Genomic DNA, 72,089 nt, shown 5'->3' with positions numbered 1-72,089 from the left:
GCTGAGGAGCAGTGACCAGAATGATGAGTGTGTTAAACCACTAGGGGGCCTCGGATTGTTAGGTGAGTATGTTTATTTTTTATTTTTTAACCTGTGACATACGTGGCTGGGTAATATACTACGTAGCTGGGCAATATACTACGTCACTGGGCAATATACTACGTCACTGGGCAATATGCAACGTGGCTCTGTGCTGTATACTATGTGGCTCTGTGCTGTATACTATGTCACTGGGCAATATACTACATGGCTCTGCTGTATACTACGTAACTGGGCAATACACTACGTCAATGGGCAATATTCTATGTTGCTGGGCATTATACTACGTCGCTGTGCAATATACTATGTGGCTTTGTGCTGTATACTACGTAATTGGGCAATATACTACGTCACTGGGCAATATACTACGTGGCTGAACAATATACTACGTTGCTGGGCAATATACTACGTGGCTGGGCTATATACTACGTGGCTGGGCAATATACTACGTCGCTGGGCAATATACTACATCACTGGGCAATATTCTACGTGGCTCTGTGCTGTATACTACGTCGCTGCGCAATATACTACGTGGCTGGACAATATACTACGTGGCTGGGCAATATACTACATGGCTGGGCAATATACTACGTGGCTGTATAATATACTACTTTGCTGGGCAATATACTACGTGGCTGGGCTATATACTACGTGGCTGGGCAATATACTACGTCGCTGGGCAATATACTACATCACTGGGCAATATACTACGTCGCTGGGCAATATACTACATCACTGGGCAATATACTACGTGGCTCTGTGCTGTATACTACGTCACTACACAATATACTACGTGGCTGGGCAATATACTACGTGGCTGGGCAATATACTACGTGTCTGGGCAATATACTATGTGTCTGGACAATATACTACGTGGCTGGGCAATACACTATGTGGCTGGGCAATATACTACGTGGGATGTGCAATATACTATGTGGACATGCATATTCTAGAATACCCGATGCGTTAGAATCGGGCCAGCATCTAGTAACCTCTTAAATGCTCAGTGGGCAGAATTGTAAAAATTGGCCTGGTCATTAATGTGCAAACCACCCTTGGGGTTAAGGGGTTCATCTTTTTCTGTTCTCTACCCCACCCAGGGAGGTGTGAGGCTGAAGTGTATAGGATTAACCTAACCAAACAGACAAAAAATGGAAGAAATCCAGTGTGTCCGTCTTCAGTAAAAGTAAGATTCTTTATTAGCAATCCATAAAAGTCGCAACAGTGTGCATGGGGTTTAAGAAAATGTGCAAATTGATCAATATTTGCACATTTTCTCAAACCCTATGCACACTGTTGTGCATTTTTGGTTGCTCATAAAGAAAGAATGTTAATTTTACTGAAGATGGACATGCTGGATTTCTTCCATTTTTTCCATGTTCTACATACTGCAGCACTGCAGGTTTACTTGCTTGGAGTCTTCTAAGTGGTGAGTAGACTCTTCTATCTCTTCTTTCAACCAGACAGACAAGGTTAGACAGACAGGGATGAAAGAAAACTGCAACATAATAATATACTCACAAAACAACAGAGTGGAACTGTCACTCTGTGACTGTTCGTGATTAAGGAAAGGGGCCCTGAACTGTCTCTGGGACTGGGGTCCTAAATTTCCCTGCTCCTAAAGGTACCTGTGAAGGTGAGGAGGTTTGGGTCACCAGCCTTACTGTTTTCCTGTTATTTTTTAAGCTGTCCCCTCCCACTCCGCCATTAGGCCTGGAACAGAAATGCTAGTCTATTAACACGTAAGACAGACAGGGAAAACAGAAAGCAACAAACATTCAAACACTCACCAAAGGTAGAGAGGCATATATTGAAGGGAAGGAATGTACCAACCAAATGGGAATAGGACAATGAGGAAACCTACACCCAAAAATAGCACTGCATCTCCATGGTGCTAGGAGGAAATGCTTTCACTTGCAAGGAATAGAAGGTCTGGCCAGACTGTATAGGGAGAAGAAATGACCAGGTCAGGAATAGCTGTGAGATGGAGCTGGAAGTTTCCAACTAGCATAGAAAGGGTCATTAGCCTCTTTCGCACTCAAAATGAAATCCATTTAAAATGAACCACAAACACACAGGCTAAATGGGAATTATGCGATTCACAATATGTAGTGTTTTTATAAACCCAGATCTCCCAGGAGGACGAGAAACCAAGTAGGAGAGGATGAGAATAAGCATGCAAACCAACTCCAAGCAGATACTGTATCTCCTGAACAAGATCTCCAAATACCTACTCCAAACACTGAATTTTCTCCAACACCTAACCAGGAAGTAGAACTTTCACTGGCATCACTGGCAATTCCCAAGTGCCAGTAGTGAACATATACACCAGAGGGGAGTGGCTAACACAGAATAGCTGAGACAATTCAAGATGGAGAGCTCCAGGAGATGGACTGAACAGATTAACCCTTGCAATGACAGAGCAAGGAATAAACCTGCCTGTTTAATAGGATGGTAAAGCATTTCTAATCATTGCAGGATTTCATATGACCAGACTCTGCGATCTTCTGGCCCCTATCTGTGACGGTATCCCTGTGTTAGTACTCCCCCTCCTAACAGGGATTTCCAAAACATCAGAACCATGTTTATCCAAAATACCGGGAAAACATGATCATAGAATCATAGAATGGTAGATTTGGAAGGGACCTCCAGGGTGATCTGGTCCAACTCCCCGCTCAAAGTAGGAATCACAAAATCATCCCAGACAGATGTGTGTCCAGCCTCTGAAGACTTCCATTGAAGGAGAAGTCACCCCCCCTCATGGCAACCTGTTCAACTCATTGATCACCCTAACTGTCAAAAAGTTTTTTTCTAATATCTAATCTGTCTCCTCCCATTCAATTTCATCCCAATGCGTCTAGTCTTTCCTTGTGCAAATGAGAATGAATATGATCCATTTACACTCTGACAGCCTTTGAGATATTTGTAGACAGCTATTAAGTCTCCTCTCAGTCTTCTTTTTTGCAAGCTAAACATTCCCTAATCCTGGAACCGTTCCTCATAGGACATGGCTTGCAGACCGGTCACCATTCTGGTCGCTTTTCTCTGAACATGCTCCAGTTTGTTGATGTCTTTTTTAAAATGTGGTGCACAAAACTGGACACAGTATTCCAGATGAGGTCTGACCAAAGAGGAGTAGAGGGCAATAATGACTTCACATGACCTAGACTGTATGCTTCTGTTAATACATCCCAGAATTGTATTTGCCTTTTGCTGTTACTCATATTCTCTCTTCATGACCGTAACTCAATGTACCAAATATTGAGACCGGCGTTCAAAGCGATAATCGATAATCTTCGCTAGCTGGAAGCAGGTCTTATTAGTGCAGTATTTCATGTGAACAGAAACTGCAATCTTCTTGCCCTTCTCTGTTGCAGTATCCCGGTCACAGAAATCTTGCCTCTCCAGAGTCTGGCACAAATGGCTAACTTTATGTCCTGCTGTCTTTTATGTGACCCTCTCATTCCAAGTATTTTAGGCACCACCAATTAATGTTTTTTAACCCTTCTCGACCCATGCTACAAGGAGAATGTTCCATCTTTCCTTCCTGCAGTGCAGAGGGCAATTAAAATGGTGCAATAAAAGAAGGCCTTAGTTGGATAAAACATTCCCATCTGACAACGCTGGTGACAGAGGACAGAGTTCTTTGGTAAACCAAGGAGTAGAGAGGAGGGATACATACACCAGGTCCAACAAAGGAAGAGGAATATTTCTGGGAAAAGTTCTGGGACCTTGTCATAAGACTCTCCCAACGCCCAGACCCTGCTTTGCAAGGTATTCTGACAAGTAGGCAAAAGTTTTGGAAGATGGTGAAGGAATACATAGCCGACTGTGCCAGCATCCTACGTGATTCTTCTGTGCTGTACAACTATTGGGTGTCCAAGCTAGACAAAGTGTCCTGAACTGTCCCTCTATGCATTGGAGGTGCTGGACTACCCTGCAGCTAACTTTTTATCAGATTGGGTTTATAGTGCCGTCGGGGGCATAATAACTGGTAGGGGCATCCGCCTGTCAACTGAGAATGCTGACAGGCTGACTCTTATCAAAATGAACAAGGCCTTGATTGGCTCAGACTTCTCAACCCTACTGGATAACAGCAGCTCCTAATATTTCAAGGATATGTATGATGCCCTACTATATAACTTTTAGAGGCCCACCTTTAAAATCATTACATATACTATATATCTTATATGTATACTCCCAGGGCTAATTTTTTCAGCTCTTGCACATAGTGCATTGGCTTTACCAGTTTACAAACATTTTCTGAGGCCCTCCTCTTTGTGTCTTCCAGAGTGTATTGCAGTGCCTTCTAATTTTTGGGAGCCCTAGCAAATAGTGCTTCGGCTTTACCACTCTAGGAGGCCCACTTCTTCCAAATGTAAAAAAAATGTTTTCTGAGGCGTGCCTCCATCTAATTTTGTCAGTTTTTGCATTGACAGCATAGGCTTTGTGAGTTCCTCCTTCATAAATTAAACAGGATGTGTCTAACCATATCACACACACCACATGAAGAGACATTTTCGTAAAATATTACACCTACCCATGAATGTCTTTTTTACCATTGAAAGCAATGAAAAAGTTTTAAAAAAGCAGCCAAAATGCTGTGAGTGAAAACAGGAGGGGGCGTTTTTTCTTTTTTTGTTCTTTTGCTGTATACACAAGTGATTATACAGGAAATAAGCATTTATTTCCTGTTAAATCCGTTTTATCTTTGGTTTGGTATGTTTTATTGTTAGTCTGTAAAAGTGACATAATACTCTGACAGCTTTGTTCCCAGCAAAGACCTGGGAGTCAGAGATGTGTCCAGGCATCTTCCTCATCCTGTTCCTCATTCACTTGAGCACTTTTTTCATTCATTTCAGACCTCCTTGGAGTGTGAATTTGCATTATTCGCCTTTTCTGAGCTTCAACCTGAATCTTTTTGGAAATTATCTTGCTAACAAATCCAGTTTCTTTTGGTGAAATGGTTGGACCACGATTACACTGTAGAGAACCAATCTGTAAATTTTTGTCTTACAGAAGGGCTTATGGTACTTATTCATTTGAGTCACTAGAGTGGAGAGAAATGACTATAAATCCCCAGCGCTAATCAGTGAACTTTAAAATATTTTTTTACACTGTTTGGCTAAAAAAAATGTCATGAGAGGAAAACACAGGGAACCTTATATTTCCTGTCACAGCTTCATTAACAGTATATAAATCCATATCGACAGAGCTTTATCTGGAGGATTTTCCGATCCTGTACAGAACATAATTGCTAATATTGCAGTTTTCTGCATTTACGTATACCAAACCAAAGTTTTACTGAAAAATATGTAGAAATGGAAGTTAGTGGATATGATAACGACTTGCATATTATGGAAACCTTTCCTTGACTTTTTGACTTTTAACATTAAATCAGCAGATTGTAAGTAAATGAATGAATAAACTAAAAACAGAACTGAAAAGATGTGAATAATAAAGTCACTGAGAATTTATGTTTCCCACGATATTTAAATGTAAACCCATTAAAGGACGCAAAGCCAGGGAGAACAAAAGTAGAGGACAAGTGATGGTATGGAAAGAAGGGACTTTGTTAATTATTTAATTGCATATTGAATATATACATTTTAATAACATGCTGCTGAACTGTACTTGAACTCATCAGCGATTCCCACTTATTAATACTTAACTATTATCTACAGTAGATCTATGTAATCTGTAACGGGCGATAACGGGCAAAATCTCATAGCAGCTGTGGGCTTAGCCGGTTTGATGCATATCCCTTGTCTGGCGTATGTGCTGAATTTGGTGGTGCAGAGCTTTCTTAAAAATGACACAGATACAGTGGGTACAGAAAGTATTCAGACCCTGTTAGGGTTGGCGGATTGCACTAAATAAATTTAATAAAGAAGTGCAATCGCAACCCGGGGTCCACTGTGCAGAGATGTTAAACTGAAGCTAGTGTGAACAATGACGGAACACACAGCAAGAGATCAGCGCCTGAAATGAACACGCAAGTAGAAGCACTGCAATAGAGCTGTGTCATTCGCACACAGTAACGGAATAGATGCTCTGCTATAGAGCTGTGTCATTCGCCCACAGTAACAGAGCAGGTATGGCGCTAGACACGACCTCTGTTAACCTCACAAGGGAATGTGACCTGTAGGGTAAAGGCAGACAGTGGTCACACAATCAACAAGGGCACTCAACCAACTCCTCTCCAGAGGTACTGGAATTCTAATGGCTAAACGCCAGCCCTGAATTCATACAGACAAACTCCTCTGCAAAGAACAGGAATTCTAACGGCTTTCTGCCGACCCTGAGCACATGCTGGAAAGACCAAACTGGTACAAAGTCCCATACACACATGTAACAAAGATGATACTAGCACGCCGGCGGGTGCCTCTGAGACACTTGTATATGTTCAGCTCATGTCCAGTCAGACAAGACCTTGCTTGAGGACCAAACCGGAGCTGCCACATCACCAGAGCATCTGACGACCAACCACCAATGAGACGTAGCCACATCACGAGCATGCTCAGTAGGGTGATTTCTCCGTTTGTCATTGTCTACTGCTGGTTCCCATAGGCTTGGCTGAAGAGAAAGCAGTAACCAGATAAACAGCACGAGCCTGAGCAAGACGCTGGGACCGACGTCTATGCTCATCAGCATCCGCAGCAGCCGAAGCTGAATGGGGGACCGCTGATGCAGGCAAGGCTTGGAACCTACCCAGTGCAGTGGGAGAATCCCGGTGCCTAACATTACCCCTCTGCTAACATCCCCTGGTGATGTTCGCCAGGCTCAAAAGCCGCAATAAGTGGGGGGCACGAATGTGCTCTATAGGCTCCCAGGTTCTATCCTCAGCCCTATGACCCTTCCAGTCTACCAAAAAAAACTTTTTGCCACACTACCTTGATCTGAAAATGGCATTGACCTCAAAATCGTCCGGTGACATATCCGAGCTCCCTGCAGGAGTCCTGGAAGATCAGGTCATATATACAGGTTTCAACAAAGACACATGGAAGTTGTTGGTGATATTCAGAATTGTTAGTGAGACAATAGACTACAGGGCAGGGTTCACCTGTTCCAGGACTTTGAAGGGGCCTAGTGAGCGGAGAGCAAATTCAGTAGACTCCACACGCAGCTTGATATTATGAGCCAAGAGCCACACTAAATCACCAGGAGTGAAGATGGGAGCGGGGCAACGATGCACATTGGCAGAGATCTCATTTTCTCCTTAGAATTCCTAATGGTATCCTGCATGTGGTCCCAGATGTCACAAGCCTCTACTGCCCAGTCCACCACTCTAGGTTCAGAAGAAGAGACTGGCATGGGAATAGGAACATGCGGATGCTGACGGTAGTTAAGTAGGAACGGCGTCTGCCCTGTGGAATCAAAGATGGTGTTATTTAGAGTAAACTTCACCCAAGTCAAACTTCACCCAAGTCAGTAAGGATGCCCAGTCGTCATGCCTGGCAGAGACAAAATACCGTAGATACGTGACCAGAGTCTAATTGGCCCTCTCCAGCAGTCCATTCGTCTTGGGATGATATGCAGAAGGGAGATTGAGCTTAATACTGAGCAACAAAGCCCTCTCCAGAATCGAGAGGTGAACTGGGAACCCCGGTCACTTACAAGTACTGCCAAGGCCCGAGCCAGTGGTACGTGCGGAAGGGGGATCAGATGTACCATCTTGGAGAAATGGACGGTGACTACCCAAATGACTGCGTTGTTACAGGACTTGAGCAGGTTCACAACAAAGTCCATCCCGACCATCTCCCAGGGCCTATTTGCCACCTGCAAAGGATAGAGCAGGCCCGCGGGTCTCAGCCGGGAAGGCCGATTCCTGGCAAAAAAAACACAGGCTTGAACGTAGTCCCTCATGTCACGTGCAATCTGGGGCCACAAATAAGACCTCACCAAGAGCTCAGTGGCCCTCTTGATGCCGAAATGCCTACCTAACTTGGAACTGTGAGCCCAAGGAGAACCTCAGGTTAGCTGGTACGTACGATTTGCCCAGAGGAACCTGCTCGTGCGAGACGGGAGCCACCGTTCGAAGACCTTCCAAGGGGACAATTAGCCGTGGCTCATCCCCATCGGAGGAGGAGAGTATGGAACGGGATAGGGTGTCAGCACGTAAATTCTTCTTCCCAGAGAGAAAATGAATAGTGAAATTACATCGGGAGAAGAATAAGGACCACCTAGCCTAGTGAGAATGCAGCAGTTGGACTGTGCAGATATAGCAGATTTTTATGGTACCTAAATACTTGGAAGGGATACCGAGCTCCCTCTAGGAGATAGCTCCACTATGAGAAGGCCAATTTCAAGGCCAATAGCTCCCTGTCCCTGATAGAATAATTCCTCTCCGCCGGTGAGAAGGTCTTAGAGAAAAAGAAACAAGGATGTTTCTGACCGTGAGCATCCTTCTGATATAGGACAGCTCCTTGCACCGATGGAAGAGGCATCCACCTCCAGGATAAAAGGTTTATCCACATCAGGTCGATGTGACACTAGAGCCCTAGCAAAGTGGGACTTTAAGGAAGCAAAGGCCTTAGAGACCTCCTCTGTCCATTGCTTAGGGTTAGCTGCCTTCTTGGTGAGGGCTACCAAGGGAGCCGCCAGAGTAGAGAAGTGGGGGATGAACTGGCGGTAGTAGTTAATAAACCCCATTAAGGGAATGTGGCTCCTGCCAGTTCAACATCGATTCTTCCATGGCAAGATCCATAGCAAAACCTTTGACAGAAATGATGTACTCAAGGAATGGTAGGGACTCATGCTCAAACACACACTTCTTTAATTTGGCGTAGAGAGAGTTGGCATGCAAGAGTTCAAAAACTCTGGCCACATCTCTACGGTGAGTATCTAGATCAGGAGAAAAAATAAGTATGTCATCCAGGTAGATGACTATGAATGTGGATAACATCTCCCGGAAAATGTCATTAACGACGTCCTGGAAGACGGTAGGTGCGTTACAGAGACAAAGCGACATTACCAAGTGCTCATAACGACTGTCCTGAGTATTAAACGTAGTCTTCCATTCCTCTTCCTCTCAAATATGTATTACATTATAGGCACCACTGCAGATCCAATTTAGTAAATACCCTAGCACCCCACAGTCTGTCAAAGAGCTTTGGGATGAGTGGCAAAGGGTATTTGTTTTAATAGTGATGGTGTTTAAGCCCCTATAATGAATGCAGGACCGTAATTCTCCACTCTTCCTTTGGATGAAGAAGAAACCAGCCCCAGCAGGTGACACTGACTTCCTGAAAACCCCCTCGCCAAGTTCTCCCTGATGTATTTGGACATAGCCTCAGTCTTCGGAAGACACAACGGGTAGACACACCCGCGGTGAGGCTCGGCTCCTGAAATAAGGTCTATAAGATAGTCATAGGGGCAATGTAAAGAAAGGATCTCAGCAGCCTTCTTGGAGAAGACATCAGCATACTGCCAATACTTCCTGGTTAGAGGGGTTAGGTCAGTGGTGACCTCAGATGACCCGATGGAAACTTGGACCTCATAACAGTGTCCCACACATGACTTGCCCCAACCCAGTATGCTCCCTGTTGCCCATTCGATTCGGGAAGAATGATGACACAACCAGGGTAGGTCCAAAATTACCTTGTCTATGCTCTCAAACAAGGCTTTTCCTGATGCTCTGCGGGCACCTTAAGGGTAAGAGGTATCATCTGGTGCGTAATTTGTTTGGGAAGTGTGGACCCATTTACCACCCGAATGCTGACAGGGCTATAGAGCCTGACCAAAGGAATTGCATGCCGCAAAGCAAAGGCAAAGGATACAAAATTGCCCTCAGCTCCGGAGTCCACACAGGGCGCTTCAGAGAGGACAGTTGGCACATAGGATAGGGACACCTTAAAGGTTATCTTGGAGGACATATTAGCCATGTCAAAAGTGCCTCTCCTGACAGCCACAAGACGCGGTGGTCATCTCTCAGAATGCCTGGGACACTTACAGACATAGTGTCCAGACTGCTTGCAAGCACAGCAGATCAGTTGAAAGCGTACCGGACAGGATTTAGATCCCGGCCAAGAGGCCTCCATGGACCCAACCAGATTGCTTGCTAGGGCAGGAGATTCCAAAGGTTTGTCAAAGTTAGGAGCTAGCTGAATCTTTGGTCAACTCTGGGCTCGCTCCAACCCACACTCAACGTGCCGCACATCAATACAAGTAGACACTGATATTAAGTCCTCTAGAGTAACTGGAATCTCCCTAATGGCCAAAGCACCCTTCATGTGGTCAGCAAGACTCCTCCAGAATATGGGTATGAAAACCTTATCTGACAGCTCCAACTCGAACGCTAAGGTCCGGCATCAGATGGCAAACTGGCTAACCATGGTAGAACCCTGGGTTAATGACAAGAGTTGGAGTGCAGCATCGATGGTTACCTGGAGCCCAAGAAAGACCTGTTTCAGAGCATATAGAAAATGAGAGGTGCTCCAAACCACCTGGTCTTTATGCTCCCACAGTGGCGTAGCCCATTCCAATGATCTGTCCATCAACAAATACACCAAGAATCCCACCTTTGCTCGCTCAGATGAGAAACGCGAGGCCAGTAACTCCAACTGAATCGAACACTGGTTCACGAATCTCCTGCAAGCCTTACTGTTCCCCAAGAACTTCTCAGGTAGGTGAGACTTAAGAGAGATGGAGCAGAAGTCGCCACGGAACCCCTTGAGATGGCTTCAATGGCAGCTTGTGCTACTACCACGGAAAGATCCATAGCTGAAGTCGCCTGCTTAAGTGTGGACAACCTGCGCTCCAACTGCTGGATATACCGCTATAGAGACTGCTCGTCTGCCATTACTAGCCAAACTCTGGCGCTAGTATACTATTAGGGTTGGCGGATTGCACTAAATAAATTTAATAGAGAAGTGTAATCGCAACCCGGAGTCCACTGTGTAAAGATGTTAAACTGCAGCTAGTGAGAACAATGATGGAACACACAGCAAGAGATTGCTTGCACACACAGAGTTAAATGTCACTCAATGAACAGCACCTGAAATGAACATCCATGTAGAAGCACTGCAATAGAGCTGTGTCACTCACATACAGTAATGGAATAGATGCTCTGCTATAGAGCTGTGTCATTCGAACACAGTAACGAAATAGATGCTCTGCTATAGAGCTGTGTCATTCGCACACAGTAACGAAATAGAAGCTCAGCTATAGATCTGTCTCACTTGCACACAGTAACAGAGCAGGTATAGCGCTAGACACGACTCCTGTTAAACAAAACAAAAGAAAAAAGCGTGCTGCACAGCTGCAGAATCTCAAAAGACATTACACCAAAACTTTCAGTAAATGGTTTATCCAATACATGCCCGGAGGTGCTTGCATGGAAGACAAAGTCAATAGTAGTAAATCATGGAATAGAAAACCGCAGCACTCACTGTCACCGGTCCTGGGGTCAATAGTTCCTTTATTCAGATGCAAGTATACATATAAATCTTCACGGCACGGGGGAGCAGCACAGTGAAAGGAGTGTGCAGGAGGAGACGACGGCCGTTTCGCGCTTGACACAGCGCTTCTACGGGTCCATGTCTGAAGGAAGTGACGCTGGAAGAAATAGGTGAGTATACACAGATTCCACCTGCGTCACCAATCAATCAGGCATGACTAGGTGCATAATGTGAAAATAAAAACACTTAAAAACAATGAAACAAAAGCATGATTGGCATCAGATAACAGTAAAGGGCTAATCAGTATAGCGAAAATGGTTCAAATCTACGAAAAAGTGGATCCACACAATTTAACACATCGGCAAAATAAACGCAATACAAACGGGACATTCATATATATGAAATGGATTTTGCTGAGCGTCATACAAAATGCAGAATCTCATAGATAACTAAAGGACTTGCATGCACAAAGATATTTATATACTAATGGACTTGTGCAAAATTCAACTGCTCATAAGATCTAGGTAGTACTGCTATTACTGTCAAGAATGGCATAAATTATCGGCTAATATCTTCTAACAAAATCAGAAACAAGCCTTATATATGTGGTCGTTCAGCCAAATAAGATATTTCATAGGAAGACAGACATGTCTATCCTATCATTAAGACCGGCAGGACCCGTTGCGCAAGTACGCATGATCCATTTGGCCTCCTGTCTCAATAATAATCTATGCAGATCTCCTCCCTGTATTGGCAATTTAACTTTTTCAATTCCTGCAAATGTCAGGACTCCAGAATTACCTCCATGTGATTCTCTGACATGTGCAATAAGTCTCGGTGCCCCTTTGCCAGAGAGAACAGACTTACAATGTTCTCTAAACCGAATATACATCTTGCGTATTGTTTTTCCAATGTAGAACCTCTTGCATGGGCAAAAGACTACATATACCACATATTCGGTTTTACAAGAAATAAATTGCTGTACTGTGTGTGTTATTGGACCAATAGTCATCACTTGTCCAGGAATATGAAATTGACAAAACTGGCCACACCGAAAGTTACCTTTAGGGGCTGCTTGTTCTAACCAAGTAGTTTTCTCTTTTCCTTCTGTAACGCGATTATGGACAATAACGTCTCTAATGCGCGTATTGCGCCTATTGGAAATCAATGGTCACCCGGCAGCTCTTCCCACCAAATCTTTATCCCTCTCTAACACATGCCAATGTTTTCTAATAATGGATCTGATTTCCTGATCCATAGGGCCAAATTGGAAGCAAAAGGTAAACCGCCGATCTTGTGAATTATGGCCAGACTTTCTGGCATCCCGAGAGTGATGGCTAGTGCGCTCCATAGTTGACTGTAATAGCCTATCTGGGTACCCTCTCTCTTGTAGCCTTTGGCACAGTTCTTTTGATTGTTGTTCAAAACCCCTCTGTGTGTTATTGACCCTACGCAATCTCAATAGCTGGCTGAAGGGTACTGATTTTTTTGTGTGATCCGGGTGAAAGCTATTATAGTGTAACACAGAATTCACGGCAGTGGGTTTACGAAATACTGAAGTACACATTCTACCTTCCTGATCATCCACCAAAACGTCCAAAAAACTCTAATTTAGAACCCCCCAAATTGTGGGTAAATGACATCCCCATGCTATTACTGTTATTCAGATAATCGACAAAAGCTGTAAATTCTTCTTCGGTACTGTCCCACACTACAAAAATATCATCGACGTATCTCAGATATAATTTTACATGTTTCAAAAAAACATTTTTATTCGAGTAACCATAATCCTCCTCAAAAACAGCTAGAAATAAATTAGCAAAAGTGCATGCAGCCAGGGTCCCCATGGCAGTTCCGTAATCTGTCTGTACCAAACCTCCAGGAATGTAAAAGCGTTATGTGTCAATATAAATTGGAGACTTCCACAGACAAAATCAATGTAAGTGGTGCTCTTATCCACAGTTTCCAAGATTCGTCTAATTGTACTCACCCCTAATGTCTGAGGAACATTGGTGTACAGACTCACCACGTCAATGGATGCCAGGGAGAACCCCGGCTGCCATGCAAAGGTCTGAACATGGTTCAGAAAGGAGTTGGTGTCTTTGATATAGGACGGGACATTGTGTAGAAGAGGACGCAAGAGCAAATCAATATTCTGGGACAGGGGCTCAGTGAGCGACCCTATCCCAGATACGATCGGTCTCCCGGGAGGGTGTGTGATGGACTTGTCGATTTTAGGGAGATAATACCAGTGTGTTTTTTTGGGAAAGGTCGGGAGTAGTTTTTCAGCCTTTTTTTGGGTTATCACTCTCTCTTCCACTGCCTTTCTTAACAAAGTGCATAGTTCCCCTTTGAATTTCTGTGTAGGGTCTCCTTTTAACCTAACATAAGTTGTTGGATCCGATAGTTGGCGTTCTGCTTCCAATAAATAAGCCTCTCTAGGTATTAGTACTGTTTTTCCCCCTTTGTCAGCTGGATGCACAATAACGTCCGACCAACCAGCTATATCTCTCATTGCTTTTTTCTCTGTGTTGGTAAGATTGAGGGGGGCTTTTTTATATACCAGGGCTTGCATGTCTTTGAGGACCAAGGTTTCAAAAAGATCCACCACATTTCCAGGAGAAACTGGAGGTATATAGGTGGATGGAATTCCACAAGTGAAGGGAGAATGATTAACTATTTCTGTTTCATTATCATCCGAAACCAAATCAGTAAGACTTAGGAGAAATCTAGCGTCTTCCCGGATGTCTGCAAGTGTTTCTGTCGAACCACCTGCCATGAAGCCCAATGGGCCTATATTACAGGGTTGCTCTCCTTCCAAAATGGTAGTCTCTGAGGAATTAGAAAGAAAAGATTTATACAAGTGGATTTTCCTAGTTGCTTTGAATAGATCCACTTGAAATGTGGAAACGTCAAAGCAATCAGGTATACAGTAATTTAAACCTTTGGATAGTAAGGTCAAGTGCGCCAAGTCTAAATGATGCTGTGTTAAATTCACTACATAATCTTCAGGACGAGTTACTATTGCCGTTCCTGTCTCCACGACACATATTTCCTCTTTCGTTGCCAATCGGGGCTGCGGTTTGCGTTTGCCCCTGCGGATCTTCCTCCAAAAGGGACTGAGGAAGATGCTTGGATTTCTGACGTTAGTTCTTCTGAAGACCCTGCATTGGTGGCTGTGCCTTCACTCAGGCTAGAATCGGATTCAGTAGTCAAATAGTCTTTTTTTCTTTGTTGCTGATGTTTTCTGGAAAAGCGTTATTTATTTTTATATTTTCCACCATAGGCATATGATAATTTATTGTCCTTGTTCACTTTATTCCATGTAAAGACATTTCCTGAATCATAGTCGTTCTTATCTCGAAGAAATTTGTCTCACTTATTTTGCTTTATCTCTGCTTGAATCAAAATCAGCTTAGTATCCAGTTTTTTTATTAAAAGACGTCCACTGACTTTCTGTCAGTCTATTCTGTAGTTCTATTTGCGTTTTGGAAATTTCAGCACTGACAGATTCATAGTTCTGTACATTAGATTTAAGAACCAATTCCAACAAATCCTGGGAACATTTTAGCATTATTTTCTCCCATTCTGATTTAAAAGCCGTATCTTGATTGAGATGAGATATCTCCTTCTATACTCGCAACCCTCTCGGGACTCTACCATTATCAATATATGATTGCAGGGAGTTGTTTGTCCAAAATAATCTAATCTCTCTTTTTGAGAGATTAGTCAGTTTGTATTCCAAGGACTTCGTGCTTAACATGTGCACCTCCTCTGCCTGCTCCCACTCCTTAAAATAATTATATACTGTATGTATATAATAAACACTATTTTTGCATCAGACCCATACGAGTGTGCCAAGTATATCTTATACTGCGAATTGAGATACTGATTTGGCTTTTATCCTAAGTCATATTGCACGACTCGTTAAAGAGTTGATTGTGACTTGTAGGGTCGCTACTTCCAACAGGTGGCGCTATAGAGTTTAAGTCCTCTTTTTCTCAGAAGAGGCAATTTGCATATTATATATCCCAGAGGAGCATTGCACGGCGAATAAGCCTCCTTACCTTGACAAGCCAGAGATGGTATGTCACTCTCCATAAGGAGAAATGATACCCCTTAGACCTCATGGTCATAAGTATTCAGACCCTTTGCTCAGTAGAAGCACCCTTTTGAGCTAGTAAAGCCATGAGTCTTCTTGGGAATGATACAACAAGTTTTTCACACCTGGATTTGGGGATCATTTGCCATTCTTCCTTGTAGATCCTCTCCAGTTCCGTCAGGTTGAATGGTGAACATTGGTGGACAGCCATTTTCAATTCTCTCCAGAGATGCTCAATTGGGTTTAGGTCAGGGCTCTGGCTGGGCCAGTCAAGAATGGTCATAGAGTAGTTCTGAAGCCACTTCTTTGTTACTTTAGCTGTGTGCTTAGGGTCATTGAGTTGTTGGAAGATGAACCTTCGGCCAAGTCTGAGGTCCAAAGCACTGTGGAAGAGGTTTTCATCCAGGATCTCTCTTTACTTGGCCGCATTCATGTTTCCTTCAATTTCAACCAGTCGTCCTGTCCCTGCAGCTGAAAAACACCCTCATAGCATGATGCTGCCACCATCATGTTTCACTTTTAGGATTGCATTGGGCATGTGATGAGCAGTAAACTAAATAGCAAAGCCACTAGAGACTCAAGGTCTACAAAAATTCAATTTTCAACAGCAGAAAAAAGGCAGCAACACTAACCTGCCCAGATCTTGGAACAAATGCACTGCAGGGTGCAGACAGCCCATAAAGCAAGATGTTAGCAACACAGGTGCAAAATACCAGATCAACAGCCACTCTCCACATACACACTCCTGGAGGTTCCTGCTTTTAGGAACCTTGAGTACTGCAGAAATTCTGTTTCAACCTTAGCCAGATCAGTGCCTTGCCACAATTCTGTCTCTGAGCTCCTTGGCCAGTTCCTTTGACCTCATGTTTCTCATTTGGTCTGACATGTACTATGAGCTGTGAGGTCTTATATAGACAGGTGTGTGCCTTTACAAATCAAGTCCTATCAATTTAACTAAACACAGTTGGACTCTAATGAAAAAGTAGAACCATCTCAAGGAGGATCACAAGGAAATGGACAGCATGTGACTTAAATATGAGTGTCTGAGCAAAGGGTCTGAATACTTATGACCATGTGATATTTCAGTTTTTCTTTTTTACTAAATTTGCAAAAATTTCTACATTTCTGTTTTTTTTTCAGTAAAGATGGGGAGCAGAGTGTACATTATTAATGAGAATAAAATGAACTTTTTGAATTTACCAAATGGCTGCAATGAAACAAAGAGTGAATAGTTAAAGGGGTATGAATACTTTCCGTACCCACTATATGTCAGAGCTGCTGCTAAAAGTACTGGTCATCTGAGCGCTATTTCTACTACTCACCTAACTGTGCTGCAGCTTCATTTCTGCCTTCCCGATCGTCGCCTCATCTGCAACAAACCCACAAGGTAAATCGCATGAAATTCATAATTTAGACACTAAAACTCCCAACTGACTCTGCCAGCTATTGTGTAGACTAGATATCCTGAAACCACAGGTGCCTGCGGGTTCAGAGGTAGCCCTAACCAAAGAAGAGAGAGAGGCACATTCGACTGTCCACACAAGCTCACATTCATTAAAATGAACCAGATGTGGATCCCACAGGACTTGTCTGTACCTTTGGCTGATAGAGAATTATACTGGCTGCACCCAGCCATTTTTAGACTCCAGTTTATTTGTTCTATTTTCCGTTCACAATGTTTTTGTACCTCACCAAATTAAAAAAAATCTAAAGACAAAAAACACGCGGTAGTTTGCAAAGTACACCCAAAAAGGCTGTTTTCAAGAATAATCCCACAGAGGCTGCTTTGCAGAGTACCCCCACAGAAGCTTTATTCAACGTACTCCCACAGAGGCTCTTTTCAGAGTGCTCCCACAGGAACGCGTTCAGAGCACACACAGTTTTTTGGCACAATATTCCCACAGACACTATGGCAGAGTAGAAAAATGTGTTTTTACACACAGTACTCTCACAAACAAGGGTGCAGAGTAGAACTAGTCTTTAGGCTCACAACCCATACAGAGACAACTGCAGATTATAAATATTTTTTAGGCACACAATTCATACAGACACAGAGGCAAAGTGTACATTTATTTTAGGCACACTACTCGCACACAGATGGCTCCAGAGCACAATTATTTTTCAGGCACACCATTCACACAGATGCAGTGGTAGAGTATCATTATTTTTAGGCACAACCACAATTCGTACAGAAACAGTGGCCAAGTATAATTAGTTTTTAGGCCCGGCAACAACTCGTACAGACACAGTGGTAGAGTATAATTTTTTTTAGGCATGACTGTTATGGAAATTTGGGTTGGATAAATCTACCCGTGTGTGCTGCAGCCGCTCCCAATTATTATTTCTGAGCTCTTAAAGAATGAGTCTGACACGTGGTGACAGCTTGACATTCAATCAAAGACTGGCCATTTATTTCCTGATACATAGTTTTTATAATAGCATATAGAAAGGTGTGGTTGGGGCGGCTAGTTAATTAACATACAATTCAGTTATTGGTTATCTGATATATATGGAATATTGTGATTAATGCGCATATGACTGCTGATTATGCAACTAAAATGTAGCTCTCGGTATGTAGGGCAAAGTTGAGACATCTGACCAGGACTTAGTACATTTGGCACTGTTGATCTGCCATTTCAGAAGACTCAGCGGTATCAGTCCCGAACATCTGGTCCAACTTCCCGTTTTTAAGGTGTTTGAGACATAGCGGAAAGTACCGAGCACAATCTGGCCTAGCTCATGTGGTAAAATTGAGCAATTGATTATAAAGTAGCTGAGTAGATAGATATATATTTGCTTTTGTGTAAGTATATGTGATTTAAAGGAATATATATGGTTTAAAGGAGTATACATGCAAGTGAGATCTACATGATATAAATATTTCTATCACAAGCCCCCCTTAGATATCACTTGCCCTAAGCCTAGCCTCCTGTCCCAAAGCGCTGCAACTCTTTTGTGCTGCCGGCGAACTGACGCAAACCTAGTGCCTACGCCCTACACCGTACAGACTTTCGCAATGGGCGATCAGGAGATCTGTCCCTGAATGGGGGTAGAAACATGCATGGTCTCATATTGGCGACTCTGTGCGATCAGTTCCACATATTCGTCGTCATCATCAGGATTGGAGGAGCCATCAGGTGGGTGAATCTGAATTCGGATAGGTTCATCCAGGAGGAGATGCGACATCAGGTTTGTTGTTTCTTTGACTGTCTTTTCCATCATCAGGATCATTCTGGCTTAGGCGTATCTTCTGGTACGGGAGCCTTCTTGCAGTGCGATGCGTGGATCCAAGTGGGCCTTCCCTCTAGTTTCACAGAGGTTGGTGTCGTCAGCAGCACTTGGAAGGGACCATCAAATCTGGGGTCGAGCGTTCTCCTCACAAACTTCTTCACCAACACCCAGTCTCCTGATTTCAGGGAGTGTGAACCGGGTACCGATCCTGGATCTGGTAATGAAGAGAAAACTCGAGAATGGATGTTAGCAAGTTTCTTGGTGAGTTCAATTACGTAAGCAGACAAAGTATTATATTGCATTGTCAACTGCTGAGGGAAGAATACCCCTAACCGAGGGCTGGACCCAAACAGAATCTCATGAGGTGACAGCTTTTCTGGGCCCCGGGGAGTGTGCCTGACACTAAACAGTGCGATGGGGAGTGTCTCATGCCATGGTTTGCGTGTCTCTTGGGCAACTTTTAACATCCTGTTTTTGAGTGTCCCATTCAGTCTTTCTACTTTCCCGCTACTCTGGGGGTGGTAGGGAGTGTGTAGGCCTAAGTCTGACCCTACTGCTGACCAGATCTCCCTTGTGAGGTTTGCTGTGAATGCGGGCCCCTGATCACTCTCTATCACTTCTGGGACCCCGTATCTGCACACGATCTCTGAGAGTAGCTTCTTTGCAGTAGTCTTTGCTGACTGATTCCTCACTGGGAAAGCTTCTGGCCATCCTGAAAATACGTCCACGACCACAAGGGCATATTCGAATCCTCCACTTGGCGGCATCTGGATGTGGTCTACCTGGATCCTCTGGAAGGGGTACAGCGGTCTGGCGAGATGATGTGTGGGAACTTTCTCCATTCTTCCAGGGTTGCATTTGCCGCAGGTCAGACAGCTGCTAGTGAACTTGGCTGTTAGGGTGGAGATCCCTGGAGCGAACCAGTAAGCACCAATCAGATCATTCATCTGTGTCTTTGATCTGTGCGTGGGCCCATGTGCCCACTGGACCACCATAGGGTACATGCTTCGGGTTAAACAGGGTTTGTAGTCCATTGAGTATACTCTTCCTTCTTGATGTGTTGCACCCTTCCGCATCCAATTCTCCTTCTCCTCCTTTGGGGCTTGTTCTTGCAACTTCTTGAATAGATCCCAAGACGTCATCTCATCTGGTGTCTTGTCCTCAGTTGCCACGTAGTAGCTGTCCGGCTCTACGACCTCTCCCATTTCTCCATACTGTCTTCCTTTGGCGGCTTCTTTGGCTGCCATATCTGCCATGTTGTTGCCCCGTGCCTCTACTGTGTTCAGTTTTCCATGTGCTTTGACCTTCAGTACTGCCACCATTTTTGGGAGTTGGAGTGCGCTCAGTAGATCTTTAATAGCTCCATGATGCTTTACGGTTGTTCCGCTTGCTGTGACGAAGTCTCTTGCAGCCCAGATGGGTCCGAAGTCGTGTGTACAAATTGTACAGACACAGCAATAGATTGTAGTTATTTTTTAGGCCCACTACTTGCACAGACATGGCTGCAGAAAACCCAACTGCTTCTTTGCACAGTACTCCCACAAACAAGGGTGCCAAATACACACAAAGGCTTTTGGGCCAGTACTCCCACAAGCGGACAGTGCAGAGTACGAACAGATGCTTTTTGGCATAGTACTCCCACAGGCAGTGGTGTAGAGTACACACAGAGGCTTTTTTGCAGACTGCGCCGTCACTCCTTGTAATTTTTAGAGGTTCTTGCACTTTGTGCATAGGCTTTATTAGTCTAGGAGTAGCACTGCCTAGCAATTTTTTCAGAATGTGTATGAGGCACTCCTTTATGTCGCAGTCCCTCTTCCTTCTAATTTTTGGCAGTTCTTAATAGGAAAAATAAAATATGTAACCCAGAAAATGATTTTTTTTAACCCCTTACCGGCATCGGACGTACTATACCGTCCGATGCCGGCTCCCCTGCTTTGATGCAGGGCTCCGCGGTGAGCCCGCACCAAAGCCGGGTCATGTCAGCTGTTTTGAACAGCTGACATGTGCCCGTAATAGGTGCGGGCAGAATCGCGATCTGCCCGAATCGCGATCTGCCCGCACCTATTAACTAGTTAAATGCCGCTGTCAAACGCAGACAGCGGCATTTAACTACCGCTTCCGGCCGGAAATGACGTCATCGCCGACCCCGTCACATGATCGGGGGTCGGCGATGCGTCTGGATGGTAACCATAGAGGTCCTAGAGACCTCTATGGTTACTGATCGCCCGTCGCTGTGAGCGCCACCCTGTGGTCGGCGCTCACAGCACACGTGCAATTCTGCTACATAGCAGCGATCAGCAGATCGCTGCTATGTGGCAGAGGCGATCGTGCTGTGCCTGCTTCTAGCCTCCCATGGAGGCTATTGAAGCATGGCAAAAGTTAAAAGCAAAAGTTAAAAAAAATGTGAAAAAAATTAAAAAAACATAAAAGTTTAAATCACCCCCCTTTCGCCCCAATCAAAATAAATCAATAAAAAAAAATCAAATCTACGCATATTTGGTATCGCCGCGCTCAGAATCGCCCGATCTATCAATTAAAAAAAGTATTAACCTGATCGCTAAACAGCGTAGCGGGAAAAAAATTCGAAACGCCAGAATTACGTTTTTTTGGTCGCCGCGACATTGCATTAAAATGCAATAACGGGCGATCAAAAGAACATATCTGCACCGAAATGCTATCATTAAAAACGTCATCTCGGCACGCAAAAAATAAGCCCTCAACCGACCCCAGATCATGAAAAATGGAGACGCTACGAGTATCGAAAAATGGCGCAATTTTTTTTTTTTTTTTTAGCAAAGTTTGGAATTTTGTTTCACTACTTAGATAAAAAATAACCTAGTCATGTTTGGTGTCTATGAACTCGTAATGACCTGGAGAATCATAATGGCAGGTCATTTTTAGCATTTAGTGAATCTAGCAAAAAAGCCAAACAAAAAACAAGTGTGTGATTGCACTTTTTTTGCAATTTCACCGCACTTGGAATTTTTTTCCCGTTTTCTAGTACATGACATGCTAAAACCAATGATGTCGTTCAAAAGTACAACTCGTCCCGCAAAAAATAAGCCCTCACATGGCCAAATTGACAGAAAAATAAAAAAGTTATGGCTCTGGGAAGGAGGGGAGCGAAAAATGAACACGGAAAAACGAAAAATCCCCCGGTCATGAAGGGGTTAAAGGTTGCAGCTGTAGTACTTAGTGCATAGGCTTTACCAGAGTTATGAGTCTGTTATTTAAAAATGTGAAAAAAAATTCCTGAATGACATACATCCTTTTATCTTGATTGAAATTAAAAACTACTGCATTGTTTTTCACAATTGAAAGCAATGAGAAACTCAGTTTTTTTTTCTGTTTCATTTTGCCTTATATATAAGTCCTAATACAGAAGAGAACATTTCCTAAAAATTTTTCCAGTAAAATCCATTTTATCTTCACTTTGGTGTGTTTTATTGTCAATCCATATAAGTGGCGTAATACTCTGACAACATTGTTCCCCAGCAGCGACCTGGCAGTCAGAGATGTGTCCAGGGGTCTTCCCCATGATGTTCCCATTCCATTTGAGTGCAGTTTCGATCCATTCCGGCAATTTTCCTGCCCACCTCTCAGCCCTATTGTTAGGGTCTGCCAGAAAAAAATGCTTGAGTCTTCCATGGACTTCCATTATACTCTTTACTCGAATCCTGCTTGTCTGATCTATTCAATTCGGGTACTGGGCACTCGAGCATTTTAGTGCTCGCTCATCATTACTAAGCATGAAAAAGAGGTTTTCAATCTTGGTACTTGGAAGTTTCTGGGGTTGAACTGTGAATTCCCTTGATTAGTATACTACTATTATTTCAATCCATGTTGATCATTCTAGAATAATCTTATATTGAAGCCATTTGTCAGAACATTTCTTATAGTATTTCTGTCTTTCTGTGCTGTTTACTGTATCGTGCATGATCGGCATAAATTCCTGGGTAATTGCAATTATTATTCCCATGGGGATCTGAACATTTTTTTTTATTTCTAATCTATCAAAAATGGATGTTGTTTATATGAATAAGAAACAGATATAATTAATCAAGCCGTAAGCTTACCATATATTTAATATCTTTGACAAGAAAAATCGCTCATTAAGGCTGCAGCAAGAGTTTCTCAGCAGGACAAGTTTATTCGACAGTGTTAATTAATGACATTGTGCCAGATACATTGTAAGACAGTCATTGCAACAAATTATGAAAAGATCTGAACAATCTTTTTGTAATTGCGGGCAGAGATATAATTGTGTCTTTTGTTTAGATTAATAAAACACGTAGTGACTTATTAAATGAGAAATGTTCTGAAAATAATGCTGCAAAGAATAAGAATAATTGTTATAGAAAGCAAGATATGACATGAGGCATGCTTGATGCGTGTTGGGTTTAATCCCATCAACTTTCCCCGGTAAATTATCATCTAACTGTAGAACAGGCAGTAGCTAGATAATTACTGGAGGATGTAACATTGGGACCAAGCTCATAGCTATTTCTAGCTGTCCCATAGAAAATAAATGGAACGGTGGTGTAGATATTACTGGAGAATCTAAGATTGGGACCCCCTCATAGCTATGTCAAGCAGTCCCATAGAAAATAAATGAAACGATGCAAGGCTATCACTCCATTCAAATGAGGTACTTCAGAGTCCTGTTCGTGAGATCAATGGGGGTTTCAGTGATAGAACCCTCAGTGATCAGCAAATTATCACTTATCCTGTAAATAACTTTCTAGCTTGGGACAATCCCAGCTTTAATAGAAACATAAACCCCTCTCCCTCCGGTTTTAGTCTTGCAAAAATTAAAAAAACACACAAATGTAATCCCAGGATCTAGCAAATAAACAAAATCTAATTAAAAAATAACATATTACAGCCCAGAGTCTTCATTGCCTTTGTTTTTTCTAGTTTTTCACCTTTTTTCAAAGTTTTTTTTTTATGTTTATCACCTTGCGTGCCATTCCAGAAGTTTTAGCCTGATGCATCAATTGCAACTCGTTAAAAAGTTGAAAAACTTGTTGCAACTTCACTATAGTTTCCTTTTCCCCCCGATGTATTTCGGTGTATGGCAAGTAAAAAAGCACATTTTTTACCTTGCTCCTAATTCTTCAATTGCATACACCATTCTGAATAATTTGATGGCAAAATTGGTAACTAAAACCACAGGATAAAAAAAAGAAAGTGACTCAAAAAATGCAAATGATGAATCTGGGCCTAAGTCTTTTTTTAATTTTTAATCTTAATTTTAAAGAGGGAGATCATACAAACTCCAGGCAGATGTTGATAACCTGAAAGTTGCAAAGTAATGCTGATACTCACTGAGTACTAGAAAAATACTTTTTGGTTTCTTAACATAACTGTAGAAAAAGACTTGAATCGCACATCCAAAATTTAGACAATGATTGATTGTGGCTATGCAAAATTGTACAAAACTGAGCACAAGGTTCTTATCATTCTGATCTGAAAGCATAAGACCAACTGCCAAGTCCCTGTTAACCTATAAGTGGATCCCTAACCTTAAAGATTTGCTGACCACTGTCATAAGGATACTGCAACAGTAGGGGAAGTCACCCAGGTGCCGCACAGCATCTATGCTCCAAAGCAAAGCCCCTCAGCTCCAGGTTACACAGGTACTGCACCACAGCAATCATGTCCACCACAAGGCACTAACACAAAAAAAGATAAGAAAAGTCATCTTCCACAAGGTCTCAAACAACAAGATGAGAACAAAATAGGCTTAAGCCCCCGTCACACACAGCGAGATCGCTAGCGAGATCGCTGCTGAGTCACAAGTTTTGTGACGCAACAGCGATCTCAGTAGCGATCTCGCTATGTGTGACACGTAGCAGCGACCAGGCCCTTGCTGTGAGATCGCTGGTCGTGTCGGAATGGCCTGGGCCATTTTTTGATAGTTGAGGTCCCGCTGGGTAGCACACATCGCTGTGTTTGACACCTTACCAATGACCTCGCTGACAGGACGTCCCATTGAATCGTCATGAAATAGCATCGTTGTACAGGTCGCTACAGGTCGCCGCATCGCTGCTGCGTCGTTGGTGAGATCTCACTGTTTGACATCTCACCAGCGACCACATAGCGACGCTTGAGCGATCCCTGACAGGTCATATCGTTGTCGGAATTGCTCAAGCGTCGCTATGTGTGACGGGGCCTTTAGAAACAATAGGCCAAACTATAAGTTTTGGATTTGCGGTCAAATTCTTTTTTTGCTGCAGTTATGTTGACTCCTTGGTTACTTACAATGGATGACAGAGTTACCAATACTATCACTTATCTAAAATAGTGAAACAACTTAAGATGCCTGAAATGGATGGTCCCATTGGATAGACCATCATTGTTAGAGTCCTGCCAATCTACATGAAGAAGGAGCTGTAGCCTTAATTGTTATTGTAACAAAACTGTTAACAAGTGCACTTCCATGATCAGTCTTGGTTGGAACTCACCACTCCATACTGAACCGCCGCACTACCAGCTCTACCCTCTCCTAGTGTATCCTCACCCATCCCCTGCAGACTGTGTGCCCTCGCGGGCAGGGTACTCCCTCCTTCTGTACCTGTTAGTGCCTTGTTTTTTGCTCATGTTTATTTTATTTGTCTATATTTGCCCCCTTTCACATGTAAAGCGTCATGGAATAAATGGCGCTATAAAAATGTATAATAATTAACAGTTTTTAGAGGCCCATTAGTTTTTATTATTTATCCTAATACTGAAGTACAGTCTATACTGCAGAGACCAGGTAAATTAGAACAAAGCAGAGAGAGGTCAAACAGTACAAGGGTGAAACCAATGAAGGCATCCACGGGAAAGTTAGGAAAATGGTTAGGAAGTAAGAGGGTGAAAAAATAGAATTAGCAATCCAAAAGTGCTCCAGTACAGCATTTCAAAGTATGTGATAGCTAGTAAAGCTCAAAAAACTATAGAGATTTATATAGGGCACCAGTGTCTTTATCTGGCCAGGGGAACAGTCACATTCTTTTTTTTTTGCTCACTGGTTTTTCTGATTGGTTGGTCATTGACAGTAGGTGGCACATCAAGTGCCCATCGAGCTTGTCAGACACTTGACCAATGGTCAACTGAACCTCTTACTTGGCCAGTACTAATGTCTGATAATCTGGTTGGGAACTGGATGTGCCATCTAATGTCTTTGTCGTGATTGCCACAATGATTGAATCGGTGGTGGCAGAGATGATCAGAGTGAGTCTTATACAAGGAAATATAATGTATCCTATCATAAACAGTGACAGATGCTCTAATTTCTCATTCATGGAAATAACATTTTCAATTACTGATCTGTGACAAAAGTTTTGGACATATCTGTTCGGATGAATCTGACCTTATCTGCACTTCTCTTAGAAAGGGTTTATTACGCTTAGTTCTGCTTGATCTTTTCATGCATCCCTCGATCTCCCGCTGGTGAATATTTGCATCTGTTTATTCATTGTAGACATCTGAAACACTTGACGGAGACAAGTAAATATGGTTTAAGCATTAAACCTGTCGGACAATTTGTTAGTCCTTAATGACTGAGAAATTTGCAGACAAAAATTAAATGTGGCAAAATTTAATTAGCAAAATCTTATATAAATCATTTGTACTTTAGAGCTAGCTAATGATGTAACCTATCTGTATTACATTTGTGTCATTCTGAGTTTACTATTAGTTAAGATTCTGTAAAATGGTGTTAATGTTTAGTCCTTCAGCACCTGATCAGATTTGTTCTTTAGGACCTGTAGAAAGTTTTCATTTTGTTAATCACACATTTTGTGAAACGAGTTTTGTCATAGTTTTTTTTATGCCTTTCGTCAATTATCAAATACAGTATAAATTAATTGAAGAGATAAATTGTGATTTAATACATACTTAGGCCTCCTTCACGGGTCTGTAAAAAACACATATGTGAAAAACTGTACCGGCGTCATCAGTGTTTTCAATCAGTGTCATCTGTGTTCTTCCGGTATGGAGAAAAAATAAATGTGTTACAAAGCTTCACCTATACTTTGCAATGTTAAACACGGTCATTTGTGTGCTGTACATGTTTTTCCATTAGGCCCACAGACTTGTATTGGCCCTTGCCATCCATGCTGCTGAAAAAAAAAACGTACATGTCTTCATCTGCTTTGCATGGACACATGGTCATGTAAATACATGGACATATACATTGCTTCATAGGCTATAATGGATGTGTGATCAAAAAATAGATGCCACGCATACTGGAAACATGGATGTGTGAATGAGGCCTTAGGGAAAGTCTATGCAAACGAAAAAAAAAATCTGTCCTGGATAGTGTTGAGCGATACCGTCCGATATTTGAAAGTATCGGTATCGGATGGTATCGGCCGATATCCGAAAAATATCGGATATCGCCGATACCGATATCCGATACCAATACAAGTCAATGGGACACAAATATCGGAAGGTATCCTCTATGGTTCCCAGGGTCTGAAGGAGAGGAAACTCTCCTTCAGGCCCTGGGATCCATATTCAAGTGTAAAATATCAAGGTCATGTGACCGCTCACGCGACCAATCACAAGCCGCGACATCATCGAAGGTCCTTAACGCGCTCATTCTTAGGAACGGAAGCATGGCGGTTGCAGCGGTGACAACCATGGCGCGTCCGAGGGTAAGTATATCAATATTTTTTATTTTTATTCTTTATTTTACACATGAATCTTAATCCCGATACCGATTCCCGATATCACAAAAATATCGGAACTCGGTATCGGAATTCCGATACCGCAAATATCGGCCGATACCCGATACTTGTGGTATCGGAATGCTCAACACTAGACTCCTGGATTTCACAGTTTATCCATGACAGACTTACAAAAAACTCCTCATTACATGTGAATTTTACTGCTGGTTTCATCCATGTTATTTTGATAGGGTTGAAATCTGCATTGAAATTGTGCAACTAACACCAACTATGAGGTTGAGCTTTGCAAAACATGTCCAATATGACCACAAACTGTCCAAATTCTCATGATATGTAACTTTCCATGATTTTTTCTTAATAAGCAGTTACTCTTCATCAACATTTTGCCAACACTATAGGTGCTAAGTCTTCCTTTCCTATACATACTATCATGAAATTCTTCTGTCATTTAATGGCTAGTCTGCCTTGAACTGAAAATCTGTCTGTTTATGTTGTATGCTGTTTGACAGACTGGAGAGCAAGAGCAGAGAGACAAAGACCAGCCCCTCACTTCCAGAAATTTGTCTTGGCATCTCTGCTGCTAGAGAAGGATTACATTTGACAACAGATTGTGGACAGCACATTACTCAGAAAGGAGATGCTCCGGCTTTGTCACTTGGGATATTTTTTTTTTTTAGGAATAAGACAATTTAATTTTTTGGATACTGTTATTTGCATATTGTCTAGAGATTACATTATCTGAGAGTATAGTGATCATTTGACCTGAGAGTCTGCACCTGTAATGCCTGCATGCTGTTTGACAGACAGGAGAGCAAGAGCAGAGAGAGACTTCCTGTAATTTGTCCTGGGATCTATGCCCCTCCCTACACATACTGTTATGAAATATCAAAGCAACAAGTTAAACATTTACAATAATTAAACCTTCCAATTTTTTGAGGCAAAATGCAAACTTTGTCCCTTAAATAAATGATACCTCCAATCCCCAAAAAATGATGAAAACAATATATACAATGAAATTCCACAAAAAAATATCCAAATTGTTAGCAGGAATGCTACTCACGTTTTGAGTATTATACATACCTGAGTCTTTATTTTGGTTGGATCTTTGTGGTGCTGAGCAGACCAAGTCTTTAGTGATTTAAATGAATTGATGCAATATGATTTCCAATTATATATGGGATAGCACTTTTTATGCTACAGTGAAAATTTCCACAAAGTTGGCTCTTAGTTTTGAAGAGTTTAGCTCTTACTACAATGACTGTTAATCAGATTCAATTTATTCATTTTCCACTGGTGCCAGTGAGCAGTTAACATGACTGTTCGACACAGGTGATGGTTATTCTTATGTAGTGTTTGATGAACCGAGCGCTATTTATGATAGGATAGCATTCTTTGTGCATTGCAATTATGTATTCTCCAGAGGCATTGTCACTTTATTTATATCTAGCCTTCTTTTGGGAATGCAAGAAAAGCTTAAAAGTGAATAAAGATATGACAGATTCTTCCACATGACTGTCATCTTATTATATGATTAAAGCACCTTCAACACTTTCACGACAATGTATTCTGTAATCTTAGAAATCCCTGCAAAAAAATCAGGTTCAGTTGTTGCTTCTGCATAATATTAAATATTATGATACAGATAAAGAATTTCTATCCTCCATTCACTTGGTTCATGAAACAATTAAACCGAAATCACTCAATATATTCAGATTCTGATTCTTCTAATTACACACCACTTTCGTCTCTTGAATGGAGGTACGGCAATAAGCACTTTGACTATTACGCTGTAAAATGTGGCGTTGGTGAATAAAGGTTATAAAATCAATGCAGACATTTACTCCTGTTGACCTTTAGATACTTCATAATAATTGGATAATGACACTTATTGATAGCAGGAACTGCAATTTATGATCAGGTCAAAAGCTCTGGAAATAATATATCAGATGAATTATGGATGGCTTTAAAGCAGACGTTTGGTTTATTAGATATTTTTCTTTAATAAATCAGTAGTACATGTGAATATAGAACATGGGTGGTAAAAACCTCCTACATGTGCTGGAAATGGCACATGAGAATTTTTCTCATAAAAGTCGAAGTGTTGTAAGACATACAGCACCAGCAAGAAGTTGATTGATTGGTTGACGACCCAACCATAGTTCTTAGACTGCTTTTTTCCTGCCACTCATCACCCCTTTTTTGCCCAAAATCATGCTTTATTTTCGAGAGATCACAGCAAAAAGAGCTCAGTTTTGTTTGTTTTTTTGCAATGTGTGAACCTAAACTACCTCAGAAGAAGCAAAGATCAAGATTCCAAAATATTGTTATTTCAAAAAATACAAAAATCTTTATTTAATTCAATAGGGGTACACGGAAGCGGGGGAAGGAGCAAACAAGAACATGCACATGTGAGAAAAGGGCACACTAGCTGACAGGGTATGCAGTATATAGAAAACATCATATAACCCTAAATGTATTACACATTCCCAATAGGCCTAATAAAAGATTAGAATGAGCATCCTATGTATATATATACAAATTAATATTCATTATACATCAGCAAGAATATACCTGATCAGGTGGCCGGGATTGTATCACAGTGCGCCCTCTCCAACTCGCATTTCGGCTAACAGAGCCTTTGTCAAGGGGTGACAGGAAGGAGTGGGTTTAAAAAGCGCCACCCACCAATAGAAACACTGCGTCCACTGTGTGTGACATATACATTACTATAGTCACCATGATGCTTAGCGCCATCAAGAATGCGTCTACTATGTGTGACGCATGCGTCATCACGGTAACCAGGATGCTCGGCGGTGGCGGCATCATGACCACATGACCGCATACATCACGGAAAATACTTATCAGTCTAGGTGCTACTATAAATGAAAGATCACATATAAGTATTTATTTTCCTTTATCTTTCTTTCTGCATTTTTTTCAGCATTTTTGTGGTATATTAGCAGGGCCATTTACTAGGAGGTTAAGTACTATACAATACTGTACTAGGCCCACACTGAAAATATGGTTCCCGCCAAGCAGACAAGCAATTTGCAGCTAATTGGTCCGAAACAAAGCTCCATCTCACCAACCATATACATATTGCAATTTAGGTAGAATGTGCCTTATGAGGTAGACTTTGTGCTCACTCAACCCAAACACAAGGGTCCTTATTAGACTCTCTTTTCTAGAAAAGTACCATGTCCCTGTTGCCAAATATAGGTAGCACAGTTTCTGAGGAAGAACTAGAGGAACATTTCTGTTCTCTTTTGGGAGGGAAGATATTGTATATATTATCCACAAATTAGTCCCTGCTTGATGAGTGAATCTTCCAAAATGTAACTTTTCATGCAGATTTCCTTTAATAGGTCAACAGATCCAATTTGGCCTACAACTGACTCAGTGGTTAGCGCTGTTTCTCTGCAGCACTAGTTTTCTGGGTGAATACCCTACCAAGAACAAAATCTGCAAGGAGTCTGTATGGCCTCCCCGTTTTTGCGTTGGTTTCTTCCGGATACTCTGGTTTCCTTCCATACTCCCAAGACATACTGATAGCAAATCTACAGTATATTGTGAACCCCAGGGGGGGTATTTATGACCCCAATGGCACAGTTAGGTGATGACCTAGGACAGGTGTTTTTGTAGTTTGTTTTTTTTAAACACCTTTCCAGCTTACGAAATAATTCAGCAAAGAATCTATTTTTTGTTAGTTCATGTTATACAAATCCTGAATTTTTCAGTTGCTGATATTTCTGAAAGATTTGTAACTAATTAAATTTACAAAAGATCATTTACCTAATTTCTAGTACCTTACATAACCTGCTACAAAGGAATCTCACACAGCAAACCAGAACCCAACTTTGTACCAATCAGGTGCATTGGCTGCAAAACAGCGATATCTACAGATCAATGTGTCTGGTTTGGCTGATATAACTTTTCACTTTTCAAGGCTCTTTCTTGGGTTGGAATTCTGTTGCAGGGTAGTTGCCTACAGGATGCACAAAAGAAGTTATTCCTATTTTGGATTTAGCTGTATTGCCGAATTTTTTTAGGATTATCCTCTAAATCTCCACTAAACAAAAATACAAAATAAAACTTTGTGTTGCAATTAATCAGTGATGTTTGTACTGGCAATGAACGCAATGCAGTCTTTCATCTTTCCATATCTGAAAATTTAGAACATTGCCAAATGGCTGTATTAATTCACTACTACTCCGAGTCCAAGAAACAGATAATGATTCAGCTTGTGAAGAACTATATTTTCCCACACTAATAAATATCAAGATTTAAATTTTCAAGTTTTTATTAACTGCAAAAGTTGACTTACAGTTAGGTCCATATATATTTGGACAGAGACAACATTTTTCTAATTTTGGTTATAGATATTACCACAATGAATTTTAGACAAAACAATTCAGAAACAGTTGAAGTTCAGTCTTTCAGCTTTCATTTGAGGGTATCCACATTAAAATTGGATGAAGGGTTTAGGAGTTTCAGCTCCTTAACATGTGCCACCCTGTTTTTAAAGGGACCAAAAGTAATTGGACAGATTCAATAATTTTAACTAAAATGTTCATTTTTAGTACTTGGTTGAAAACCCTTTGTTGGCAATGACTGCCTGAAGTCTTGAACTCATGGACATCACCAGACGCTGTGTTTCCTCCTTTTTGATGCTCTACCAGGCCTTCACTGCGGTGGTTTTCAGTTGCTGTTTATTTGTGGGCCTTTCTGTCTGAAGTTTAGTCTTTAACAAGTGAAATGCATGCTCAATTGGGTTGAGATCAGGTGACTGACTTGGCCATTCAAGAATATTCCACTTCTTTGCTTTAATACACTCCTGGGTTGCTTTGGCTTTATGTTTTGGGTCATTGTCCATCTGTAGTATGAAATGATGACCAATCCGTTTTGCTGCATTTGGCTGGATCTGAGCACACAGTATGGCTCTGAATACCTCAGAACTCATTCAGCTGCTTCTGTCCTGTGTCACATCATCAATAAATACTAGTGACCCAGTCCCACTGGCAGCCATGCATGCCCAAGCCATCACACTGACTTTCTCAAATAATTATATAACCATTTTTGAATAACTATTTTTGAAATAGTTACCTTCATCTCATGTGGGCTTTCTATTCTGCCCATGTACAGTGCCACATATTGGGAGCCCCCTGTCCGATCACCCTGCTTCCGTGGCTACTGCCCCCTTTTAGCACTACTAGGGGTTAACACTACCAGTAGTATCGTGCCGCTCATACTTCTTTATTTCAACCCTCCCGGTACTCTTCTATATATCCTGCTTCTGCGCAGACTAACCCTCCTATCCTTTACACACAGCGCGGCCACATTCTTCATGCGCACGCGCAGCCCGGCTCCCAGCGCTTTAGCCCTGCCCACTTACTAGCGCTCGTCTTCCTCGGCCCGGACACAGCTGCGGGCATATGGCGCTTGCGCAACCTGGCTCCCAGCGTCCCACACCTCGTTCTCACCCTCCAGCCGCGCTCCCCCTACAGATAGCGCTTGCGCAACCTGGCTCCCAGCGTTCCACACCTCATTTTCACCATCCAGGCGCGCTCCCCCCACTTCCTGCCGCTCTGCTCATAAGCACGCTCAGTTCCCTAGCCCTTCTCACACACCACCACCGCAGACACCGGTATCTTCAAAGTCAAAGGTAATTTTGCTGGTCTTTTTCCTTTCATCCCCGTACATACCCCCCCTACCTGGGTCCTTTTACTCTTCTTTATACCATCTTTATACCATCTTAACTCAGTGGCCCTTTTTCTCATAGCCCCGATCGGGACTCCTGCACCCACCCAGTGACCTATGTCCTTCGCTCCGCTCCTACAATTCTAAGGTTAGTTGTCTGCCATTTAAGTCAGTCCACCACCTGGTTAGTTTATTTTGTACATATTTCAGATTACACCAGTGTACCATTTTTGTGCTCCCATTTTTTCTATGGTTATTTGTGCTCCCATTTTTCTATGGTTATTTGTCCACCATTTAGAGATTCCACCACCTAGGTAGTTCATTTTTGTACTTATATAGCACCAGACCAGGGCACCGTGTCTGTGCATCTTGCCATTTAGTACTCGCTATTGTTATGCATTGTAATTTGATTTTATTTAATCAAAACTCTGTTTTCCTTACGTCAATGTTGTCATTAGGCTTGCCACCCCAGCAGTCTTCTGCTCTTCAGATATTTCACGCTCCACTGTTATCCCAGCATCGTATTGCAAACCTGAGGACGTATACCTGTTTATTCTTATAATCCTTACTTTGTCGCCTCGTCCTAGTCTATCCTTGGCGACTAGACATATGTAGCATATACAGAGGGATTTTGTTTCTGTCTTTTCGTTTGTGTTGTATATAATTATTGTCTGTATATAATTTTGTAAATAATTTATGTTCATATTTGGTGATACCCTGTACCCTTTGTTTGTTTTTATAAGGTTTGAGAAAGACCCTGTGGGTCGAAACGTTACCTACCTTGAAACACTGCGGTGCTACCTTTAAGTTTGGTGTTTGTAAATAAAGAAAACCACAATTGTTTGAGACAAAAATCAAACCTCCGATAATCTTTATTTGAGTGCGACTGTTGTTGTATGATCACACTGCCTCCGCCATGTTTTACAGATGATGTGGTATGCTTTGGATCATGAGCTGTACCACGCCTTCGCCATACTTTTCTCTTTCCATCATTCTGGTAGAGGTTGATCTTGGTTTCATCTGTCCAAAGAATGTTCTTCCAGAACTGTGCTGGCTTTTTTAGATGTTTTTTAGCAAAGTCCAGTCTAGCCTTTTTATTCTTGATGCTTATGAGTGGCTTGCACCGTGCAGTGAACCCTCTGTATTTACTTTCATGCAGTCTTCTCTTTATGGTAGATTTGGATATTGATACGCCGACCTCCTGGAGATTGTTGGTCACTTGGTTGGCTGTTGTGAAGGGGTTTCTCTTCACCATGGAGATTATTCTCCTATCATCCACCACTGTTATCTTCAGTGGGCGCCCAGGTCTTTTTGCATTAATGAGTTCACCAGTGCTTTCTTTCTTTCTCAGGATGTACCAAACTGTAGATTTTGCCACTCCTAATATTGTAGCAATTTCTCGGATGTTTTTTTTTCTGTTTTTGCAGCTTAAGGATGGCTTGTTTCACCTGCATGGAGAGCTCCTTTGACCACATGTTTACTTCACAGCAAAACCTTCCAAATGCAAGCACCACACCTCAAATCAACTCCAGGCCTTTTATCTGCTTAATTGAGAATGATATAATGAAGGGATTGCCCACACCTGTCCATGAAATAGCCTTGGAGTCAATTGTCCAATTACTTATGGTCCCTTTAAAAACAGGGTGACACATGTTAAGGAGCTGAAAATCCTAAACCCTTCATCCAATTTTAATGTGGATACCCTCAAATGAAAGCCGAGAGTCTGAACTTCAACTGCATCTGAATTGTTTTGTTTAAAATTCATTGTGGTAATGTCTGTAACCGAAATTAGAAAAATGTTGTCTTTGTCCAAATATATATGGACCTAACTGTATAAGTTCACTTGTTTTAATTTTTCTTCCAACTTCTTGCTCAGAGAGCTTTTTATAGCTGTACCATGTTTCTCCCTCTGGAGTAAAGACCAATAAGAAAGCTATAGTGCATCCGCTCAGAATTAATTGGTATTCAAGCTTCTAATTACTGTCTCTGTCAAATAGATCTATTCTGATTATTTTGCTTTATTAGTACTGTCACTCCCTTTAAGTCCTAACAGAATATTTAAATAAACCTGTCTCTACTAATTTACATGATTTATGCAATTACACAAGTGATAATTACAATAGCTGAGACATCAACCAAAAGTGGCTCTAGAAATATAGACTTAAACATCTTATGCATTAGCCAATTACCTCACAAATCAGAAACCTTGTAATTCCCCACATAAGTAAAATGTGATATTTCTCCAGTGAAATGCCTGTTTTATATTAATTGAAAGAAAGCAAATTGCTGTAGATCCTGGAAAGCATGACTAATACATATAACCACAATTAGGGATCATGAACAACTCAGAGCCTGTGTACGAAGAAGGTATGGAGGGACTCGGTGCCGGTGCAGTGCCGCACTATGGAGCTGTAGGCATTACATAAGAGCATTGCACGGCCTATAACCCTCCATACACTGGCATGTCAGGAATATCACTCTCCATGAGGAGAAACATTACCCCTTACACCCTGGTCAGAGGCCTCTCATGCAACAAAATCAGATCTCATTCTTTGCACTGAGGAAGGGCAATACTCTGAAACACATGTTTGAAAATTGAGATTCTGGTTTGGCTCATTTGGCAAGGCTTGTTAGAAGGGTCAATCGTTACTTTTAGGATTGTTACTTCCAATAGGCGGCACTAGAGTTCAAGTCATCTTTCCCTTTAAAGAGGCAATTTGCATGTATGTTATCATATGAATGGAGTTTTATTAGGGTAGTTTCACATAAAGACAGAAGTGCACCTAGCAATTAGGAGAAGTTCAGCTCTACTCTTTAAATTCCCCATTTCTTTTCAATCCACTATTGGCTTTGACCTAAACATGTTTTTTTTACTTTAAATTAAACCACCCTAAGGGTATGTACACGAACCAACCGTTGGATGCCAATGTGCCCGACTTGATTTTGGAGCCGAAATTGCTTCAAGAAAATGTCAGCCAAGTTTTCCTTCTTATAATTCGATATTTGACATAGTGGCGGCCTCCAAGTTGAATCCACCAGAAGAATGGACCTGTCACTTCTTTTAGCTGCTACTTGACTTTCAAAGCCTTACAAAAGATGGAACATATGCACAGCAAGTTGTTTTCACATTGCTTTACAAATGTTTATTCAATTTGGAATTTTATTAACACTTTTTCATGTTGTTCCACCTGAAAAAGACATAGATTGAACATACCCTGAAGGAGATATTCTGCATAAAAAGGCATAACACTATACATCAATAGGTGTGTCAGATAGAGAATGCTCCAATTTAATCAGATTCATAAGAAAGATAATAATAAAAAATGCTGTTAATACCTGTATAAGATATCTGCAATACAGAAAAAGTCTGTAGCAAAAGGAAATAAATAAGGTAAGATCCAATTGATTTTTCAAAGTGTTGTATTATGGACCCATAAATCTCAGAGGTCGTACACGCTCATACTACAACTACAATTTAAATGCTAGAAGGAATCCCCTATACTTTCAATATAAATAAAAAAATCTATGTCCGGGTATCACTGGGAACATACCTCAGTAGTATCACTTGTAAATCACTCTCTTTTAGGCTACGTTCACACTAGCGTTATGCTAGTTTGCGTCGGGTTTTTGTCGGGCGACGCAGCAGCAACGCATGCGTCATGCGCCCCTATATTTAACATGGGGGACGCATGCGTTTTTGTTTGTTGTGTTGTGCGACGCATGCGTCTTTTTTGCCGCAAACGTCGGACCAAGAAAACGCAACAAGTTGCATTTTTCTTGCGTCCAAATTTCGGCAACAAACGACGCACGCGTCGCAAAACGCAGCATTTTTGCGTGCGGTTTGGTGCGTTTTTATTTGCGTTGTGTCGCCAACGCAGCGGCGCACAACGCAAATGTGAATGTAGCCTTAATGATGATGTCTCTCAATATCTAACTCACACGTGTGGCCATATTGTGCAAATTTAATAAACTGATTGTTAGGGGTCGAGTTCCTGCCTCTGCACAGGGGGAATCTCAGGCCATCTCCGCTGCGGTCTCCCATTCTTCTCCAGCCGCAGTGGAACCTGCTCAGCAGAGACATCGATCCCAGCCTCTCGCTCAGCAGACGCTTCTGGGACTAAGTCCTGCTTTTCACGTTCTGAGCATGCCCAGAGTAAGATCTCTCAGTGGAGATCGAGGGTCACATGATCAGATACTGCAGCTAAGTTCATTGGTCCTTCTTGGAAGGTCCTTATAGGTGCTAGGACTAAGTCCTGCTTTGCACTCTGAGCATGTCCAGGGCAAGATCTCTCAGTGGAGAGCTGGGGTCACATGCTCAGGTACTGCAGCAACTCCATTGGTCCTTCTTTGAAGGTCCTAAACGTGCTGCAACTATTTAGGGTTCTCATGGCCGCACGGCCATGTGCTAGTATGGTCTTTTGTTATGTGCTTTGCGCCAGTGTGGTCACGTGAGAGTGTGTTCATGGACCCGGCTGAAATAAGCCCCTAGAATGCTGGCACCTCCGGCGAGGAGTTTGTGTTTGAATGTATTCAGGGACCTGGCTGAAATAAGCCCCTAGAATGCTGGCTCCTCCGGCGAGGAGTTTTGTGTACATGCGTGACCACTGACTGCTCTCTGTTTGGGCAGTTAGCCTGTGCCTCTGTGGAGTCTAACAGGGCACAGTGCTTCTCTTTCACGGCTACTCGGTGAATTAACTGAGTTAGTCTATACCGCCATATAGTGCCGCCGTTTGCTAGCAGCAGGTACTCCTGCACGGTGGACCCCGGGCTGCGAACGCACCAATATCAATAAAAACATCTCTATTTACTTGGTGCGTTCCGCTAGCCCTAACACTGATAGTCTTTTATACATGTATATACAGTTAGGGCCAGAAATATTTGGACAGTGACACAAGTTTTGTTATTTTAGCTGTTTACAAAAACATGTTCAGAAATACAATTATATATATAATATGGGCTGAAAGTGCACACTCCCAGCTGCAATATGATAGTTTCCACATCCAAATCGGAGAAAGGGTTTAGGAATCATAGCTCTGTAATGCATAGCGTCCTCTTTTTCAAGGGACCAAAAGTAATTGGACAATGGACTCTAAGGGCTGCAATTAACTCTGAAGGCGTCTCCCTCGTTAACCTGTAATCAATGAAGTAGTTAAAAGGTCAGGGGTGGATTCCAGGTGTGTGGTTTTGCATTTGGAAGCTGTTGCTGTGAGCAGACAACATGCGGTCAAAGGAACTCTCAATTGAGGTGAAACAGAACATCCTGAGGCTGAAAAAAAAGAAAAAATCCATCAGAGAGATAGCAGACATGCTTGGAGTAGCAAAATCAACAGTTGGGTACATTCTGAGAAAAAAGGAATTGACTGGTGAGCTTGGGAACTCAAAAAGGCCTGGGCGTCCACGGATGACAACAGTGGTGGATGATCGCCGCATACTTAATTTGGTGAAGAAGAACCCGTTCACAACATCAACTGAAGTCCAGAACACTCTCAGTGAAGTAGGTGTATCTGTCTCTAAGTCAACAGTAAAGAGAAGACTCCATGACAGTAAATACAAAGGGTTCACATCTAGATGCAAACCATTCATCAATACCAAAAATAGACAGGCCAGAGTTAAATTTGCAGAAAAACACCTCAAGAAGCCAGCTCAGTTCTGGAAAAGTATTCTATGGACAGATGAGACAAAGATCAACCTGTACCAGAATGATGGGAAGAAAAAAGTTTGGAGAAGAAAGGGAACTGCACATGATCCAAGGCACACCACATCCTCTGTAAAACATGGTGGAGGCAACGTGATGGCATGGGCATGCATGGCTTTCAATGGCACTGGGTCACTTGTGTTTATTGATGACATAAGAGCAGACAAGAGTAGCCGGATGAATTCTGAAGTGTACCGGGATATACTTTCAGCCCAGATTCAGCCAAATGCTGCAAAGTTGATTGGACGGCGCTTCATAGTACAGATGGACAATGACCCCAAGCATACAGCCAAAGCTACCCAGGAGTTCATGAGTGCCAAAAAGTGGAACATTCTGCAATGGCCAAGTCAATCTCCAGATCTAAACCCAATTGAGCATGCATTTCACTTGCTCAAATCCAGACTTAAGACGGAAAGACCCACAAACAAGCAAGACCTGAAGGCTGCGGCTGTAAAGGCCTGGCAAAGCATTAAGAAGGAGGAAACACAGCGTTTGGTGATGTCCATGGGTTCCAGACTTAAGGCAGTGATTGCCTCCAAAGGATTTGCAACAAAATATTGAAAATAAAAATATTTTGTTTGGGTTATGTTTATTTGTCCAATTACTTTTGACCTCCTAAAATGTGGAGTGTTTGTAAGGAAATGTGTACAATTCCTACATTTTCTATCAGATATTTTTGTTCAACCCTTCAAATTAAACGTTACAATCTGCACTTGAATTCTGTTGTAGAGGTTTCATTTCAAATCCAATGTGGTGGCATGCAGAGCCCAACTCGCGAAAATTGTGTCACTGTCCAAATATTTCTGGCCCTAACTGTAAGTAACTGTTGTACAGATATGTTGAATGGTAAATGATTTTATCATGTTTTTTTATGGTTTATACTCTCTTGCCATACTTCCAGAAGTTTAAGGGATCCCACTGAGAGTCATGAGCAATATTTAAGGGGTTTTCCCAGTAACAAAAGTTCATTTTAATCAAAAGATCTTGGAATAACAATAACTTTCACAACTGGATGTGTTTAAATAAAATGTTCCTGTGCTGAGATAATCTTATCAATGTGCCCCTGCTGCAAGCTGTGTAATGGCTGTGTCTGACCGTACAGGAAGATGGTTTGATCATATTATATCTCCTGGGAGCTGGGGGGAAGCAAAAGAGTACACAGACATTACAGCAAGGGATCGCTGTTGATTCTTTTTGTGAGATGAAGCATTTCCCTGCCTGTTTTTAAATGATGTTTTACTTCAAAGAAAGAACCATCTGGAACCCTAATCTGTCCTGTCTGTATACTCTCTTTTGCTTCCTCCACTGCTCAGGAGCTGTGGTATGATCAGACCATGTTCCTGTAGGGTCAGACACAGACATTACACAGTACACAGCAAGGGCACATTTATAAGATTATCTCAGGACAGGAACAATTTTTTTTCAAAACATCCAATTGTAGAAATTATTTTTCTAAGAACTACTGATTAAAATGAACTTTTGTTACTGGGAAAACCCCATTAAGGTTTTGTTCATATGTATCCATCTTTTGAATCTGATGCAACCAAAACAACCACAACAAGATGAAAGATGCTTGGCACTCCTAATAGTATAATCAATCCAAAATTGATTTCAGGAAGATCAGAGGCACCAAAGAATTCTCATAGGCATTAAACATAGCTTTTATTGCATTTTAAAACATATGGCAAAGTAAAAATAAAACTCAGCCATTTTTATTGTCTATATTACCGGCTTCAAAAAAGGCCTATTTTGGCTGAAAAGTCGCATCATTTACCTCATTTTTGTACTTTTGCCATATATTTTTAAAAGTGAAATAAATGCTATGTTTTATCCCAATGAGAGTAACCTGTGCCTCAGAACTTTCTGAAATTGTGTTGTCTTGGACCTTGTGGGGGGGTCACACCGAGTCTGCACAGAACAGTCATTGTTGGTGCATAAGAAATAGCCACTGGATTCAATTAGGTAAATCACATTTCAGTCAATGACGTTTCGGCCCTACAACATGGCCCTTCATCAGATGCTATACAGTGCAAAAGAAAGCAAAAAAGGGTCAAAATATGGCCACATAAATATAAACAAAAATTTAATTAATATACATTTGAAAAATCATATATAAATGTACATCATAAATCAAAGTTATTTTACAGATTTGGTTACATCATCACCATAATCCAAATTTAATAAAGAAAAAATTCTAAACTACACAGAATTATCTCATGGTATGGAATTTTCTAATATTGATCCTAAAGATGTGACATATACATGAAAATCTAAATCATATAGATTTATTGTAAACACATAGATATATTATGGATATTCCTGGAGAAGCAAAATAATTATGTAGCTATATGGCCATGTCCCTATAGTGTTATTGAGAATAGGAGATAATAAGCATTATAGAGTGAGTTGGCTTCTCATGAAATTGCTATATATACGTACATATATATTAGATGGTGGCCCAATTGTAATGCATTGGGTATTCTAGAATATGTATGTCGTTTATTTATGAAGATTTAAGAATAATGCAATGAATACACAGGATTTTCCGGGTAAAATATATACATTATCATGAAATTTTATTGCTCATAGAACTTAATCCAATTGAACAAAATTATTAAACAGATCATCAAAATATATAAACCATGACATGAATATCTAACTGTATTTAAATAAATCATCGGACAAAAGAAGTTCATCGACACTATAATATATTTGTTAACAATATCAGCCCCAAATATTTTGGTAAACCATATTTCTTGTGAATACCTTTTGACTACCTATGAGCAACTTTCCTTGTAAAGGGGTAGGAAGAACTTGCACCTTGACGTTGGATCTCATTTTAACTCTTGAAAATGCAACGTAGAGTTGTCCATGACCAAAAACGGGCTCCGGTAGATATATGCCAACATGGTGTAGAGTTTGACCTTGTTACTTGTTTATTGTCATGGCAAAAGCTGGTTTTACTGGAAACTGTCGACGCCGAAGCCTAAATGGAAGACCAGTGTTCGAAGGACATAAATCAATGCGTGGAATGAACACTTTGTCTCCTTTTGCTGATCCAGTGACCACTCTTGCTTGAATTACGTGAGAATGGAGTCCAGTAACAATAAGGCCAGTTCCATTACATAGACCATTTTTTTGTATTTAGATTCTGCAGCAACATTACATTATGTGCAAAATAATATAGCCTCATTCCTTTTATAAGAGTGTATTTTGAGCCCTTTTCATGGTGTTTAGTCTATGACACTGATTGTAATGTCAGCACTATATGGCGATACCTAATAGAATTTAGTGTCTGACAAATTAGAGGGTTAGTGTGCAATCTATTATATATACCTCTACTGGGGACTGATATATTAACCCAGCAGAGGTTAGATGTTAGGCTATCTACACTAACGCTGAGTAGGGAAATTTGAGGTATTGATATAGGGTTCTAGTGTAATAGAGTAGTTCACTTAGGGCTAGAGTGCAATAAGTGTCACTTTCCCTTTCCCTTTTTTTGTTTTCAGTGTTTATTTATTTGTGTCCACTATCTAAATCAAAAGTGGATAGACAGCACACAATTTATGGTGGCCGCTTAAATGTATGTATTATATTAAAAGTTATGTTTTAGGTATTAGTTGTCCATCGCAGTCAGTGAATTTTTGATATTTTGGGTGGCTTTATATTGCTTTGTGTAGGGGACCATTTCAGTGATTTTGTTTTTTTTAAGAGGCCCTCTCAACACTGCTTTGGTCGTTCACATCAATTTCAACACATTGTCCAAAAACATCACTTACGATGCAGTCAGTGCACAACATGTCTTCTGGTATTTCAATAATGTCTTCTCCAAGGTTGTATTCGTTGCTAAGTTTTTAAGCTGGACTCGATAACATCTGTTCTTCTTCCATTTGGTATGACTGGAAGGCATTGCCTAAAATCTCTGCCAATGACAAAAACTTTACCTCCAAACGGAATTTCATTTTTTTCAGCAACATTTGTAGTCATTACTTCACGCAGAAGTCTGTCAATTAAGCTCAAAGCGTATTTGGGTGCCATGGTGTCAAAAGTATCAAAACATTAGCATTATTTAACTGTCTTCCTGCAAATGTGTCTTGTTTTTTTCTGGAAATGGAGAATTCGTTGACTGGAATTGGTATCCCAAAAAGTGAATGGATAGTGCGACCTCCTCGTAAAATGTTTGCCGCAATACCTGTTGTAGCCGATGGCAATACGACTTTTCCCAACCCTCTAACGTGATGCATTAAAACTTCATGGAGGTATATTTTACCGCTCCCTCCTATACCATCAATAAAGAAACATTTTGGTCTTGCATCTGCTTCGTTTTCTATAGCGCTCACAATAGTGTTACATGCAATCCGTTGTTGTTCATTTAAGGAGTTTCTCTTCTCTGTTGCCAACAATACTCTGGAACTTGTGGAACTTGAATTGCAAGCTGTGGCAAATTAAAGTCTGAAAACATTTTTCCATGCAGTAGTAAGACATTTTGGACATCTTGCATGTCATAACATTCGCAATTTTGTCAATTTCCACTTCTGTTGTGAAAACGTAAGCAGTAATCCTCGATTATATGTTCTTTGAAATTTGTCCTAAGTTGAGCCGGATTTGTAGGCCGTCCAAATACGCAGGTGTAGGCAAACAATTCACAAAGTTGCTTAGGCATATGTACAGTAGGGTAACTGCATCTTCTAAAGTAAGTCTCCACACAGTATCATCTAATAGAAGTCCTAAAGCCAAAGCTGCAGCTTTAAATGTATCATGCAATACTCTGTTAACTGTTTTCAAATCGTTATAACTTGTAGCTCCTTTGACATGCAGTAGTAACAGCCGAAGGCAATATCTTTCTTGATCCTTGACACTAACAGTATACAATTATTCTGCTAACTCCTCTTTGTCTTGGATTCCAAGTTTTATTCCAAATGTAATGCTCTGGAATCTCTCGATACAAATACTGCCTTGCGTTTTCGTCACGTTGGTTCAGCAAAAACCATTCCATTAATGTTGATGTCGTGCTTAAAGTTTTTGAGACATCTTTGACTTCAGCATCTTCAAAGAAATAAAGCTGCTGTTCATTTGATAAATGAATAGCAAAACATATAATGGCATGGGACTGTGAATGCATTGGAAATGCAAACATCCTCCAAGTAGCTTCTGTAGCACTCACATATCTTGAGTAAACAAAAGTTGATGATTCATCGTGATTGACTCTTTTCTGTTGTATTTCGACGTTAGCTTTGTCATGCCCCTTGTAGATGTACTTGAAAAGATATTTTACACTTTTTATTGAAGCACAGATTTCTACGTTGATGTGACAGTTGTAGCGTTTTGATAAGTACGGGTTGTATGGGACTATCCATAAGTTATTTACAATTTTTTTGTTGCGAACAATGTTATCAATGTGTTGTCGCCGGTAGCATGGGTAGCCATCCAAGTCTTTAACAGTGTGCTGTTTCAACTCCTTTGGAAACCCTTTTGTACTCTTTCCATTTTCCATGCATGGACTTTTTGGATTTGCTACACTGCATGGGTGATGAACCATATGAGAGACTATAATATTATACAGTTCAGGATACTTTTCTTGGTTAGGAATTTTAGCCCACACTATGTTGTCGATTTCTTCCTCCGTATGAAGCTTGGAATCCGCGTCTAAGATAATTAGTATATGCGCATGTGGAAGACCTCGTTTCTGAAACTCTATGACGTGTATCATTGGTAAGACTGTTCCAAAAAGCCCATTTTGATGTCTTTCAAAAGGCTACTGAGTTTCAGTCGAAATACGAGTGTGACTAAGTCCGGCCTGTGTTCAACTTGTTGAAAGGGTTCTAGATTTTCGGTAATTTCCATCCAACCAATGACCACACTGGCGCTGCACATATATAAAGAGAAGAGGAGGTACAAGAAAGCAGCTGGTATTTAGACAGAAGTTGTGCTGACCTCTGTCAATAAATTGAACACAAATAATCAGCTTTAAAAATACCGCGCTATAGAATATGCATATATATATAAAAAAAAATAATTCACATATATACGCATGCATATATCTTCCACTACAGAGAAGCCATGCGACCACAGGATGCCGCTATTTGCAAGTAAAAGTTTGGTAAGTATCCACTATATAGGGGGCTGCAGTCAGAAAATAGCAGGATATATAAACCTTCCTTGTAAGCGTTCAATAGTAGGAGGTTTTACTAGTTGACAGCCTGGTGCATGTATAGTCTAATGTGCATACCTTAATGTTGCTGCATAAAGATGCGCTGCGCTTCCTGGGGTGAATGACTCCAGTTGGTGTAATCGCTGTTCCGCTCTGGAACTGGAGTGTGCAGAGGGGAGGGAGTGTCGCGACGTGCAGAGCCAGAGGCGCCCCGGCCGGTAGCGTCCCTGGTTACACGAGGAAGGTAGGAAGATGGCCGATATACTCAGCCGCTCGACCTGAAAGTGACGTCACTTTACTACGGAGACACAGAGGAGTCAGATACAACCAACATGTTTCGAGGTGGAACGCACCTCTTCGTCAGTTCCAGAGCGGAACAGCGATTACACCAACTGGAGTCATTCACCCCAGGAAGCGCAGCGCATCTTGATGCAGCAACATTAAGGTATGCACATTAGACTATACATGCACCAGGCTGTCAACTAGTAAAACCTCCTACTATTGAAAGCTTACAAGGAAGGTTTATATATCCTGCTATTTTCTGACTGCAGCCCCCTATATAGTGGATACCTACCAAACTTTTACTTGCAAATAGCGGCATCCTGTGGTCGCATGGCTTCTCTGTAGTGGAAGATATATGCATGCGTATATATGTGAATGTTTTTTTTTTTTATATATATATATGCATATTCTATAGCGCGGTATTTTTAAAGCTGATAATTTCCATCCATTTAGGATTACAGGTCATTGTCACAAAAATGTCAGGTCTTCCATACTTTGTTACTATTGCTATTGCATCTTGATAACGCTGTTGCATGTTGCGGGGCTACCTGCAAACGACGACAGGAGATTTACTGTTTTTCCAATTGGAATTCCCTTTTGAATTGATTGTTTTTGCAAATGTTCTTGAAGAATGCAGTAGTCTTTAACTTGAAGTTGTTTTTGGTTCATTCGCATGAAATTTAGACGATTAACTTCAATTTTAACGTATGCATCGACCAAGCACTGTTGTGTCAATTTCCCACCATTTAAAATAGGATTGAAGTAATTTAGAACAGACAGAACAAAACTGTAGTACTGCAGTTGTGTAATTCTTCTTGAAGTTCCTTGCTGGTTTAAGTTTTCATGCCACACTTGATCACCTATTGGAAAGAATAGCGGATGCAGAAGAGCATCAAGGTTGCTGTGAAAAATGCTAATTCGTTGTGTCTTAGGAACCAAAGGGTTGTTTTGGTCTGGCTTAAGATGGACTAATATATCCCTTTGAAAAGGAGGCTCTCCATCATCGTTTTGAAAAACAACTGTGACCTCACTTACACATGGTTTGTTGTAAAGAGCAAACTGCATTCATATTCCCACAGTAGTGTTCAATAATTGTAGTTTCATTGTCTGTTACATAACGTACAAGTTGTTGAATATTCTACTGGGCTTGCCTTAGTTGGTAGAGCATTAGTTTTTTATGAATTTAGCGATCGTGTTGCTCCTGTAGTACGACAGTTTGTTGTGGTGTCTCCTGCTGGTGATGTTGTCTGTTAGATTCCGCATCCTGGGCTTGTCTGGCGGCAGTTTGTTGTGGTGTCTCCTGTTCCCAACATTGTCTCTGTGAATCAGCTACTTGTACCTGTCATGTGGCAGTTTGTTGTGGTGTCTCCTGTTGACGACGTTGTCTGTGACATTCTGCATCCTGGGCTTGTTTGGTGGCAGTTCATTGGAATGTCTGTTGCTCTCGACATTGTCGTTGCCTTGCTACTGCTGCTGCTTTTCTGTTATCTTCATTGGTGTATTTTCGCTTACGACCCATTGGAAGATAGAAAGCGTAAATCGTGCTAGCGTACAGTAAAGAAGTATCTGTTCAGTGCGCTGTGACTGACTGAGCGTGTTCAGTAAATGTGAGTGAACTATGTCACACTGTGACTGACAGAAAGTGTTCATTAAAAGTGAGTGAACTACGTGGCACTGTGACTGACAGAACTTATTCAGTAAACGTGAGTGAACTATGTTGTGCTGTGAGTGGGGGTTAAATTGCTCGCCAATTTCGCCGATTGGTCGCGGCCGGCCGGGCGCGACCAATCAGCGAAGCGTGGTTCAAATCCTGCACCAATTCTTGTCCGGACTGCGCCTGTCATTGATTGGTCACGGCCGGCTGAAGTGGTGTTTAAATCCTGTGCCAATCCCGCTGATTGGTCACGGCCGGCCGGGCGTGACCAATCAGTGAAGCGGTGGGTTAGGGTTAGAGCAGCCCCTCTCGTCCCGCAGCGCTGCCGCCTACATTCTTGTGAGTAGCACTGGTGTTTCTGGGCAGTGGGGGGTGCTTGTCCCCCACAGCGGCCACTCATCTGCCCGGTCTCTGCTGTTGGCCGCTCTCTGCCATGATGAGAAGGTCAGTATTGTGGTGCTGCTGCTGGGCCTCGTACACAGCAGCAGCAGCCCCTGTCCTCCCTCAGCACTGCTGCCTACATCACACTGTAACTGCACCTGTCGCTGATTGGTCGCAGGCGGCTGGCTCGACCAATCAGCGATTAGGTATTTCCGTTACAGACAAACAGACAGATGGAAATGGACCTTAGAAGATTATATATATATATAACATTACCTGAGTGGGTTGGGGAACAGTCTGTGGATGGATATCATGTTTTGGCATAGGTGGTTTTCCTTTTTGGATGCTGCCCTTCCCGTGGTTGTTCCTTCCCGGTGAAAGACCTGGCTATTTATTGCTTGCGTTGAGAAACACGTGATGGTGTCTCCGCGGCTTTTCTACATGCATTTGCATATTTCCCATAAGGGACGGAGGAAGTGTTCTGGATCACTGCGTTGAGAAACACGTGATGGTGTCTCCGTGGTGTTGGATGTTTTGATCTCCCCGAGGTCATTCATCCTTATGTTTATAGTCCTTTTACTAGGCACTGCTCCTAATAGCCAGTTTCCTACTCCACACTGATGAGGGGCAAATACCACAAAACAGCTGTCTGTGGATGGATACCATGTTTTGGCATAGGTGGTTTTCCTTTTTGGATGCTGCCCTTCCCGTGGTTGTTCCTTCCCGGTGAAAGACCTGGCTATTTATTGCTTGCGTTGAGAAACACGTGATGGTGTCTCCGCGGCTTTTCTACATGCATTTGCATATTTCCCATAAGGGACGGAGGAAGTGTTCTGGATCACTGCGTTGAGAAACACGTGATGGTGTCTCCGTGGTGTTGGATGTTTTGATCTCCCCGAGGTCATTCATCCTTATGTTTATAGTCCTTTTACTAGGCACTGCTCCTAATAGCCAGTTTCCTACTCCACACTGATGAGGGGCAAATACCACAAAACAGCTGTCTGTGGATGGATACCATGTATTGGCATAGGTGGTTTTCCTTTTTGGATGCTGCCCTTCCCGTGGTTGTTCCTTCCCGGTGAAAGACCTGGCTATTTATTGCTTGCGTTGAGAAACACGTGATGGTGTCTCCGCGGCTTTTCTATATGCATTTGCATATTTCCCATATGGGATGGGGGCAGTGTTCTGGATCACTGCGTTGAGGAAACACGTGATGGTGTCTCCGCAGTGTTGGATGTTTTGATCCCCCCGAGGTTATTCATCCTTATGTTTACATTCTTGTGAGTGGCACCGGTGCCTCTGGGCAGTGGGGGGTGCTTGTCCCCCACAGTGGCCACTCATCTGCCCGGTCTCTGCTGTTGGCCGCTCTCTGCCATGATGAGAAGGTCAGTATTGTTGTGCTGCTGGTGGGCCTCGTACACTGCAGAAGCAGCCCCTGTCCTCCCACAGCACTGCCGCCTATATCACACTGTAACTGCACCTGTCGCTGATTGGTCGCGTGCGGCTGGCACGACCAATCAGCGATTAGGTATTTCCGTTAGAAACAGACAGACGGAAATGGACCTTAGAAGATATATATATATATATATATATATATATATATATATATATACACTGTGATGAAACATTACCTGAGTGGGTTAGGGAACATTCCCTTGGCATGGGATTTAAGCACTCAGGAACAATTTCTCTACTTAAGTCAGTCTATTTGGTTTATTAAACATCATAAACCACATAAAATACGGTCTATTTCATTACATCCATGAACTTATCATGACCACCAGTCTGTTCATGCAGCAGACAAACTTCTCTGCCATAGGGGTTACCTTTCAGGAGCTCCGCTCCTCACGCTGACTCCTTGTCAGTCCTGGCTTCGCCAACACATATGCCGTCCGAGGCTCGGTAGATCCACGGTCTCTCCAGGTGCTTCCAGGAAGACTCCACTCACAGCAGTTTCCAACACAGACCACCAGTCCATGGTCCCACCAGGTGCTCGCAGGACTCCAGTCCACTCCAGGACAATCGAACACCCTGACCATTCCAGGACTCACACTCTCACCAGGTTGTTGCAGGACTCCAGTCCATCCCAGGACAATCCAACATCGTGAGCATTCAGATCCATGCACTCTGACCATGTGACTAGACCTCAGTCACATTATATGGTTGTAATCACTCCCCTAGATGAGAATATGTGTGGTTAACAAGTCCCGCCCAGCTCACCAGCTAATCCTATAAGCCCGCCCTTATAAGTAAACACAACAAACTCTTGTGGAACTATAAGTCCCAGCATAACCATATCATTTTGGACTTACAGCGCAGAGCACCTTTGCGACACATACCGGCCACTTACAATTCTGCCAGTCACTAATTCACAATCATTATGCCTCCAAGGCGCATCCTGAAGCACACACACACAGCACCCCCTGGCTGTAACATGAGTCACCTCACCACACAGGGACGGACTGGGCCGGGTTGCAAAGGGGCATTTGCCCCCTGGGCCGGTCACTAAGCAGCTGATTAAGGCCGCCAGGGGGCCGCCTTGTTTTATCTGTGCAGGCGGCATCACAGTGGAGCAGACACAGACGCAGCCACAGCTCCCTGTGTGCGGCCGTCTGCTCTGCTGAAGTGGAGAGAGCGCGGCTGTATCTTTATTCTCTTTATTCATCCAGCCGGAGAGGAGCTTGTGGGCGGCTCAGACAGGAGGCCTGCTGATGGTAAGTGCTGTAGAGCTTCTGTGTGGTGAGGAGGGGACGCTGATAAATCTAGGGCCGCTCCTGTATAGAGTCAGCGGCTGCTGCTCTCCTGATGATCACTGAGAGTTATTGCAGGAGAGTGAACTTTCAGGGTCGCCCTGTCAGTGACAGGTTATCAGCTCCAGGGTCACCAGCTCTGCAGGAAAGTTCAGTCTCCTGCAATAAATCTCCATCCCTGTACCTCAGAGTGACCAGAGACACAATACTGAATCCTGCCCTGGACTGATCCAGCCGGAGCCTGGTACAAAGAATTATAATACAGAGATCAGAGGTTATACCCTGTACACACTATCCTACATCTGTATTATACATACAAAAATGCGTATACTGTATAAGGCAAAGTTCACATTAGCGTTTGAGTCTGCAGCGTGGTGCTGTGGACTTCTTTCCTTAAGCTCCACCTACTCTGCATGCTGCGTCCTGCGTACCTATCTTTAACATTGTGTACGCAGGGACACGCATTGTATGTGGATGCATCCGCGTGCATCATTTTGACGTCCCCTTAGAACGCAAGAAAATGCAACATGTTGCTGTAGGCACGTCAAAACGTTGCACAAGGACGCACCGCATAGAACACATGTCCCTGCGTACACAATGTTAAAGACAGGTACACAGGACGCATGTGGAAGTAGGCGGAGCTTAAGGAAACAAGTCCGCGGCACCACGCTGTGGACTCAAACGCTAATGTGAACCCGGCCTAACAGTATATCAAATGCCAGTTATATGTTATGTTGTATGTGTTAGGGCCTGTGCATACGCTGCAGATTGTCGCAGATTTTTCTGCACAGATTTCTCACCAAACCTAAAGGGATTCCTAATGCCAGCAAGTGACTGAGAATGCTGATGTCTCGTGCAAACATTCCTTATATGTTTTCCTTGCAGATTTGGTACAGATGTAAATCTTCAGCATATCACTTTTATCAGTGCTTTTGCTGCAGATTTCACTCAGACTAATAAGTGGGGAAAAATCTGCAATAAAAATGCATGTTAAAAAACACCTCAAAAACTACTATATGCAGCCTTTTTCCTGCAAAGAAAGACAGAAATGGGGCAGAAATTTCTGCACCAAATACTGTGGACATACCCTTGGGGTATGCGCACAAAGTAAAATTTCAGCCTTTCTTGGCAGGAAACACGCAGCTACAAAACCAGTATTTTTTATCCCTGCGTTTTTAACTGATTTGACTGAAGTCAATGGTGAAAAACGCAGGGAAAAATGCACAGAGAATTGACATGCTGCAGATTATTCTCTGCACCAAATCTGAAAGGGTAAGTTCACACTATGCGGTTTTTCTGCAGCAAAACCTGATCTCTTGGCAGGAAAGAAGCTGCAGAAAAAAGTATGTTTTTCTTGCGTTTTTTGCTGCGTTTTTTAATGAGGTTTTTGCTGCGGTTTTGGCATGCTAGATTTGTCTCTTGTGCATGCTGATAAAGTTTAGTATTGAAAAAAAAAAGTCCTATTCTATAGAATCAGGGTTTTGGCACAAAAAACGCAGCAAAACCTGATACCTGAGTTTTTGGTGTGTTTTGTCAACATTTTTTCACCACCCATTCATTTCAGTGGGTAAACAAATGGTGAAAGTGACATGCTCCATTGTGCAAAAAAACATGCAAAGCACAAAATCCTGATGACAAAAAAAAAAACAATGTGTGCATGAGATTTCTGAAATCTTATAGACTTTGCTGGTTCTGTAAAATGCAGCTGAAAATTTGCATAAGAAAAGCATCAATAACATACATTGCAAAAATGCCCTGTGTGAACTAAGTCAAGAATACTCAACATCTGCATGACACTTCAGGTTTCTCAATCACTTTGCTGGCATCAGGTTTTGCTTTAGGTTTTGTTAACAAATCTGCGCAGAAAAAAACATGGCAAATATGCGCAAGTGTGAACATGGCCTTATACTTTGCGTACAGACATGAGATGTTATACAGTATACACACTGTCATGTATACGTATCTACACACATACACATGTGTATACCGTATAACATCTGATGTTTGTATGACAGTGTTTCATATGCAAGTAATATATTATCCTATATGTGTAAGGGCATGTTTCCATGTGGCATAATAAATCAGGATTTGCTGCGGATTGGACACTGTGTATATCTGCAGTGTCCAGATATTACAGCATAGTGGAGGAGATTTTATGAAATTCCATCTCCACTATGCGTGCAGGGACGCATCTGGCGGCCCTGCATTTACGCACATGCGGCGCGTCTTTCTAGACCGCAGCATATCTATCTTGCGGAGAAGACGCTCCGTCTCCGCAAGATAAATAACCCACTCTATGTACAGGATGCGGTGATTCCGCATGCGCATGTGCTCAATGAACACAGGTGGAATCACCACGCGTACAAAGGGGGGCAGCACTTTGGGCGGAGCGGGGTATCCACTGCATCCAAAGCGCTACGTTTCCTGACCATGGAAACATACCCTTATACTATGTGTACAGACATCAGATGTTATATAGTAGACAATATTGTATGTGATGGTCAAATACCTGATGTCTGTACTCGTAGTATAATACACAGTATACCAGTCACATACTATCCTGTATATGACATTGTATGTAATATACTACGTGCACAGACATCTGATGGTATATACTGGATATGTGACTGGTGTAATATCTGATGTCTGTTGTCATTGTGTAATATACACCACTCACATAGTATTCTGTATACATAGTGGGTACGGAAAGTATTCAGACCCCTTTAAATTTTTCACATTTTGTTTTATTGCAGCAATTTGGTAAATTCAAAAATCTTAATTTTTTTCTCAATAATGTACACTCTGCACCCCATCTTCACTGAAAAAAACAGGAATGTAGAAATTTTTGCTAATTTCATAAAAAAGAAAAACTGAAATATCACATGGTTATAAGTATTCAGACCCTTTGCTCAGACACTCATTTTTAAGTCACATGCTGTCCATTTCCTTGTGATCCTCCTTGAGATGGTTCTACTCATTCATTGGAGTCCAACTGTGTTTAATTAAACTGATAGGACTTGATTTGGAAAGGCGCACACCTGTCTATATAAGATCTCACAGCTCACAGTGCATGTCAGACCAAATGAGAATCATGAGGTCAAAGGAACTGGCCAAGGAGCTCAGAGACAGAATTGTGGCAAGGCACAGACCTGGCCAAGGTTACAGCAGAATTTCTGCAGTTCTCAAGGTTCCTTATAGAACAGTCGCTTATAAATGGAAGAAGTTTGGGACCACCAGAAGTCTTCCTAGACCTGGCCGTCCAGCCAAACTGAGCAATCGTGGGAGAAGAGCCTTGGTGAGAGACGTAAAGAAGGACCCCAAGATCACTGTGGCTGAGCTCCAGAGATGCAGTAGGGAGATGGGAGAAAGTTCCACAAAGTCAACTATCACTGCAGCCCTCCACCAGTCAGGCCTTTATGGCAGAGCAGCCCGACGGAAGCCTCTCCTCAGTGCAAGACATATGAAAGCCCCAATAGTTTGCTAAAAAACACGTGAAGGACTCCCAGACTATGAGAAATAAGATTCTCTGGTCTGATGAGATGAAGATAGACCTTTTGGGTGATAATTCCAAGCGGTATGTGTTGGGAAAACAGGCACTGCTCATCACCAGCCCAATACAATCCCAACAGTGAAACATGGTGGTGGCAGCATCATGCTATGGGGGTGTTTTTCAGCTGCAGGGACAGGACGACTGGTTGTCATTGAAGGAAACATGAATGCGACCAAGTACAGAGATATCCTGGATGAAAACCTCTGCCAGAGTGCTCTGGACCTCAGACTTGGCTGAAGGTTTACCTTCCAACAAGACAATGACCCTAAGCACACAGCTAAAATATCAAAGGAGCGGCTTCAGAACAACTCTGTGACCATTCTTGACTGGCCCAGCCAGAGCCCTGACCTAAACTCAATGGAGCATCTCTGGAGAGACATGAAGGTGGCTGTCCCCCAACGTACACAATCCAACCTGATGGAACTGGAGAGGATCTGCCAGGAAGAATGGCCGAGGATCCCCAAATCCAGGTGTGAAAAACTTGTTGCATCATTCCCAAGAAGACTCCTGGCTGTACTAGCTCATAAGGGTGTTTCTATTCAATACTGAGCAAAGGGTCTAAATACTTATGACCATGTGATATTTCAGTTTTTCCTTTTTCATAAATTTTTAAAAATTTCTACATTCCTGTTTTTTTTTTCAGTCAAGATGGGGTGCAGAGTGTGCATTAATGTGAAAAAATAAACTTTTTTGAATGTACCAAATGGCTGTAATGAAAGAAAGAGTGAAAAATTTTAAGGGGTCTGAATACTTTCCGTACCCACTGTATACAGAGCTGGTTGGGAACTCAGAGGACATTATTTGTTATAAATAGGGAAATTAATAGTTTTCATAGGGGCACCTGAATGAGAAAAAATGTCATCTGTAAGTTACTATATATGACTGTACTGTAATCACATGTATGTGCAGGACTGTGATCTACCAATATACGGTTACTATAAGGTGGTATTATTGCTCTTTAGTAGCATTTTTGTTTTCTTTTTTTATTTAGTAACAGTTTAATGTGTTTCAGTCATTATGTAGTAGAAGGTGCATAGTGGTGTCATTGGTATTTATATAAAGTGTTTTGTTATGTAGAGGTAATGGTGATATTATAATATTATGTATTCGCTATGTAGTGGTTATGGTAGTTGACATTGTGTAGCCGTATTATTTGGCATTTTATAGCCGTAATTTTATAATATTGGTCATTGCATTGTGTTTTTTGGTTAGCAACAGTATATACTGTAATTATACATGTATAGATGCTATTTTAAATAGGTATAGGGGGGGTCGTATGGGGAGACATGCACTTTGGGGCATGGGCCCCTGATCTTTTATGACCCTAGCAACACCCCTGCCATACTGTGTGTTTTACATGTCCGTGTTTCTGGAGTTGTATGTATGTTTGTAAATCAGCTCAGTTATGTTACCATATGCAAGCAGTAAGCTTGGTTCTGGTACTGTATCAATGTAGTAATCTAGATTCTGGTACCATATGTATGCGGTAAGCTTGGTTCTGGTACTGTATCAATGTAGTAATCAAGATTCTGGTACCATATGTATGCGGTAAGCTTGGTTCTGGTACTGTATCAATGTAGTAATCTAGATTCTGGTACCATATGTATGCAGTAAGCTTGGTTCTGTTCCCATATCTACGTAGGAGTCTTGGTTTTATTGCTCTATCTATGTAGTTGACTTAGTAAGCGAAAGCTTGGCTCTGCTCCTTTATCTCTGTAGTAAGCTCCATTCTTTTCCCATAGCTTTGTAGTAAGCTTGATTCTGCTCACATATCTTTTTTGTAAGCTCATTTCAGTTCAGGTATGTATGTAGTAATCTTGGTTCCATTCTCGAGTCTATGCAGTCAGCTTGCTTCTGTTGCAGTATCTATGTAGGTAGTAAGCTTGCTTGTGTTCCCATATCTATTCAGCAAGCTCCGTTCTGTTCCCATATCTATATACCATCCCGTTTTTTAAAGCATGTTATTTCTGCTGCTTTAATGCAGGGACCACAGATAAGCAGGGCAGGGGTGGTCCACCGCAACTGGTGGGCCACTGCCTTGTGATTGCCCCCCAGGCTGAAAAGTGCCAGCCAGCCCCTGGCACCACAATACATAGAGGCTTGAGAAAGGATACTACCTCCGCTTTTTTCATGTCCTTTGTGCTGCTTGTTTTTTGCTTAATGGATATTTATATATATATATATATATACATATATATATATATATATATATATATATATATATATATGTATATATATATATATACAGTGGGGCAAAAAAGTATTTAGTCAGTCAGCAATAGTGCAAGTTCCACCACTTAAAAAGATGACAGGCATCTGTAATTTACATCATAGGTAGACCTCAACTATGGGAGACAAACTGAGAAAAAAAAATCCAGAAAATCACATTGTCTGGTTTTTTAACATTTTATTTGCATATTATGGTGGAAAATAAGTATTTGGTCAGAAACAAAATTTCATCTCAATACTTTGTAATATATCCTTTGTTGGCAATGACAGAGGTCAAACGTTTTCTGTAAGTCTTCACAAGGTTGCCACACACTGTTGTTGGTATGTTGGCCCATTCCTCCATGCAGATCTCCTCTAGAGCAGTGATGTTTTTGGCTTTTCGCTTGGCAACACGGACTTTCAACTCCCTCCAAAGGTTTTCTATAGGGTTGAGATCTGGAGACTGGATAGGCCACTCCAGGACCTTGAAATGCTTCTTACGAAGCCTCTCCTTCGTTGCCCTGGCGGTGTGCTTTGGATCATTGTCATGTTGAAAGACCCAGCCACGTTTCATCTTCAATTCCCTTGATGATGGAAGGAGGTTTGCACTCAAAATCTCACGATACATGGCCCCATTCATTCTTTCATGTACCCGGATCAGTCGTCCTGGCCCCTTTGCAGAGAAACAGCCCCAAAGCATGATGTTTCCACCACCATGCTTTACAGTAGGTATGGTGTTTGATGGATGCAACTCAGTATTCTTTTTCCTCCAAACACGACAAGTTGTGTTTCTACCAAAGAGTTCCAGTTTGGTTTCATCAGACCATAGGACATACTCCCAAAACTCCTCTGGATCATCCAAATGCTCTCTATCAAACTTCAGACGGGCCCGGACACGTACTGGCTTAAGCAGTGGGACACGTCTGGCACTGCAGGATCTGACTCCATGGTGGCGTAGTGTGTTACTTATGGTAGTCCTTGTTACATTGGTCCCAGCTCTCTGCAGTTCATTCACTAGGTCCCCCCGCGTGGTTCTGGGATTTTTGCTCACCGTTCTTGTGATCATTCCGACCCCATGGGGTGGGATTTTGCGTGGAGCCCCAGATCAAGGGAGATTATCAGTGGTCTTGTATGTCTTCCATTTTCTAATTATTGCTCCCACTGTTGATTTCTTCACTCCAAGCTGGTTGGCTATTGCAGATTCAGTCTTCCCAGCCTGGTGCAGGGCTACAATTTTGTTTCTGGTGTCCTTTGACAGCTCTTTGGTCTTCACCATAGTGGAGTTTGGAGTCAGACTGTTTGAGGGTGTGCACAGGTGTCTTTTTATACTGATAACAAGTTTAAACAGGTGCCATTACTACAGGTAATGAGTGGAGGAAAGAGGAGACTCTTAAAGAAGAAGTTACAGGTCTGTGAGAGCCAGAAATCTTGATTGTTTGTTTCTGACCAAATACTTATTTTCCACCATAATATGCAAATAAAATGTTAAAAAAACAGACACTGTGATTTTCTGGATTTTTTTTATCTCAGTTTGTCTCCCATAGTTGAGGTCTACCTATGATGTAAATTACAGACGCCTCTCATCTTTTTAAGTGGTGGAACTTGCACTATTGCTGACTGACTAAATACTTTTTTGCCCCACTGTATATATATATATTTCCATCCAGATGAATAAGATGAGAGTAAAAAATGACCTTAAATTCTATGATGCAGTACAATGTGAAAAAACCTTCCTCCATGATCTTGTAAGGAAAGTTGGCATTTTATGCATTTCTGAAATTAAATAAATTACAATAGTGATTACTGTACTATAATACTAGATTGAAACAAATGAGGGTATAAGGTGGTGAGTCTGTGCTATAAAATGCCAAGGCGAATTGCCTTGTGCTGGATACCTAAAAGGCCACTGGTGTTCAATGCAGTATCATGTGCTAGAAATGAGAGGTCCCAGAGTGTGATGTCGGGGATGAGGGTATATGCATGATAACTTATTTGGCTGACGCTTAGATAACCAGGCACATGCATTGATTATAGGGCAATACCTGTGATGATGTCTACTTATTTGGGCAAACCACTAGATGGTGTACAGTGAAACAATGCAGATTATGATGATAACTTGTGTATAAGATCTCCTTCACACGTCCTAGTGATTTCTGTACAGGAAAAATTAGTACTGGTGAAATCTGTGGTCACTGTCCTTATGCCATCAGTATGTACATATGTAACATCTGTGTGACATCCGTGTATCAGTTTGCTGTCAGTGTGTCTGTATTTTACGCCTGTGTGACATGAACTGTCACCTGGGAAGACCAGAACAGTTGGCGCTGATCCCAGGTGCCAGCTGCTGAAGGCAGCTCTAGTCATTGTCACCTAGTCTCCTTGTGATCAGCGCGACCAGGTGAAAATGATAGAAGTTGTATTTAGCAGCAGCTGTGTATCTCCTCAATTTTTAAAACCAGCAGAATGAAAGCCCATACCTGGGGGCTGAAGTTAATAATCTGGGAAAAGGGATAATACCTCATAGGGTTCCCAGATTATTATTGACAGTTCACAGCTGTTTGCCTAGCCTTTCCTGGTGAATTTGCAGGGACCCAAGAAAAAAAAATGATGTATGGACCCCCAACAAATTCAAACCAGCAAAGGCTAAAGAGACAACTGTGGGTTAATATTAATAGCCTGGGAAGGGGTCAGAGATATTCCCCCCTACCAGGCTACCAACATCAGCTCTCAGCTGTTCAAGAAATGGCGCATCCATAAGATGCACCAAATTTGGTGCTTAACTGTTGTGAATTCTGTTGTCAAGCTCCCTCCTGTGGTCATGAATGGTACTTCGGCTGGTTCTGACCATGGGCTTCCTCTGGTAGTAGTGAGTGGGGCTGCGGCTTCTGAGGTTCCTTCCACAGGTGACGAGGTTAATTCGTTAGCTGGCTGCTCTATTTAACTCCACCTAGATCATTGCTCCATGCCACCTGTCAATGTTCCAGTATTGGTCTAGTTCACTCCTGGATCGTTCTTGTGACCTGTCTTCCCAGCAGAAGCTAAGTGCCTGCTTGTTTTTCTCTGGTTTGCTATTTTTCTGTCCAGCTTGCTATTTTGATTGTTGTCTTGCTTGCTGGAAGCTCTGGGACGCAGAGGGAGCGCCTCCGCACCGTGAGTCGGTGCAGAGGGTCTTTTTGCGCCCTCTGCGTGGTCTTTTTGTAGGTTTTTGTGCTGACCGCAAAGCTACCTTTCCTATCCTCAGTCTGTTCAGTAAGTCGGGCCTCACTTTGCTAAATCTATTCCATCTCTGTGTTTGTATTTTCATCTTTACTCACAGTCATTATATGTGGGGGGCTGCCTTTTCCTTTGGGGAATTTCTCTGAGGCAAGGTAGGCTTTATTTTTCTATCTTCAGGGCTAGCTAGTTCCTTAGGCTGTGCCGAGTTGCATAGGGAGCGTTAGGAGCAATCCACGGCTATTTCTAGTGTGTGTGATAGGATTAGGGATTGCGGTCAGCAGAGTTCCCACGTCCCAGAGCTCGTCATAGTAACATAGTAACATAGTAACATAGTTAGTAAGGCCGAAAAAAGACATTTGTCTATCCAGTTCAGCCTATATTCCATCATAATAAATAATAAGCGCGAATCTATAAGTTCATAATAGATTTCCAGGAGCACATGCTCATCTTATTGTATATAATTCCCCAGGCAAGGGAGGTTTAATGAGTTGCAGTAGTTAGTATCCCACTAAGTCAGAGATGCAAATTCATAAAATTTCTGTTTCACTCTATACATGGCGCAATCCCATGTGAGATAGTTACATAGTTACATAGTAAGACCGAAAAAAGACATTTGTCCATCCAGTTCAGCCTATATTCCATCATAATAAATCCCCAGATCTACGTCCTTCTACAGAACCTAATAATTGTATGATACAATATTGTTCTGCTCCAGGAAGACATCCAGGCCTCTCTTGAACCCCTCGACTGAGTTCGCCATCACCACCTCCTCAGGCAAGCAATTCCAGATTCTCACTGCCCTAACAGTAAAGAATCCTCTTCTATGTTGGTGGAAAAACCTTCTCTCCTCCAGACGCAAAGAATGCCCCCTTGTGCCCATCACCTTCCTTGGTATAAACAGATCCTCAGCGAGATATTTGTATTGTCCCCTTATATACTTATACATGGTTATTAGATCGCCCCTCAGTCGTCTTTTTTCTAGACTAAATAATCCTAATTTCGCTAATCTATCTGGGTATTGTAGTTCTCCCATCCCCTTTATTAATTTTGTTGCCCTCCTTTGTACTCTCTCTAGTTCCATTATATCCTTCCTGAGCACCGGTGCCCAAAACTGGACACCGTACTCCATGTGCAGTCTAACTAGGGATTTGTACAGAGGCAGTATAATGCTCTCATCATGTGTATCCAGACCTCTTTTAATGCACCCCATGATCCTGTTTGCCTTGGCAGCTGCTGCCTGGCACTGGCTGCTCCAGGTAAGTTTATCATTAACTAGGATCCCCAAGTCCTTCTCCCTGTCAGATTTACCCAGTGGTTTCCCGTTGTGTAATTATGATATTGATTCCTTCTCCCCATGTGTATAACCTTACATTTATCATTGTTAAACCTCATCTGCCACCTTTCAGCCCAAGTTTCGAACTTATCCAGATCCATCTGTAGCAGAATACTATCTTCTCTTGTATTAACTGCTTTACATAGTTTTGTATCATCTGCAAATATCGATATTTTACTGTGTAAATCTTCTACCAGATCATTAATGAATATGTTGAAGAGAACAGGTCCCAATACCGACCCCTGCGGTACCCCACTGGTCACAGCGACCCAGTTAGAGACTATACCATTTATAACCACCCTCTGCTTTCTATCACTAAGCCAGTTACTAACCCATTTACACACATTTTCCCCCAGACCAAGCATTCTCATTTTGTGTACCAACCTCTTGTGCGGCACGGTATCAAACGCTTTGGAAAAATCGAGATATACCACGTCCAATGACTCACCGTGGTCCAGCCTATAGCTTACCTCTTCATAAAAACTGATTAGATTGGTTTGACAGGAGCGATTTCTCATAAACTCATGCTGATATGGAATTAAACAGTTATTCTCATTGAGATAATCCAGAATAACATCCCTCAGAAACCCTTCAAATATTTTACCAACAATAGAGGTTAGACTTACTGGCCTATAATTTCCAGGTTCACTTTTAGAGCCCTTTTTGAATATTGGCACCACATTTGCTATGCGCCAGTCCTGCGGAACAGACCCCGTCGCTATAGAGTCCCTAAAAATAAGAAATAATGGTTTATCTATTACATTACTTAGTTCTCTTAGTACTCGTGGGTGTATGCCATCCGGACCTATATTATCAGTAACTATCAGGTCATTCCGTGTGCTCTTAACCACCAGGTCCATTATTGTCCTGACCACCAGGTCATAACAGTACAGGTGGCCCAAAGTACTAATGCATCTCAATAGAGGGATAAGAGAAGTTCTGAGACCATTTTTTTTTCTTTGCAGTGTGTTTTGTCTCTCTTTTCCCTTTTACATCTGGGTGGTTCAGAACACAGGTGTAGACATGGACATTCAAGGTCTGTCCTCTTTGATGGATAATCTCACTATAAGTGTACAAAACATTCAAGATTTTGTGGTTCAGAATCCGATGTCAGAGCCTAGGATTCCAATTCCTGATTTGTTTTTTGGTGATAGATCTAAGTTCTTGAATTTCAAAAATAATTGTAAATTGTTTCTTGCCTTGAAACCTCGCTCCTCAGGTGACCCTGTTCAACAAGTAAAGATCATTATTTCTTTGTTACGTGGTGACCCTCAAGACTGGGCATTTTCCCTTGCGCCAGGAGATCCGGCATTGCGTGATGTTGATGCGTTTTTCCTGGCGCTAGGATTGCTTTATGACGAACCTAATTCAGTGGATCAGGCAGAGAAAATCTTGCTGGCTCTGTGTCAGGGTCAGGATGAAGCGGAGATATATTGTCAGAAGTTTAGAAAGTGGTCTGTGCTCACTCAGTGGAATGAATGTGCCCTGGCAGCAATCTTCAGAAAGGGTCTCTCTGAAGCCCTTAAGGATGTCATGGTGGGATTTCTGTTATGGCTGGCAATCAGGCAACACAGCGTGCAGTAATCAGCGCACATACAGAGATCTGGCAATAACCAAAAACAATAGGACGAGCTCTGAGACGTGGAATCTCTGTAGACTGCAGTACCTGATCTATCCTCACACAACTATAAGCAGCAGTGGATTGCGCCTATCACTACCTATGCAACTCGGCACTGCCTGAGGAGCTGACTAGCCTGAAGATAGAAATACAAGCCTGACTTACCTCAGAGAAATACCCCAAAGGAATAGGCAGCCCCCCACATATAATGACTGTTAGCAAGATGAAAAGACAAACGTAGGAATGAAATAGATTCAGCAAAGTGAGGCCCGATATTCTAGACAGAGCGAGGATAGCAAAGAGAACTATGCAGTCTACAAAAAACCCTAAAACGAAAACCACGCAAAGGGGCAAAAAGACCCACCGTGCCGAACTAACAGCACGGCGGTGCACCCCTTTGCTTCTCAGAGCTTCCAGCAAAAGTTAATAGCAAGCTGGACAGAAAAAACAGAAAACAAACTAGAAGCACTTATCTAGCAGAGCAGCAGGCCCAAGGAAAGATGCAGTAGCTCAGATCCAACACTGGAACATTGACAAGGAGCAAGGAAGACAGACTCAGGTGGAGCTAAATAGCAAGGCAGCCAACGAGCTCACCAAAACACCTGAGGGAGGAAGCCCAGAGACTGCAATACCACTTGTGACCACAGAAGTGAACTCAGCCACAGAATTCACAACAGTACCCCCCCCTTGAGGAGGGGTCACCGAACCCTCACCAGAACCCCCAGGCCGACCAGGATGAGCCACATGAAAGGCACGAACAAGATCTGGGGCATGGACATTAGAGGCAAAAACCCAGGAATTATCTTCCTGAGCATAACCCTTCCATTTGACCAGATACTGGAGTTTCCGTCTAGAGACACGAGAATCCAAAATCTTCTCCACAATATACTCCAATTCCCCCTCTACCAAAACAGGGGCAGGAGGCTCCACAGATGGAACCATAGGTGCCACGTATCTCCTCAACAACGACCTATGGAATACATTATGTATGGAAAAGGAGTCTGGGAGGGTCAGACGAAAAGACACCGGATTGAGAATCTCAGAAATCCTATACGGACCAATAAAACGAGGTTTAAATTTAGGAGAGGAAACCTTCATAGGAATATGACGAGAAGATAACCAAACCAGATCCCCAACACGAAGTCGGGGTCCCACACGGCGTCTGCGATTAGCGAAAAGCTGAGCCTTCTCCTGGGACAAGGTCAAATTGTCCACTACCTGAGTCCAGATCTGCTGCAACCTGTCCACCACAGAATCCACACCAGGACAGTCCGAAGACTCAACCTGTCCTGAAGAGAAACGAGGATGGAACCCAGAATTGCAGAAAAAACGAGAGACCAAGGTAGCCGAGCTGGCCCGATTATTAAGGGCGAACTCAGCCAACGGCAAAAATGACACCCAATCATCCTGGTCAGCGGAAACAAAACATCTCAGATATATTTCCAAGGTCTGATTGGTTCGTTCGGTCTGGCCATTAGTCTGAGGATGGAAGGCCGAGGAGAAAGATAGGTCAATGCCCATCCTACCACAAAAGGCTCGCCAGAACCTCGAGACAAACTGGGAACCTCTGTCAGAAACAATATTCTCAGGAATGCCATGTAAACGAACCACATGCTGGAAGAACAAAGGCACCAAATCAGAGGAGGAAGGCAATTTAACCAAGGGCACCAGATGGACCATTTTAGAAAAGCGATCACAGACCACCCAAATGACCGACATTTTTTGAGAAACGGGAAGGTCAGAAATGAAATCCATCGAAATATGTGTCCAAGGCCTCTTCGGGACCGGCAAGGGCAAAAGCAACCCACTGGCACGTGAACAGCAGGGCTTAGCCCTAGCACAAATTCCACAGGACTGCACAAAAGCACGCACATCCCGTGACAGAGACGGCCACCAGAAGGATCTAGCAACCAACTCCCTGGTACCAAAGATTCCTGGATGACCGGCCAGCACCGAACAATGAAGTTCAGAGATAACTTTACTAGTCCACCTATCAGGGACGAACAGTTTCTCGGCCGGACAACGATCAGGTTTATTAGCCTGAAATTTCTGCAACACTCTCCGCAAATCAGGGGAGATGGCAGACACAATGACTCCTTCCTTGAGGATACTCGCCGGCTCAGATAACCCCGGAGAGTCGGGCACAAAACTCCTAGACAGAGCATCCGCCTTCACATTTTTAGAGCCCGGAAGGTATGAAATCACAAAATCAAAACGAGCAAAAAATAACGACCAACGGGCCTGTCTAGGATTCAAGCGCTTGGCAGACTCAAGATAAGTAAGGTTCTTATGATCAGTCAAAACCACCACGCGATGCTTAGCACCCTCAAGCCAATGACGCCACTCCTCGAATGCCCACTTCATGGCCAGCAACTCTCGGTTGCCCACATCATAATTACGCTCAGCAGCAGAAAATTTCCTGGAAAAGAAAGCACATGGTTTGAACACTGAGCAACCAGAACCTCTCTGTGACAAAACCGCCCCTGCACCAATCTCAGAAGCATCAACCTCGACCTGGAACGGAAGAGAAACATCAGGTTGACACAACACAGGGGCACAGCAAAAACGACGCTTCAACTCCTGAAAAGCTTCCATGGCAGCAGAAGACCAATTAACCAAATCAGCACCCTTCTTGGTCAAATCGGTCAATGGTCTGGCAATGCTAGAAAAATTACAGATGAAGCGACGATAAAAATTAGCAAAGCCCAGGAATTTCTGCAGACTTTTTAGAGATGTCGGCTGAGTCCAATCCTGGATGGCCTGAACCTTAACCGGATCCATCTCGATAGTAGAAGGGGAAAAGATGAACCCCAAAAATGAAACTTTCTGCACACCGAAGAGACACTTTGATCCCTTCACGAACAAGGAATTAGCACGCAGTACCTGGAAAACCATTCTGACTTGCTTCACATGAGACTCCCAATCATCTGAGAAGATCAAAATGTCATCCAAGTAAACAATCAAGAATTTATCCAGATACTCACGGAAAATGTCATGCATAAAAGACTGAAAAACAGATGGAGCATTGGCAAGTCCGAACGGCATCACCAGATACTCAAAATGACCCTCGGTCGTATTAAATGCCGTTTTCCATTCATCTCCCTGCCTGATTCTCACCAGATTATACGCACCACGAAGATCAATCTTAGTAAACCAACTAGCCCCCTTAATCCGAGCAAACAAGTCAGAAATCAATGGCAAGGGATACTGAAACTTAACAGTGATCTTATTAAGAAGGCGGTAATCAATACACGGTCTTAGCGAACCATCCTTCTTGGCTACAAAAAAGAACCCTGCTCCCAATGGTGACGACGATGGGCGAATATGTCCCTTCTCCAGGGACTCCTTCACATAACTGCGCATAGCGGTGTGTTCAGGTACGGACAAATTAAATAAACGACCCTTAGGGAATTTACTACCAGGAATCAAATCGATAGCACAATCACAATTCCTATGCGGAGGTAGGGCATCAGACTTGGACTCTTCAAATACATCCTGAAAGTCCGACAAGAACTCTGGGATGTCAGAAGGAATGGATGACGAAATAGACAAAAATGGAACATCACCATGTACTCCCTGACAACCCCAGCTGGTTACCGACATAGAGTTCCAATGCAATACTGGATTATGGGTTTGTAGCCATGGCAACCCCAACACGACCACATCATGCAAATTATGCAGTACCAGAAAGCGAATAACTTCCTGATGTGCAGGAGCCATGCACATGGTCAGCTGGGCCCAGTACTGAGGCTTATTCTTGGCCAAAGGTGTAGCATCAATTCCTCTCAACAGAATAGGACACCGCAAAGGCTCCAAGAAAAATCCACAACGTTTAGCATAATCCAAATCCATCAGATTCAGGGCAGCGCCTGAACCCACAAACGCCATGACAGAATACGATGACAAAGAGCACATTAAGGTAATGGACAAAAGGAATTTGGACTGTACAGTACCAATAACGGCAGAGCTATCGAACCGCCTAGTGCGTTTAGGACAATTAGAAATAGCATGAGTAGAATCACCACAATAGAAACACAGTCTGTTCAGACGTCTGTGTTCTTGCCGTTCTACTTTAGTCATAGTCCTGTCGCACTGCATAGGCTTAGGTTTACTCTCAGACAATACCGCCAAATGGTGCACAGATTTACGCTCGCGCAAGCGACGACCGATCTGAATGGCCAAGGACATAGACTCATTCAAACCAGCAGGCATAGGAAATCCCACCATTACATCCTTAAGAGCTTCAGAGAGACCCTTTCTGAACAAAGCCGCTAGTGCAGATTCATTCCACAAAGTGAGTACTGACCACTTCCTAAATTTCTGACAATATACTTCTACATCATCCTGACCCTGGCATAAAGCCAGCAGATTTTTCTCAGCCTGATCCACTGAATTAGGCTCATCGTAAAGCAATCCCAGCGCCTGGAAAAATGCATCAACATTACTCAATGCAGAATCTCCTGGTGCAAGAGAAAACGCCCAGTCCTGTGGGTCGCCGCGCAAAAAAGAAATAATAATCAAAACCTGTTGAATAGGATTACCAGAAGAATGAGGTTTCAAGGCCAAAAATAGCTTACAATTATTTCTGAAGCTCAGGAACTTAGTTCTGTCACCAAAAAACAAATCAGGAATCGGAATTCTTGGTTCTAGCATCGATTTCTGATCAATAGTATCTTGAATCTTTTGTACATTTACAACGAGATTATCCATTGAGGAGCACAGAGCCTGAATATCCATGTCCACAGCTGTGTCCTGAAGCACTCTAATGTCTAGGGGAAAAAAAAGACTGAAGACAGAGCTAAGAAAAAAAAATGATGTCAGGATTTCTTTTTTCCCTCTATTGGGAATCATTGGTGTGGCTCCTTGTACTGTTATGGCTGGCAATCAGGCAACACAGCGTGCAGTAATCAGCGCACATACAGAGATCTGGCAATAACCAAAAACAATAGGACGAGCTCTGAGACGTGGAATCTCTGTAGACTGCAGTACCTGATCTATCCTCACACAACTATAAGCAGCAGTGGATTGCGCCTATCACTACCTATGCAACTCGGCACTGCCTGAGGAGCTGACTAGCCTGAAGATAGAAATACAAGCCTGACTTACCTCAGAGAAATACCCCAAAGGAATAGGCAGCCCCCCACATATAATGACTGTTAGCAAGATGAAAAGACAAACGTAGGAATGAAATAGATTCAGCAAAGTGAGGCCCGATATTCTAGACAGAGCGAGGATAGCAAAGAGAACTATGCAGTCTACAAAAAACCCTAAAACGAAAACCACGCAAAGGGGCAAAAAGACCCACCGTGCCGAACTAATAGCACGGCGGTGCACCCCTTTGCTTCTCAGAGCTTCCAGCAAAAGTTAATAGCAAGCTGGACAGAAAAAACAGAAAACAAACTAGAAGCACTTATCTAGCAGAGCAGCAGGCCCAAGGAAAGATGCAGTAGCTCAGATCCAACACTGGAACATTGACAAGGAGCAAGGAAGACAGACTCAGGTGGAGCTAAATAGCAAGGCAGCCAACGAGCTCACCAAAACACCTGAGGGAGGAAGCCCAGAGACTGCAATACCACTTGTGACCACAGAAGTGAACTCAGCCACAGAATTCACAACAGATTTCCCATGCCTGCTGGTCTGAATGAGTCTATGTCTTTGGCCATTCAGATCGATCGACGCTTGCGTGAGCGTAAAGCTGTGCACCATTTGGCGGTACTATCTGAGCATGGGCCTGAGCCTATGCAATGTGATAGGACTTTGACCAGAGCTGAACGGCAAGAACACAGACGTCAGAATGGGCTGTGTTTTTACTGTGGTGATTCCACTCATACTATCTCCAATTGTCCTAAGCGCACTAGGCGGTTCGCTAGGTCTGCCACCATTGGTACGGTACAGTCTAAATTTCTATTGTCCGTTACTCTGATTTGCTCTTTGTCATCCTATTCCGGTATGGCATTTGTGGATTCAGGCGCTGCCCTGAATTTGATGGACTTGGAGTATGCTAGGCGCTGTGGTTTTTTCTTGGAGCCCTTGGAGTATCCTATTCTATTGAGAGGAATTGATGCTACGCCTTTGGCCAAGAATAAGCCTCAGTACTGGACCCAATTGACCATGTGCATGGCTCCTGTACATCGGGAGGATATCCGCTTTCTGGTGTTGCATAATCTGCATGATGTGGTCGTTTTGGGGTTGCCATGGCTACAGGTTCATAATCCAGTATTGGACTGGAAATCTATGTCTGTGTCCAGCTGGGGTTGCCAGGGGGTACATGGTGATGTTCCATTTTTGTCTATTTCTTCTTCCACTCCTTCTGAAGTTCCAGAGTTTTTGTCGGATTATCGGGATGTATTTAATGAGCCCAAAGCCAGTGCCCTACCTCCTCATAGGGATTGCGATTGTGCAATTCATTTGATTCCTGGTAGTAAGTTTCCTAAGGGCCGATTGTTCAATTTATCTGTGCCAGAACACGCCGCTATGCGGAGTTATATAAAGGAATCCTTGGAGAAAGGCCATATTCGCCCGTCGTCATCACCGTTAGGAGCAGGGTTCTTTTTTGTGGCCAAGAAGGATGGTTCTTTGAGACCTTGTATTGATTACCGCCTTCTCAATAAAATTACAGTCAAATTTCAGTATCCTTTGCCGTTGCTGTCTTATTTGTTTGCTCGTATTAAAGGGGCTAGTTGGTTCACCAAGATAGATCTTCGAGGGGCGTATAATCTTGTGCGTATTAAACAAGGCGATGAATGGAAAACAGCATTTAATACGCCTGAGGGCCATTTTGAGTACCTGGTTATGCCATTCGGGCTTTTCAATGCTCCATTGGTATTTCAGTCCTTTATGCATGATATCTTCCGAGAGTACCTGGATAAATTCCTGATTGTGTATTTGGATGATATTTTGGTTTTTTCGGATGATTGGGAGTCTCATGTGAAGCAGGTCAGAATGGTGTTCCAGGTCCTTCGTGCAAATTCCTTGTTTGTGAAGGGGTCAAAGTGTCTCTTTGGAGTTCAGAAGGTTTCAGTTTTGGGGTTCATTTTTTCCCCTTCTACTATCGAGATGGACCCTGTTAAAGTCCAGGCCATTTACGATTGGACTCAGCTGACATCTGTGAAGAGCCTGCAAAAGTTCCTGGGCTTTGCTAATTTTTATCGGCGCTTCATCGCTAATTTTTCTAGTGTTGCTAAACCGTTGACTGATTTGACCAAGAAAGGTGCTGATGTGGTCAATTGGTCTTCTGCGGCTGTGGAAGCTTTTCAGGAGTTGAAGCGTCATTTTTCTTCTGCCCCTGTGTTGTGCCAGCCAGATGTTTCGCTTCCGTTTCAGGTCGAGGTTGATGCTTCTGAGATTGGAGCAGGGGCTGTTTTGTCACAAAGAAGTTCTGATGGCTCGGTGATGAAACCATGTACCTTCTTTTCTAGAAAGTTTTTGCCTGCTGAGCGCAATTATGATGTTGGCAATCGAGAGTTGTTGGCCATGAAGTGGGCATTCGAGGAGTGGCGTCATTGGCTTGAAGGAGCCAAGCATCGCGTGGTGGTCTTGACGGATCACAAGAACTTGACTTATCTCGAGTCTGCCAAACGGTTGAATCCTAGACAGGCTCGTTGGTCGCTATTTTTCTCCCGTTTTTATTTTGTGGTTTCGTACCTTCCAGGCTCTAAGAATGTGAAGGCTGATGCCCTGTCAAGGAGTTTTGTGCCCGACTCTGTGGGTGTTCCTGAGCCGGCGGGTATTCTCAAAGAGGGGGTAATTTTGTCTGCCATCTCCCCTGATTTGCGGCGCGTGCTGCAAAAATTTCAGGCTGATAGACCGTTGCCCAGCAGAGAAACTGTTTGTCCCTGATAAATGGACTAGTAGAGTTATCTCTGAGGTTCATTGTTCGGTGTTGGCTGGTCATCCGGGAATCTTTGGTACCAGAGATTTGGTGGCTAGATCCTTTTGGTGGCCGTCTTTGTCGCGGGATGTGCGTTCTTTTGTGCAGTCCTGTGGGACTTGTGCTCTGGCTAAGCCCTGCTGTTCTCGTGCCAGTGGGTTGCTTTTGCCCTTGCCGGTCCCGAAGAGGCCCTGGACGCATATCTCTATGGATTTTATTTCGGATCTCCCTGTCTCTCAAAAGATGTCGGTCATTTGGGTGGTTTGTGATCCCTTCTCTAAGATGGTCCATTTGGTACCCTTGTCTAAATTGCCTTCCTCCTCTGATTTGGTGCCATTGTTTTTCCAGCATGTGGTTCGTTTACATGGCATTCCGGAGAACATCGTTTCGGACAGAGGTTCCCAGTTTGTTTCGAGGTTTTGGCGAGTCTTTTGTGCTAGGATGGGCATTGATTTGTCTTTTTCCTCGGCTTTCCATCCTCAGACAAATGGCCAAGCCGAACGAACTAATCAGACTTTGGAAACATATCTGAAATGCTTTGTTTCTGCTGATCAGGATGATTGGGTGTCCTTTTTGCCTTTGGCTGAGTTCGCCCTTAATAATCGGGCCAGCTCGGCTACTTTGGTTTCGCCATTTTTCTGCAATTCTGGTTTCCATCCTCGTTTCTCTTCAGGGCAGGTTGAGTCTTCGGACTGTCCTGGTGTAGATACTGTGGTGGATAGGTTGCAGCAGATTTGGACTCATGTGGTGGACAATTTGACATTGTCCCAGGAGAAGGCTCAACGTTTCGCTAACCGCCGGCGCTGTGTGGGTCCCCGACTTCGTGTTGGGGATTTGGTTTTGTTGTCGTTTCGTTATGTTCCTATGAAGGTTTCCTCTCCTAAGTTTAAGCCTCGTTTCATTGGTCCGTATAAGATTTCTGAGGTTCTCAATCCTGTGTCGTTTCATTTGACCCTTCCAGCTTCTTTTGCCATCCATAATGTATTCCATAGGTCATTGTTGCAGAGATACGTGGCGCCTGTGGTTCTATCCGTTGATCCTCCTGCCCCGGTGTTGGTTGAGGGGGAGTTGGAGTATGTGGTGGAGAAGATTTTGGATTCTCGTATTTCGAGACGGAAACTCCAGACTGGTCAAATGGAAGGGTTATGGTCAGGAAGATAATTCCTGGGTCTTTGCCTCCGATGTTCATGCTGCCGATCTGGTTCGTGCCTTTCATTTGGCTCGTCCTGGTCGGCCTGGGGGCTCTGGTGAGGGTTTGGTGACCCCTCCTCAAGGGGGGGGTACTGTTGTGAATTCTGTTGTCAAGCTCCCTCCTGTGGTCATGAATGGTACTTCGGCTGGTTCTGTCCATGGGCTTCCTCTGGTAGTTGTGAGTGGGGCTGCGGCTTCTGAGGTTCCTTCCACAGATGACGAGGTTAATTCGTTAGCTGGCTGCTCTATTTAACTCCACCTAGATCATTGCTCCATGCCACCTGTCAATGTTCCAGTATTGGTCTAGTTCACTCCTGGATCGTTCTTGTGACCTGTCTTCCCAGCAGAAGCTAAGTGCCTGCTTGTTTTTCTCTGGTTTGCTATTTTTCTGTCCAGCTTGCTATTTTGATTGTTGTCTTGCTTGCTGGAAGCTCTGGGACGCAGAGGGAGCGCCTCCGCACCGTGAGTCGGTGCAGAGGGTCTTTTTGCTCCCTCTGCATGGTCTTTTTGTAGGTTTTTGTGCTGACCGCAAAGCTACCTTTCCTATCCTCAGTCTATTCAGTAAGTCGGGCCTCACTTTGCTAAATCTATTTCATCTCTGTGTTTGTATTTTCATCTTTACTCACAGTCATTATATGTGGGGGGCTGCCTTTTCCTTTGGTGAATTTCTCTGAGGCAAGGTAGGCTTTATTTTTCTATCTTCAGGGCTAGCTAGTTCCTTAGGCTGTGCCGAGTTGCATAGGGAGTGTTAGGAGCAATCCACGGCTATTTCTAGTGTGTGTGATAGGATTAGGGATTGCGGTCAGCAGAGTTCCCACGTCCCAGAGCTCATCCTATATTATCAGTAACTATCAGGTCATTCCGTGTGCTCTTAACCACAAGGTCCATTATTGTCCTGACCACCAGGTCATAACACTTACCCTTGCCCTTCTGACTTGTCCTGTGGTGGTGGCAAGTGGAGTTATAGGGGTGGGGTTGATGTCACCTTTGTATTGTCAGGTGATATCAAGCCCATGGGTTAGTAAACGAGAGGCATCTATAAGA

This window comes from Ranitomeya imitator, chromosome 3 (assembly GCF_032444005.1).
Source record: "Ranitomeya imitator isolate aRanImi1 chromosome 3, aRanImi1.pri, whole genome shotgun sequence".
In the NCBI taxonomy this organism is placed as follows: Eukaryota; Metazoa; Chordata; class Amphibia; order Anura; family Dendrobatidae; genus Ranitomeya; species Ranitomeya imitator.
Note: the sequence above shows the minus strand (reverse complement) of the source record.